Source organism: Neovison vison, chromosome 14, assembly GCF_020171115.1.
Source record: "Neovison vison isolate M4711 chromosome 14, ASM_NN_V1, whole genome shotgun sequence".
NCBI classification, from domain to species: Eukaryota; Metazoa; Chordata; class Mammalia; order Carnivora; family Mustelidae; genus Neogale; species Neogale vison.
Window position 1 is genome coordinate 30893165 of NC_058104.1, and position 60948 is coordinate 30954112.

Below are 60948 nucleotides of genomic sequence, written 5' to 3' on the forward strand. Positions count from 1 at the left end.
AGCAGAATGGTTACAGGTGATATACGGGGAAACACTTTGACTTAGATGGTTGTGAATTTCTTATCTATTCATATTAATGTGCATTAGAAAAATATATGATTAGCTCATCAAATCTGTGCTATCATAGATATTGCTTAGGATGGGAGAAAAGTTTTTGGAAGTAGTTGCTTGAAAGCAAGATGCTATGTCATTAATAGTATAATTGGAAGATCATTCATGCTATATTGTTTGCAGTATCAAAAGATTAGGAACCACCTAATGGCTCATCGGTTGACGACTGGAGGAAGAATGGGACAAGTGAACACAAATGAGGAAACTTTTTATATTCTGACGTAAAATGAGTTCTGAAGTGTATTGTTGAGTCATATAAATAATTAGAAGACCATTATGTCCTATATGCTTTATTTTTGTTTACAAAGGGATATGTGTGTACATGGGTGTGTATGTTTATGTGTATTTGTGTCTGGGTCTATTTGCTTACAGATTAGTTAATATCCTCTGGAAAGACACACAAGAAACTGATACCGGTTTAGTTTGCTCAGTCTGTTGTAATAAAATACCACAGACAGGGTGGCTTATAAGCAACAGAAATTTATTTCTCACAGTTCTGGAGGCAGGAAAGTCTCAGATCAAGGTACCAGCATGGTTATGTCCTGGTAAAGGCCCTCTTCCTGGTTCACAGGTCGAGCCTTCTCATTGTTGTCCTCACATGGTGGAAGGGGCTTGGGATGTCACTGGAGCCCTCTTTTATCAAGGCCCCAATCCCATTCATGGAGGTTCCACCCTCATGACCTCACCCCACCTTCTAACACCATCACATGAGGACTAGGATTCCAACATGTTAGGGGTGGGGGGCACAAAGATTCACACCATAGCAATGGTGGTTGTCTCTGGGAAGGGGACCTGAGTGAAAGGGGAGGATAAAAGAGGCTTTGCTATGTACCCTTTTTATAAATTTTGCATTTTGAACCATGTAAGTGTATTCAAAACGAAGTTCAGTTACTTAATATTAATGCACACAGGCCTATATATAGTGAAGATCACTGTTGCAAAATATGCAAGTCAGGTATCTGAGACCCATGTGGAGACAGTGGCAAATCACAGAAGGGCTGAGCAGGTGAGGAGAGTTTCATAATGGGTTTTATTGAGTTCATCGGTTGTGTGCAATGCTTGGCTTTATTTCTTCCCTTCCACTCCTTTTCACATCTATGTTTTCATCTTGTTTTCTTAAGAATCTTGTGCGCTGGGGCACCTCTGCAAAAGTAAGCACTATTAATCAGAATATATGTGTCTGTGACACAGACCTGAACCAACTCCATTGTGTCCACATAGTCTGAGCCCCCAGCTGCAATGACCCTGAACACTTCAGTGCCACACCTGGTCCAGCCTCTTCCTTTCTGGATGAGCCCAACCAAGTTATTTCCTTCCCATCTCTTGAGCCTCAGTTTCTTCTCTGTAGAGTTGAGATGACAATTCTCCCTCTGTCCCAGAGATATTGTGAGAAAAAAACTATGGTGACTCATGCAAAGGGTTTAGTACAGTTCAAGGAAGACATTAAGGATGTAACATACCTCAGCTCTCATGGGCTTGTGGCTTGTCAGAAAATGTCATCTGGATCAAGAAACATTCCAACACTTACCATAGATGCTGTGGGGTGTGTAAAGGAGCCTTTATCCTTGTAGATTTTAACATTCTCCTGAAAACAAAACATGAAACATGCAAAAAAAAAAAAAAAAAAGACAATGCTGTGTACCATTAGTAGAACATACAAAGTTATTTTGGGAGCTATACAGACAACGGTCAGATCACAAAATGCCTACGTTTCCCCTCTCATAACTTCTTTGGTCTTTCTAAGGTCTCAAGGAGAATGTCTCAGGTAGTGCTGATTTGCCTTGAGCACCCTTCTGACATTTGCAAATCTCCTCCCTTTATAACAAAGGGAGAATTATCCCTTTATACCTTACCTCTTTATACCTTTTCCTCTGGCATATTTATGATATTATTTATTTATGATTTTCTTATAATGGTATTAGGTAAAAGATTAAGTCAACTCTAGTGTTGGTATTACTTGGGTATAGAAAACATCATCATGAAGGTGGGATGGGGATGGCAGAAAGTAAGAGTGAGTCATGATTCCAGAGGTGCTGGGAGAATGAGATGTGGAAATTCAGAGGAGGGTTAGAGTGGCCAGAGTAGGTCAGCAAACATTTCCTGGAGGGAAATGATGAGCATGATCTGGGGGTGAAAGAAGAAGGAAAAATTCCAGGGAGGGAAGCCAGAGACATGGCATGCTCTCTCCAGACCTCCTGGGAACAGGCTTCCCACACCTGCTCCCCGTCTGGGTTCCAGTGCCCGTTCCTCATCTGTTCCTGATGTTTCTCCAGGTCTGGTCCCCTCTCTTAGGCTCTTGTATCTCTCTCTCTCTCATTGCCTTGCCTCCTTCCCTTCAGAATGCTTATCATAGTCTGTAATTATGTATTTACTTGTATCCTAATTGGATTACTGCTGGAGCCTGCTCACCAACCCCTATTACACTATAAACTTTTCTAGTGAAACTCTGCCTATTTTTATGACTGGTACATCCCTGCTGTCCACTGTGGAGTGTTTGGCACAAGGTAGGGACTCGGTCATTTATCTAATCAATCAATCCATTAATTCATTTATTAATGTTGTGTTTTCTACCAAAGGGCAAGGAAAGGAGAACTGGTCCACAGGGGTCTGAGGCTGTTGTCTAAAGCTCCCAAATGCGAGTATGAAATGTCTTTGAAGTTTTCCTTTTATCTAAAAAGTGTACAAGCAGGTGGTATTCTGTGGCATCATAGATCTGTTTGCTTTAATCTAACAGTCATGTTTTCAGTTACTCATTGATGAAATAATTTAACTTTTTCCCCCAAAACATGTTCTGGCAAATTGACTTTCCGGGAAGACACGCCCTCTTCATTCTGTGGCTTCAGCTACCCCCACTGCACTCCCTGTTTTGAGAAGCATGTCTTTGACGGCCTTTTAAATTTTTTAGCAGATTTCGTAGCTGTGATGCCAGCTTATTCAGGGACAAAGCTGACGTTGCCTCTGGAGTCTTTGGGTCTTTTCTCCCATCCCTCTTTGTTTTCCCAGTTTTACCTACACTTTTTCTTGCTCTTACCCAGTTCTTTCATCTTGTTCCTTTGATGCACAACCTGAAAAGTGTAGGCTCTTTGGCTTGAATCCTTTAGTCCAGAGGTCCTCAAACTTGAATGTACATCAGAATCACCAGGGGAAGGGGGGGGGTGCTTGTAAAAACAGATCACTCAAGTTTCTGAATCAGTCTGTCCCTGTGAGGCCTGAGAGTTTGCATTCCTAACAAGTTCCCAGGTGATGCCCATGTTGCTGGTTCAGAGAATACATCTGAGGACTGGTGTTGCCATTTGGACCCTGTTGGCTCATCCAAAGCATCTGGGGGCTTAAAAGAACCCAGATACGCAGACTTCCTCCCAGACCAACTGAATCAGAATCTCTAGAGGGGAGGCTAAGTCACTCATGTGTTTAAAGTTGCCTTGGAAATTCTAATGCCCTAAAGCCCAGAGAGGTTGTGATTTGTCCAAGGTCACATAGCACTATAAGGCAGAGGCAAGACTAGAGCCTAGAACTCCCAGCTTTTAGAATAATGTCTTCCCCGTCATGCAAATGAAATTGCTAGCCTCTTATATACATTTATTAGCACATCTAACCTTACTTTATAGATAGGGAACTGAAGCTCAGAGAGGGGAAGTCCCCTGTCTGAGTGGGTGCCAATACCATCTGCCTTCAAGTACTGCCCATTCTGAGGGGAGTATGGGAAAGGACTCAGCTTTGAAAGCAGAAAACCTAAACTTGCATTCTGGCTCCATCATTTAGTGGGACTTGGTGACCAGTGAACTTGAGTAAGTACAAACCCTTCTGTAAGCCTGAGCCCCTCATCTATAAAATGGGGCTGCTGGCATCGCACCTCACGGAAAGGAAATGTCCTGCTCCTACATGGCCCCATGTCCCTCCCTGTCACCTCACACACTGGCTTCCTTGCAGCTCCAGTGATGTGTCCTCTGATGGCCCCTCTGGGACCATTCCAGCACCTCTCTCTTCCGACCTGGAGATTCTAGAAGAAATCTCCCTCAGCCACTTTACACGTCCGAAGTTAGAAGACAGCTGTTTCAAGCTAATGAGCATGTCACCTCATTTAATCCGTACAGCTGCACTCCAGGTAGACATCCCCTACCCCATTTTCAGAATGAGACACTGATACTTGGGGGTTGTCCTCCTCGTAAGGGGCTGAACCAGGAGCAGCATCCAGGATTACCTCACTGCAGAGACCTTGCTCTGAAAGGCAAAATGACCACCGTATGCCAGGAGATCTGCTTTCAAAGTAAAAGTGAAACTCACTCCTTTGAAAAAAATGTATTCATTTTCCAAACTAAAGTAGACAGCAGGAGGCTGGCATCCCCAGCACTGTTAGTGAGCAGAACTCGCTGCCTTCTCCTCAGTGCCAGCCCTGTCCCAACCCCCAACCCCATCCTGCAGGGCCAGCTCACACCCACAGCCTCCTGGACACCAGCAGCTCCCGTCTGGCTGCTGGGGAGCTGCTGCCAGGCTTTTGGCAGCTTGGAATTTCTTGAAATCTCTTGGCTTCAGGGGACACCTGTGCGGTTCGTGCTGCCCTCCTGGAAAGCCCCCCTCTGTCAACTTCCTGCTTTGCTCTGAAATGCTTCCCTCCCCTCTCCACTCATGCACTGCCATGAGGCCAGACTCTGAGGGAAAGTGAAGATGATAGAGTGGGACTTCTCTGGTTCATCCCGGTGGGACCTCTGGCCAAATCCTGTGATCTTTAGACTAGAGAAAGGAGAAGCCCATTGTTTCACAGTGAGGATTTCTTGTTCACCTTTCCTTCTTCTTCTCTTTCTCTTTCTCCTTCTTCCTTTCTCTCCTTACTTCCCTCTCTCCTTCCTCCTTTTCTTCTCCCTGAGCTGAAATCAGTGACAAACTGTTCATCCCTGATGGATCTCCTGAAACTTGGACTCACTGGTGGAAGTCCTCCTTCTAGAACCCCCTCAGGGGATATGGGTAAATTGATCTTCATTCTCTCACAAACCCGCTCCCCACTGCCTTTCTTGCCAAAGCCTTACATCTTTATGCTGAGACAGTCCCCAAGCCTGACCCTCCTTCCACTGAGAATTTTGGAGTCAGAGAGACCTGAGTTAGTATCCCAGACTGGTCCCTGGTCTTTGGTGTGACCTTGGAAATACACTTAACCTCTCTGAGACTGTTTCTTCAACTGATGAATGGGACTAATAGGCCCACCAGAGTTGTTGAGGAGATCAAATGGGATAGTAAAGCGCCTGGCACCTAATAGGTGCTCAGAGTTCCCTTCTTATCCCCCATCAAGGCCACTCTCTGGTATTGGTTGGGGGCTCTAGGCACCTGTATCATGGCTCCAGGAGGCTCATGATCATCTCAGGAGGGATGATCCCCTGCCCTTCTCCCACACACTCCTTCACATGCTCCCCACTTCAGGGGGGAGAGAGGGGGAGGGAGATGGCAGTGACTGAGAGCTCCAACCAATGCCAGGCATCGATCTGGCTCTAGACGTTGTCATGGCAACAGCTCTTCCACTCAGGGAGAGATCAGCTCACCACCATGAGGAGACCTTCTTAGCCCCCTCCCCTTCCCAGGCCACCCCCTTGTCTCATCAGCCCCCTTCCTACCTGCCCCCAACTGTACTAGTCCCCTTTCTGTCTGCTCTGGACAGTCATCCTATGCTGCCAGCACCCCTTCCCCTTCCATCATCCTCCACCACTCTTCCTCCTTCCCTCCCCATCTCTCCTCTCCCTGCACTCTGCCCACCACCATCACCCCTGCAGGCCTTAGGGCCATCTCTTACCTGGGCACACATAGAGATGCAGGGAGTGGGAAAGGATGGACTCTCCCTCTGAGCCTGGATGCTTGAAGCAGTCTCTTCCTTCTGGCAGGCTGTTCTCCCCGACTGCTCCCCAATAGGCACTTCTCCGGGGGAGTAGGCAAGGTCACTAAACAACACTGTCTGCCCGAGAGAACCTGGAGAGAAAAAAGCTCAGGCTTACTGTCAGACCATTCTGGGTTCTAGTCCCTGCTCTGCCATTTACCAGCTTTGCAACTGGTGGGAGACTCAGTTTCCTCAGCTAGAAAAGAAAATAACAGTATGGTAACAGTAGCCACCTCGACAGGTTGTTGGGAGAATAAAATGAGATGCCAGCAGCAGCTCACATTCACTGGGCCCTGGCTATGTACCAGGCACTGTGCTAGGCACTGTATATATGTCACTCAATCCTGTGAAAGCCACATTTCCTGTCCCCACTTACAAATGAAGAGCTAAAGCTTAGATCATGTAACTCACCAAAAGTCACCAGCCTGGGTGTCCTGTGAGCAGTCTTTGGTCCCAGTGAGACTGAAACCAGGGTTCTTCGATTCAAACTCTATCCTTTCTTGCACCCAGTATTAGGAAAGTGGCAAGCGGATTGCCTTGCACACAGTAGGTGGTGGATATCTATCACATCCTACCCTGACAGTTAATTAATTAAATCATTTGTTATGTGCCTAACATGTCCGGGGTGTTAGAAGTATGATGATAAATTACACACAATCTTTGTCCTTGAAAGGCTTAAGAGGCTGTAGCAGGAGACAGTCATGCAGATACCAGCAGTTTGGAATACGGGCTAGAGCCTAGGCTCTGGAGCTACTAAGTCTGAATACAAGTATCACCTGCCAGCTAAGTGGTCTTAGGCACAGCACTTTTACCTTTCCGGATCCTTCTCTCCTCATCTATACAGTGGGGTTTTGACTGGAACCTACCTTACAGAGCTGTTGTGAAGATCAAAAAAGAAAATGTACACACTACCCAGCATAATGCCCAGGATAGATTAAATCCTCCATGAAAGGGCAAAATCAGTATTTTTATTAGCAGCTCAGTTACACTAGAACCAGGAGGGGGAAGGGTCAGCACTCTTTGGAGGAATCAGGAAAGACTACATGAAGGTGGTGAGGCTCTTGCAGAATCTCGGAGGACTGGCTCTTTGCCAGGCAGTCCAGGAGGGGCAGGTCATCTAAGGCAAAGGATTCATCTGGAGCGAAGGCGGGAGGCAGACTAGAGCGTGTGTGTGAGGAAGGATGCACAGTGTGAATAGCAACAGCAGTGTTTCCGGAGTATTTACTCTGTGCCTGGCATCACTTTAGGTCAGTGGTTCTCCCTCCAGGCTGCACATAAAACAAAAAAACACAAAACACACCTGCAGAGGTTTGTATTTGATCTGTTTAAATATGCATGCTGGGCCCTATCCCTAGAGATTCTTATTTAATTGGTCTGGGGTGACCCAGCCATCAGCTCCTTCGGTGATGCAGATATGAATCCTGGATTGCAAAGCTTTGGTCTGTGTGTTTTAGAAATATTAAATCATCTAATTTCCATAACAGCCCTATGAAGTTAGTACCAAGGCTCAGAGAGGGTAAATAACTTATTTTATGTAAAGTTGAGTTAGGGCAAATCTGACTCCAGGACCCTCTTCACCACTATGCTGTAAATGGAGAAGAGGGTGTTAAGGGGAAAATCAGAGCTGGCAAGATGGAGAGGATGGGGTGGGTGTATAATAGGTGCCATTTGGGCATCCACTCTGATTGTCAGCTTTGTGACCCCATCTCCTGTGGCACCAGGCACGGATGCTATCATCCTACAAATATCTCTAGGCTGTGCTGCTAGGGATCAGGACCTGAGTTGCCTTGTCCCTAGCCCCAGTCTTCACTGAGATGGGCACTCAAGTTTGAACGTATGTGTGAACACCACAAAGGGATCTTATGAAAATGCAGTTTCTGATTCAGTAGGTCTGGGATGCACTTCGAACAAATTCCTAGTAGCTTCCAGTAGCTACTCTGCTGTGAATAAAAAATGCAAGTATAATGTGTTTTTTCTATCTATGGGAGCCCATGTGTGCTAGAACTTGGAGCAAGTCCCTTTCTTTTTGCCCCGTGAGTGACTTCCACACCTCGGCATCCCGTAGAAGCCTCCCCATGCTTCAGAAATGACCTGCCTTATTTGTTGCTCCCCTAAGTGACACTACAGTATGGTTCTCAAACTTAAGCATGCAGTAGAATCATTTGGAAGACTGCTAGGGCTCATTCCAGAGTTTCCGAGTTAGCAGGTCTGAGCGGGGCCCGAGAATTTGGGTTTTTAACAAGTTCTCAGATGATGCTGCTGTTGCTGGTCTGGAGACCACGGTCTGAGAAGGGCTAAATCATGGCACTGTCACCAGGACAGCATTTCCTTCACCATGCCCAGTGTGGTTAGCTGCAGTGGCTTGCTTCTTCTCCCAACAAAAGGGGTAGTTGGTATGGAGTCAGGATCCCCAGCTTCAAATCCTGGGTGTACAACTAGCTCCATTAGGGACCATATCTGCTTTGGACTGAGTTGGCTGCTTATGATGAAAAACCCAAGTAACAATGACTTCTACAAAATAGGGGTTTGTTTTGGTCTCATGTGACATAAAATGCAGAGGTAGGTAATCCAGGGCTAATCTGGTAGGTCCTGGATGTCATCAATATTCCAGACTCCTAACTGCTCTATTCTCTCTAATTTGTGACATAGCCTCATGAACACAAAATATCCCCCTCGGCCCTGGCCTTAATGCTTGTGCTCCAGAAGAAGAAAGGGGGAAAAAGCCAAGGCTATGCCTAAGTAAAATTTTCTTTTAAGAAGATTCTCTGGGGGTGCCTGGGTGGCTCAGTTGGTTTAGCGACTGCCTTCAGCTCAGGTCATGATCCCTGAGTCCCTGGATCGTGTCCCACATCGGGCTCCCTGCCCGGCAGGGAGTCTGCTGCTCCCGCTGACCTCTCTCTTCTCATGCTCTCTCTCTCTCTAATAAATAAATAAGAAAAATACTTAAAAAAAAAAAAAAAAAAAAAAGAAGAAGAAGAAGATTCTCTGGAAGCCATACCTAACATTTTCCACTTACATTTCATTGGCCAGAACCCAGTCACATGACCATCCCTCCCTAAAAGGGAAACTGGGAAATAAAGTTTTGTTTTTGTCTTTTTAAAAACTATGTTAGTCATCATCACCAACAAAATCTGGGTTCTCCTCATGAAGACAAAGAAGAAAATGTCTATTGTGCAGATAACTAGCAGTCCCTAACACAGTTATCCTGAGGAAGTGATTTCCACTCTTGGGCTCCATCTCTGCAAATATAGAACAAAGTTGAACTTAATGATCAATGAGATCCAATGCATCTCCATGGTTTTCAGATTTCATGACTCTATACCAAAACTTATTAGTGGTGTTCAGGGAAAGTGAAAAAGGCCTGGGCATTACTCTCAGTAGTACTCCAGGTGTCCCCACTTTTGGAAAGTGTCAGAATCTATCTCAGCCTGTCCATCTATTCATGCAGACACCTATTACAAATATTTTTGAGTACCTGCTACCTGCTAAGTACTGAGGATACAGCTATGAATAAGACAGTTGTGCTCTTCCTGCTCTTTTTGCCCTCTTAGAGCTTACAGTCTGGCTAGAAGACAGACATTAACAAATAAGCTACAAATGTGCAGTAAAGTGCTCTAATGAAAGGGGCTTACTATATGAGTGGTCTAAGGAAGATGGGAGGACATAATTTAAATGGGGGAGGCAGAGAAAAATCTCCCTAAGACTTTATTTTCAAGCTGAGACCGGAAGGAAAAGGAGTCAGTTATGCAAAAAGACAGAGGAAGCACATTCCAGACACTGAGAACAGCAAGTTCAGACACAGGCCCTAGGGCAGGAAAGAACTGGGCTCATTCTAGGAAATGAAAGATAGCCAGGGTGTCCAAATGTCATCAGTGAGGCTGACGTGGAATGAGGGTGGAGTGGTCAGTAGATACCACCGTTGCAGCCCCACGTAGGCTCTGGGAAGGCATTTGGATTTTATTCTGAGGACAGTGGGATGTTATTGGTGTGTGTTAGGCAGAGGTGAGACAAGGCTGACAGAATCAAATCTGCATCATTACAGAACCTCTAGATGTTGTATGAATAAAGATTTAAGGGGTAGGCAGAGTGGAAGTGAAGGGCCCTTTAGAAGGCTATTGCGTCTGAATAGGAGCCGAGCAGGACTGGGATGGGGGTGGTAATTGGTAAACTCGTCTCACTGAGAGTTATCTGATATATTTACCTAGCCACCCACTAATCCATCCATGCATCAGTCCACTTACCCATCCGCCCATCCGTCCACCCATCCGTCCGCCCGTCCATCCATCCATCCATCCATGCAGTTATTCATCCATTCATCCATCCACCTGCCCACCCACCTACCCATTCAAGGAAAGTCTTGAAGTACCGGTTCCTACACTAGATGTATTGGGTGAATAAGATGGTTTATTCCCTCTAGGAGTTCAGAAGTTAGAAGGGTAGAGACACACAAACAAATCATCACAGTTCAGCACAGGCCATAATAGCAGTGAGTTCCAAGAGGTGTGGAAAGAGACTCTTACCAGTGGTGATCTGTTTGCCTAGTGCTAGTGGAAGGTGAAAAGCCACAGTGTGATTCACAACTCTGGTTGCCAAGGGTGAGGACTTTTCTGGGCTACAGTGAAATAAACACATTTGAGGGCAGTAGCAAGACAAGGGGAAGTTGACAGCCTTGGAATTTAGCTTGGGAATAGACAAAAATCCCAGGGGATACTAGGAAGTAGACACATCCAGAACAGATGGAGCTTTCCTATGAATTTATCCTGTAGGGTTTTTATGCAGGAGTTTGAGGTCTCCTTGTTGACAGCCCATTGGTGGTTTATTGGCTGGACTCCATTGGCTGCCAGTGAGAGCAGGACTGGCTATCTCTGCTTTAGGCATCACACAAACCCTTCAAACTAGGATTCTAAGGCTCTGGGAGCAGGAAAACCATGGGGTCAAAAACAGATGGGTTCAGATAGGCGGTATAGTAAAATGGTCAAGGATCCATGTTCTGTAACCCCACTGCCTGGTTTCAAATCCTTCCTCTGTTGTCTGCTAGCCATGTGATCTGGCAAGTCATTTAATGTCTGTGTGACCTAGTTTCTCATCTTATGGGAGAATGTGATCATATCTCCCTTGTGAGGGTTCAAGGACTTAATATTGCTATAGTACTTAGATCAGTCCTTACAACATGATAGACACTGTACATGTTTGTTAATAAGATCTGCCCTTAGTTCTTTTCATTCAGCTCTGTAGACAGACTTTCAGGATGAGACCATGTGCTCCCTGGTTTCCAAGAGACTGGGACCTGGGAATTGCCTCCCAGGTATAACCTTGGAATGTGCTGGTATCAGGTGTTATATTAGGACAGCTAGAAATCTGTATTTTTCTCCCATTAAACCAAAGCTCCTTGGAATGTTTGCCCTAATGACTTACTTTCTGTTCCTGGTACGTTGTCACTCATTCCTGAGACTGTACCTTTGCCTGCCCCTTGCTGTAGTAGGTAGAAAGTATACAGCCGTGGAAAAAGCTTGAGTTCAGGGGTCATACTTGTTTCGAGCTGCTCAGCTCTGTGTAGGTAATTTAACCTCTCTGAGCCCAGTTGGTTTAACTTTAAAGTGGTAAGTAGCACTGAGCTTGAGAAGTAGTTGAGGCCCAAGTTCAGTAGCTGGCACAATGGTGGAGCAGAGAAACTTGAAGGGATAGAAGCCATGAGGGTCAGAAAGGCATACAACAGTGGTTGAGTGTGAACTTTTGAGACCTCCTGTACTCAAATCTTCCAGTTTTCTCTGCTTTCAGTTATGTTCCATTTGGGTCTAGAAAACCATGTGCTCAAAGTCATAACTCCATAGGGGGGACAATGCCAGTGTGTTCTCTTTTGACCATCGGTCCCAGACCTCAGAGCATTTTATCAGACTCATCTAACAAATGAAGGGTTGTCATCCTTGATCTTGGGCCAAGCAGGTCTAGCTGGTACATTCTGCTACAAAGTCTACCCAACAAAGTGGCCTATTCTTAGAAAAGTCTGAAGTGAATTAATGCTTGTATATTGGGGTTCACATCGCTTTGTCAACTGTTTTGTTTGTTAAATACAAAGCATAGGGGCACCTGGGTGGCTTAGACCACCCAGGTTCCTTTTACCCTTAGGTAAAACATCTCCCTTTAGTTCAGGTCATGATCCCAGGTTCCTGGGATCACGCCCTGCATTGGGCTCCCTGCTTAGCAGGAAGTCTGCTTCTCTCTCTACCTCTGCCTACTGCTCTCCCTGCTTGTGTTTTCTCTGTCTCTCTGACAAATAAATAAATAAAATCTTAAAAAAAATAAATATAAGGTGTATGTTGTAGAAAGAACAACATCAGAATTTGGGGATTACTGGGAGCCGAGAAGAGGGATGATAGCCAGTTCAAGGTTTATAGTTAATAATTTTAGCCAATTTCCTTGAGGTTCCAGGCCCTAGGTAACCCTGGGTTCCAGTCCCTGCTCTATGTCTTTCTAGCTATGTGATCTTGGACACGTTTCTTGAATTTGTCTGTATTTCCCTTGTCTGTAAATGAGTTCCATTGGTAATAATAACTACCTCATAAGGTTGGGATGAGGAGCTAATTTGTTTGCCTTTGTTAGAACTCCTAGCCCAGTGCCTTGAACTTAGTAGCAACTCAATAAATGCTGTGTCCTTTCAAATGGCCACATGTACAATCTGCAGACTTATCCATTGACAGCGGCAGATGATGAACATCTTTATTTAATTAAGTCCCAGATTTTCATCCTTGCCCCAGGCACATAAACATAGCATATTATTATAACCCCTAGAAGTTTTTAAGCTTTTGCTTGGCTTGGCTTGGCTTGGCTGGGTTGGGGCTGGGGCTGGGGTTATAGAGGAGCCAATCCACCAGTGGTTATGAGAGTCTTATGCAGACAGACCTGCATGGTAAAACATATCCCAGTTCAGTTACCAGCTAAGCAGTGAGGGCAGCTGTGTTTAGACAAGTCTTAGTTCGAACATATTCCCTGCCTTCCACTGTGTTCCCTTTTCAGCTGCTCCCCACCATGGCCCGACTCTTCTTCCCAGAAATGAGTTGTATAAAATGGTCTTTGAGAGTCAGGCAAACCTGAATTTCAGTATTGTCCCTGGCACCTACTGTCACATCTTTTTGACTCTGAGATGACTTTGGTTATAAAATAGACCTTTTTTTTTTTTTTTTGTATCACCAAGAATAAAAGAAAGCTATGACATGCCATCAATTATAAAACAGGTTTCAATAAGTGTGAAAAAAAAAAGTGCTTTTTAGAGTCATTTTCCCTTTCTAAGGAATAAGTGAGGAAACTAACATTTAGTAAGCACCTACCATATGTGAGCCCCTTTAGTCATTTGTAATTTCATTTCTTCTTCATAGTGTGAAAATTAATAGGGGGAAACCTCACTAAAGTGGAGTGGGAAGCTAGAAGAGGGAGCCATACCAGTCAATGTCAGTTACACCAAGAATTATCAGTTAGACAACAACAGAACAATTCTCAGTAGGAAAGAATCATCCGTTGCAAGCCCCAGCAAGAGAAGAACTATATCTCCTGCCAGAAATGGACTGTCCCTGCAGCTCAGCCACTGAGAAACCATCATCACCTTAAATTCCTGCTTTTCTCCAAGGTATTTTCCTTGGAGAAAATAAAATAATGCTCCATAAAATAATGTTTCCTCTCCTTTGTTGGACTTACAGTTTTGCTGTAGTTTCCATGTCCAAAATTGAAATTTTCTGCTATTCTCAAGTAAGCCCATTTTTGCTGGTAAAATAACTTATTTTTAAGGTTAACAATAGGAACCCTGTGAGATGGGTATTTTCATAACCATCTCCACTGTATAGAATAAGAAATTGAGGCTCAGAAAAGTTTGGATTTTCCGAAAGGTATATAACTTATGATTGACCAAGCTTGGACTGCTCAGGTGTCTGCCTTCTCTGTGCTGCTCAGTAGTGAGTCTCTCATCACCTAGGGTAATCAAATATAGGATGGATGACCAAATATAGGGTGTTGAAGAAGAGATGACTGGCACAGCCCTCTATATACTTGTAAAGTACATGCGGGAATCCCTATTTTGCAAAGGGAGAAACGAGTTTAAGTGACTAATGCAAGTGAGTAGACCAGCTGAGACTTGAACCCAGACCTCTCAAACTCTGGAATCCTTCCTTCACTGAGTTCCTGGTCTCCTGGGAGGAGTGGAGGAGTTGAAGCAGACAATAAGTCAGTAGACAACTAAATAAGCAGAGTTATTTTAAATATATTTGTAAAGAACTTTTAAATAAAGTAGGTGATACCATAAAGAGGAAATGGGTGGGGAGAGGTCTCTATCAATGGAGTGATCCAGAAAGGACTCATAGAAGACAGGAAAGCATTGAATCCTCACACCATCTTGGCTTGAGGATTAAATCTTGTCATGCATGCAATGCACACAGCACCTAATAATTGGTAGCTATTATTAAGAAAAGTAAAATGCTCTCTTAAAGGTCATGGTGGAATCAGAGGAACAGCATGCTTTGTCCCACCTCCAAAATCTAGATCCTTTCTCTCATGGAATAGGAGGGAGGAAGATAATTTGAGGAAGTGAGGGGCTTGGCAAATAAACCTTGGCAGGCTCAAGGCTATAGCACCCGCAGACAGCTGTCTCATTCAGTGCTTGGCTACTCCCCTGCAGAGTGGAGCATGCCAAGGGGCTAAGAGTCATCTCTGGCTGCCACACTGTAGCTGGGTGACCTTGGGCAAGTCACGTCTTCTGCCCAAGCATCTGTTTGCTCATCTGTAAAATGAAGGTTTAGGTCTTCAAAATGAAGTTCCCTTCTGGCTCTTTCTAATTCTGACCAACGCCTTCTTCCTTCTGCAGACACGTTCCCACAGTGCCCTCTGTTGGTCATTTAGTAGAGAAGAAGGACGTACAATCTCAGAAAGACTGGCGCTCACTATTGGGAGCCTGGGGAAATCAGGCCTGCTAAATACTTCTCTCCTGTAAGGAATTCAGAAGCTTTGGGGGGCACATAGGGATCAACACATTAGGATAAGAGTCAAGAAGTCTGACTTCCCACAATCACAAAATTTTGGAAAGGGAAACATAAAAACTGTGTATTGCAACAGCAACATTAGCTAACATTTGTTTAGCGCTAACCATTTACCAGGCACGGGCTAGATGTTGCTTGTAAAGTGCTGAGTATAAAAGGTACAGGACCTGCTTGAAAGAAGCCAATATCTGCCTTGAGGGCCAGAGGAGGAGCGCGTGTCCTCAGCTGGGCAGAGATTATGACAGCCTGAGACTTTAAATGTGCCAAGTCCCTGAAGGAGTATTCAAAGAGGCAAAAGAAGTTGAGTCAATAGAGACTAGTTACTGGAGGCTAAAGTATCTTGGAATGTTAAAAACATGTCTGGCCGAAGTACAAGCACCTTGGAAAATTGCCTGACAGTATCTACTAAAGCTGAATACCACACTTCACCAGAAATGGGGAACTGTGCTCACTGAAAGGCAGACACAAGTAAGCAGCATGCCTCACAATAGCTGAATACTGGGAACAACCAATATGCCCATCAACAATAGAAAGGATCAATAAATTAGGTCATATTCTTTGATAGACTGATTCTAGCAGGTAGAATCATCAAACTGTAATTAAATACAGCAACATGGGTCAAGTTTACAAAGATAATATTGAACACAAGAAGTCAGGCTCGACCTATGCATCATTGGCCTCTACCTCTAAAGCTAATAATACATTATGTGTTAATTAATTGAATTAAAAAATAAAATTTTAAAAAGTCAGGCTCAAAAGATAGATACTATATGAGTCCTCTCATATAAAATTCAAAAAAAGACAAAATTACTCTGTGGTGCTAGTAGCTGGGATAATGGTTGCCTTGGGAGGGGTTGTAACTGGAGGGGCAGGAAGGGAGCTTCTTGGGGAGTGGGTACTGTTCTATTTGTAAAAGTGGGTACTGGTTGACTGTGTTCATTTCGTTAAAATCCATCAAGCTGTGTACATGGGATATGTGCATGATGTGTATATTATGCACAGTCAGATATAGCAAAAACACTCTGTGGCTGCAAAGTGACATCACCTTTTTCATCAGTCACATGACTATCACCATCAGCAGGAGCAGCTTAGCCACGAATATTTTGAGGACAATGCCCTAAGTGCTGCTTTTTCCCCTGAGAAATTGCAACCAGAGGGGAATGAACACTTGACACGGTAACCAGTTCCACTGAGTTCCCAAAGAGAAAAAAAAAAAAGACTGACTAAAGGTCTGGCACATCAGGCTCTTCAGAAAGTGCTTGAAGGAACAAGGGAGGGAGCGTTTGCTCCTCAGCCATCTCTTGAGGTTGGAGTTGCCTTCCTTCCTGGCTTTTCAGAACCAGAGAGGCTCTCTCCTGGGTTCTGAATAGTCTGAGGGTTTTAAGGCTAAGTTTATCAATGGGAATCTGCCTTGAGACAGCCCCAGGCTGGACAAAAGAGGGCCATGCTGGGGACAGAAGGTTTGACAGCCACAGCCTGTCAATGACGGAGTCATAGACCATTAAGTTAGTGGAGGGGATGTTATTATCTTAATTTACAGATGGCCTGAGGGAAATTAAGTGGCATTCTTAAACTCACACATCAGAAAGCCTGAAATATGAATGTCTTGATTCCTGGTTCAGGGCACTCTGATCACAAAGGGGGTAGGATTAGATCATCTGTAAATCTTCTCTGCGTCTCCTAGGTTCTGTGACCATTCTGAGTTCCTGTTGAGGGTGAAAGGAGCTTCAGGATGTCTCAGGAAGAGTGGCATTTTGGTTTTGTTTGTTTGTTTGTTTTTTGCGTCATTTAGCCTAGCCACAGTTATTGGCACACACATGCACACACACACATGAATCCACATGCATAGGTCTTGCTGTGATTCTGAGGTAGGTTTTTAGTTGTCATTGCAGAGCGTCACAGGTCCTGCAGGGAGGTTGTGTGGCATAGAAAAAGGAGCACATGTTTTAAATTTAAGCAAATCTGAGTTCCAATCGTGAAGTCTGTCACCTCCTCACTGTGCAACCTTGAGCAAGTTATGTAATGTTGCTTAATCACACCTTTTTCATCTATAAAATGTAAAACTGGAAGTACTGACTCCCCTATGTGCACAGAGCAAATAACAGGCACTTGCCATCTATATGATGTTGAAGAGGGGTCTTAAACCCCTTCATGCCTCAGTTTTTTCCTCTGTGAGGTGGGAACATCACTATCTCAAAGGCTTATTGTGGGGATCAAGTTAGGTAACACATGTAAAGTGTTTGGTGTACTGGCTTATACATATTAAGTGCTCACAAAGTATTATTCCATGTGCTGAGGGAGGGGATGATCCCTTCCACACGCTCCCCGGAGTCCTATTCTGGCAAACACCAAGATTCTAAAAAATGGCCAGCCTCCTCTTGGTCACATCTAGGAGTTAAGAGGGCAAATAAAGAGGGGCAACTGGGTGGCTCAGTCGGTTAAGCATCCGACTCTTGATTTTGGCTCAGGTCAGATCTCGGGGTGGTGAAATCAAGCCCCGCTTCAGATTCTCTCTCCCTCTGTCCCTCCCCTTCCCCTCTCCTTTAAAAAAAAAAAAAAGAGCAAATAAAGAGATGCGAGAAGCAGCTTAATACATTACAGTGGGAAAAACAGTAGGTGATGATGATAAGGATGGTAATGCTGCAGTTGTCATCTGTATGATGCTTCATGCATTGCAGAGTGACTTCACATCCTTTATCTCCTTTATTTCTCTAGCAACCTACTATTCCCATCATGAAATATAAGGAAGGGGAGTGTTTGCATGGGTACTTTGGGACCCAGAGCCAAAGGGTTCTGCCCTTTAAAACTGTAGCTCTATAAATAAATAAATAAATAAATACATACATACGTACATACATACATACATACAAAACTGTAGCTTTTCTCAATAAATTTGGAACGAGGCTTAGGCATTGAAATGAAATCTGTACAACCAGACCCCTTCTTTCCCCTATAAACCCAGATCACCACATAAAGTATTCTATGAAATAAAACTAATTCCTTTCTTAGACAGGGGTTCCCAGCGTCTGGTATCTGAAGATGGAATCCACAACAAATGCTTTCTATGCTTGAAAGTCCCTCTCTGTGACTTTCTAAGATTTGATTGGTGATTGACTGAAGGGGAACAGAATTTGCCACCCCAAAATATGCCTCTTTGGCATAAGGATTATTTTGAGCTAGTTACTTTTTCTGAAGTCAAAAAAAGCAGACACAGAAGCAACTCTAAAAACTGAGTAGAAGTTACCGGGTTTTTTCGGTAAGATATTAACACTTATGAGGGAAATCTCCATTTGAATGGGTGGCTCCTCTCTGTGTCAGAAAGAGGAGGATGGCGGCAAATCTCCAGCAACTCTTATCAGTCTAGAAGACAGAGTTAAATCTACATAACAACCTTACCCTTGTTTACTGCCCTTCTTGGTAACTTCCCATAACTCACTACCCACCCTTAACATATTCTTTTGTCTTTAGCTGGAGATGATATTTAAAGTGATGGTTTCTGGGCGCCTGGATGGCTCAGTCCGTAGTGTATCCACTCGTGGTTTCAGCTCAGGTCATGATCTCAGGGCCCTCCATTGGGCTCTGTCTGTGCTCAGCAGGAAATCTGTTTCTCTCTCTCTCTCCCCCTTTCTTCCTCGCCTCTTCCCCACTTATGTGCCCACTCACGTCTGCCTACTCTCTCTCTCTCTTTCAAATAAATACATTTTTTTTAAAGTGATGGTTTGAGCCATATCAAAGAATTACTCAATTTTCTTGGGTATCTCCCATGTATATAGGAAGTATACATGTTATTAAGCTTGTTTGCTTTTCTCTTCTTAATTTTTTTTAATTGAGGGGAATTGTCTTAGCCAAGAATCTAGAAGTATAGAGGAGGGTTAGGTTCCCTCCTCTGCAGCTGTGATATGCATTAAATTCAGGAGTTAGTCTTGTGAAACTGAGTAAAGGAGACCTCATTTTAAATGGAACCAAGAGACCAGAAGGGGGAGCTCTGATGCTCTACCACTGTCCTCAGTTGCAACCTTAACAGGAAGAGCTATACATCTTGCATTCCTAGAGTATAAGGAAGAGCCTATACTTACTGCTCCATCAGGAGGAGGGAAGAATGTCTCCCTGCCCAGCAAAAAGCTCAGCCAATAAGAAAAATTACCACAACTCAGCCAATAAGAAACCAACACCACCCTGAATTCTCACTTTCCTCTGATGGACTTCCTTTCAAAGCAGCCCCTCCGGGTTTCCTCCTTTTCTTATTTCCTCTCCTTTGCAGTGCCTATGGTTTGCCATCACTAGGCCATGTCCCCAGTTATAATTTCTCTGCTATTGTCAATAAGCCCATTTTGTTGGTAAATGACTAGCTGTTTTTCTTTTAAGGTTAACAGCCTCCCAAGCTCTTTACAGGTTTCGTATTGCTTTTTTGTTTTTTTTTTTTTCCCCTGCTGTTAAGTAGTGATTACTCTTGAGTTCTCTCACTTTACTCCCCACCAGTAACCACTCTGTCAGCTCCATTACAGCCCTTCTCGATGAAAAAAAAGAAAAAAAAGCACCCAAACTTTTAGTCAATACTCCCCTGAGGCCAAGGAAGATGGGAATTAAAGGGGAAAGGGAAACAGCCCTTTGTAAGATCAGCTGACAATGGAATGGGCTGAAAGTCTTGGAGAGAGCCCAGAAATCTTGTCTCAGATTCTGACTTGGTCCTTTCATCATGATTATCCAAGTGAGAAAGTCTCCTTTATTTCTGAAAGTAAGTGGTTCCCTTCTTTCCTGACAGTGTGATTATGCTGGAAATACAGGAATAAAGAAGAAAGGGCGAGGCCGTGTCTTCATTGAGTCAGCCGGTAATGTTCGAATATTGCAGAGCCCCTGTCCTCCAGGAACTAACAGTCTAGGGTGGAGGGTGGAGGGCAGATGTAAAAATAGATCATCTCAGATGCAGATAGTGCATGTGATAATAAGATTCTGTAGAGAAGGTGGTCACAAAGAGGAGTGGGATCAAATCTAGGCCAGGCAGGAGACTTAGGATAGTGTGACAGGAGAAATGACCCTAGAGCTGATTAGGGATGTCATCCCTGGGGGAAAGGGCCTTCCACACGGCAAGAATAGCACATGTGAAGGCAGAGCAGTGTGAAATAGGACCAGTCAGGGAAGTGTGGAAGTTCAGGGTGGCTGAAACATGATGTATGAAAGGGATAAGTAAGTGTAAGATCTGAAGCTGAAGAGAACAGGCTTGGCTCAGACTGTGGAGGATTTTGTCAGGCCTCTAGCTGGCCAACCTCAACGAATAAAAGGTTAAAGGCTGCTGGAGGGATATAAAGAGAGAAGTGAGGGGCACCTGGGTGGCTCAGTGGCTTAAAGCCTCTGCCTCCGGCTCAGGTCATGAGCCCAGGGTCTTGGGATCCAGCCCCACATCAGGCTCTCTGTTCGGCAGGGAGCCTGCTTCCCTTTCTCTCTCTGCCTGCCTCTCTGCCTACTTGTGACCTCTGACAAATAAAAAAAACCAAAATCTTTTTAAAAAAACTAAAGAGAGAAGTGAGCTTGCTGCAAATGCTTGCTAGTTTCTGTGTAGAGAATGGATTGGGAGGGGTGAGGCTGGAGAACACCCATCTGGGAAGCTATTATATCAGGGAAGAGAGGACATTAGTTTAGAGATGATCAGGGTATATGGGGTTGAAGAAGAGTGGATGGATTTAGTAAAGTTTTAGAAAGGAGAACGTACTGTGATGAGGAAGGAAAGCAAAGGGGTGATTTCTCACCTTTTGTAGGTGAGAAGAGTTTAGAAGAAGAAGAAAGGGTAAGGAGAGATTATGAAATGACTTAGGTGGGGTGGAACTTATCCTCTGGGGCCCCCATTCCAAATCTCCTTTAAATGACCAGCTTTCAGAGGTACTCTTTCTCCCCATCTTCTCATGCCCAGCTGGTGATAGCACATCCTGTAAGATCCTTTATAGGACTAAGAATGAACATCCCACTTCTCTTTTCTGGATCGAAGTTTCTATCTGGAAAGGGACTAAACTTCGTGGGACAGATCCTTCCCTCTTCTCCAGAGAAAGAGTGGAGTTCTCCCTTTTCCACAACTTGTAGCAATGTCTGTCTTGATCTCATACTGTTTAGCTTTGGCTGCCTAGAATTTGTATTTCTCCAGCAGACCTTAAGCTGCTGGAGAGCAGGGCTGCCCTATCCTCCTTGTGTCTTCCACCTGCTGCTTCTAAATGCTCCCCCAGAGTAGAGATGCCAGTTTCTCTGAATGTGGGTCAGGTCCTGTCTCAGTGTCTCTGTCATCCTTCTAGCCCAGAACTCTCAGACGCTGGGTCCAGAGTATGTTTTCACTGTGCTCCCTGGTTTGTACTTCTTGTCCCAGTCCCAGCTTGGCAGGACTAGGGGAAGGAGGAGAGGAAAGCTAAAGGGAAATGAGACATGGCCAGAGTCCTGGCATTGGGGAGTGGGATCCAGGTCCTGTGTCTTGTAGGTATGTATGCATATGTTTATGTATCTATGAGCATATGTACATGTGTATGTGTAGCAAAGAATGTTATTTTTTTTGTGCTAAGGTGTATGTGTCTGCATCTAAATGACCATGTATAGATTAGTGAGCATGTTAGCTTCTGTGCATCTGTGAATGTCAGTGCCTGTGTATGTGTGAGGGCCTCTGTGTTGGCAAATATGTGTATATTCACATGTGTCATTGCATATGTATATGTTCCCATGTGCCTGTATGCAAGTGGGTACATGTATGTATGGTGGTTTGTGTATGAAAATGAGTGCCTCCTGTGTGTAGGGGGCTTTGTGTATAAACAGAGGCAGAATACAGTGTCTACTAAGTGTATCCTCCAAATTCAGGCTACCAAGGCCCAAGCCCTGAATTCAGCATTTAAAAGCAATAGGTCCTTCAGTGAGTGATCGCCTTCTTTAAGCCTTAGTTGCTCATCTCTAAACTGGGACTAATAATAGTTCCTACCTTCAGTATCTAAGGGGAGAGTGGAATGTTGCACTGCCCCTAATGTGCTTAGAATAATGCCCGGTGCATAGGACAGGCTAAAAGTGTTAGCTTTACTAAGTTATGGTGATACATATGTAAGTGATTGGGCCTGAGGACCCTGGTGAGGATCTCTGCATGTGGAAATGTCCTTGGGCTCATGACATTGATGAGTGTTTATGAGTCTGAGGGGGTCAGTGGGTATGCATACTTGAGTGTGACCTGTGCATGAGTGCCTCTGTGTTTGTGTCCCACCAGATTGTGAACCTCTAAGGAGAGGGACAATGTTTCATTCATTATTGTACCTCGGCCCTTAGGTCTGGGATGTAACAATTGCTCAGCAGATTAGTGTTGCCCAAATGAATAAAGTGGATTGGACGTTCAAAGATTATTATTCATTTAGTATGTCCATCTGCAGAAAACAAAAATCTGTAACTAACTAGGTATGTTATAAATATATAGATAGATAGATGGAGAGCGCAAGGGAGATAGGTAGAGTAGGAGAGTTTGTGATGGATAGATGATATAGATGGATAGACACATACATACATAGTTAGCCAGGATTTGCTCTGGTTAAGTAGAAGCTCATATACTTTACACTGGAAGAGAGATCAGATGTGATATATCCCAAGGAGTTCCAGAACTTTGCTCTTGGTAACCCTTTGGGTTATCTTGGAGTTTCTTTGAGGGCTAGAGGATGAGGGAACCACAGATGGGAGTACTAAGCCTGTTACCTGACATCAACAAGAGTCTGTTTCCATTTAATGTCTACATATTGGGTATTCACGTAGAACTGTATTTAAAGAAAGGGTTCCACTATAAATGTTAGAGAATCTTCTAGTCTAGCCCCTTTATTCTATAGGAAGGAGAAGATGAACCTCAGAGAAAGGAAAAGGTTAGGGCCCCTGACCTGTCTTTCAGGTGCATTCCTAGTGTTCTCCTCCTTTAAAATGCAATACCTCTGAATCCGTTGACTTACTAGGAAACAAGAAGCAATTCCTCCCAAGAACTTCTTTTTTTAAAAAGTCACTATTAAGAGTACAATTTTGGGGTATCTTGCCAAGAAACACTGTCATGTGTTCGAGACCTGCCTCCTCAGGTTGGCCCTGTTGGCTGTGTTTGCATTAGGTGAGGCCACTCACCTGCCGTCAGATGTTTGGACCAAGGGAAGCACTCTGACCAAACAGGGAAATGTCATTCTTTCTTGTACAATTTAGATGGAGGATACCAAGTGTTAGTTGGTCTATATGGTCCCTGAATTAGGAAGTGAGGAGAAGCTTCAATGTCCATGTTTAATTGAGGCATGATGAATGAATAGTGAGAGTTAGTTTCAGGACGGGGGGAATAAAGAAGGCACACAAAGGTAAGCAGATGTGAAGGCTGTGTGATTTCAGGAAAACTGAGGGAAGGACAGACAAACCTTGGTTTCTGGTGGTTTTCCTCATACAGCCAGGTTGTATCTTCTGTTCTGGATTTTTTGCTCTTATATTTTGATAATTAATTCTCCTTTTGCCTGATGTAATTGGCGTGTGTTTCTGTTACTTGAAACCACACTATCTCTGAACATGAGAGCACTTTGGAAAGTCTCCTCCTGGCACATAAACAGGCTCTGCTCCGCTGTGGTCTGGTCCTGGTCTGATCATTTTTTTCCCTGAGGCCAGCTTGCAGGAGCTTTGTGTATAGTTATGGGAAGGGGAAGCATTCTCTTTTTGTGGCATCTTTGTGGAGTATTTCATGAAGACCCATCAGAGGTTTCCAGAAAGGGACTTCACTCATCCCCCAGGCACTTCTTCTATATCCCCATGGCAAGATCGACATAGCATTTTCCACTGGGACTTCTTGCTTACTTTGGAGCGCACCACTGTTCACAGCTAGAGGTATACTCTGGAGTGACAGCATCTCTGCATTCAAATCAAGCAAGTCCTCTAGCATTTGGGTCCTAGGGTAGATTTTTGCCTACTCTTAGGCACATCAAAGCATGTCTACAGTATGGAGGTAGGCAGGGGAGCAATGGGAACCAGTCTTCCCTGGGAGTAGAATCTCCAGAAGTGGACCCTTTACAACTCATTCCCATGGCCACTACTGAGACCATGTTGGAAATACATCAGAGGACACAGGTTAAAGCAAGGATCAGTCTGTTCAGTTCATCAGCAGTTAGAACAAGGTATACTTGGGAAGGAACCATGAGAGGTGTCTTTTTAACAAGCTCATCCCCTTTCTCCTGCCTCCACCCCACAGTGATACATACAGCTTCTCTACTCTGGAGTTACAGGGTAACACATGATACATTTCTGGTAAAGGCTGGGGCCACAGAAGCACAGAGCAAGTCTGGCTCCAAAATCCTGCTAATAAATGAGGAAATCAGGCCAGGCCAGGCCAACAGGGTCCCCACCATGAGAAAAAGAGGACTACAAAGGCACAGAGAGTGTTGAACAAGGGAATCTTTTCCCTTTCCCCAAACCTAGCCTGTCCCAGAGTCTAAACACCAAGACTGTCTATGTGATTTGGAGAGAGAACCAGCATAGCCGATGGGTGACTGGAAGCCATCACCAGAGGGAAGAACACGAGCTTCAAGGCTAGATGCTTCGCTGAGCTCTTAGAACAGCCCAGCCAGGAGGACAGGCAGGAGAACCATGGGCCAAGCCCCCAGGAACCCTGAAATATAAGAGAGATGTCTGTCAAGTGTTGGCCTTTGGAACTCAGCAGCCAAAGCAAGCTAGCCCCTCTGTACTTTGCCTTACTAAGTATCCTTAATATCCGTTCTAGGTTATAACCCCTGGGAAGTGGCAAAGGGGGTCATGTGGTAGAGGCAAAGCTATCTAATCATCAAACACTTTTTCATATTACTTTGGGTATATTGGAAGCCAATTTCCCCCCATCCTCCTTTGCAGGTAGGTGAGATCACATGATTGAATCTGGCCAGTGGAATGTGGGTAAAAATCATATATGCCTTTTCTAGACCTGGTCCTTAAAACCTCTTGCATAATTTTCCATACTCTGATCACCCACCATCTAGGGATCAGATGCCAAGGATCTGGCAGAGGACTTGCTGGGGACAGTAGAGTTTCCGGAGTTACCAGAAGGTAAGAGCCTGACTTCCTAATGACTGCAAAGCACAGAACTACATCCCCCAGTGATTTAGTGGGACATAAACTATTGTGTAAAGGCACAGAAAGGTGAGGATTGTCTGTCATAGCAGCTAATATTACTTATGCTGACTAATACTAAAGATAGAGAAGGACACAGACGTTAAAAAGCCTCCGAGACCTGACTTATTGGCTTAGAATCCCAGCTCTAGGGGTATATGGGTGGCTCAGTCAGTTAAGCATCTGCCTTTGTCTCAGGTCATTATCTCAGAGTCCTGGGACCAAGCTCTAGGTCAGTCTCCCTGCTCAGCAGGGAGTCTGCTTCCCTCACTTTTTGCCCCTCCCCCTCACTTGTGCACTCTCTTTTTCTCTGTCAAATGAATAAAATCTTTGAAAAAAAAAAGGCGGGGGGGAGAAGAAGAAGAATCCCAGCTCTACAACCAGTTGTGCAGGCCCAGGTAAGTTACTGAGCCTCACCATGGCTGAGTTTATCTGTATGCAAAATTGAAAAATCACAAGCAACTAATACTTCATGGGACTTTTGTAAGGCTTAAGTGAGTAAATTCATATCAAACATTTGAAACAGTTCCTGGCACATAATAAACACCATAGAAGTGTCAGTTTTGAATATTAGACTCCAAGATCTGGGAGGGTTGGGAACACATCTCCTCTGAAAATGATCATATACTCAGTGTTAATGAAGGGTATGGGTCCTGGATGATAGAGGCCTTGTACTGGGGGGCCTGGGAGAGGCATGTGCACCCCTCCCACCATACTATGAGATTATAACATTTATCTGTCCCATAAACTTCAGAGTAACTTGCTGATGTTCTAGGAGGAAGTGAAGAATATCATAATTTTCTGAAATATTAGTGTATGACAACCAGTTTGTATTTATGAAACACAGGTGGTTGTTCAGTTAATTCTAAAACCTCAGACATGTTTGTGGGAGATAGCAAACAACACCATAAGTGCCCTCTTGTGGCGTTCTTATACCTCATGAGATCGCTCCCCTTTTCTTCCAGAAAGCTCCAGAATCCACTGCCCATCCTAGAAACTCTACTGGGAAACTGGGCTGTTCCCAATACTGTGCTAAACTGAAGTACTGGGAGAAGTGTATGACATGTGATGTCTGCTCTCAAGCTCCCTTTAGTCTGAGCTCTGACTCCTGTCTCTGATGAGCACAATTTTCTGAGTGTTGTCTGAATATTAGCCCTAAGTGTGGAGGAGCCATCTTGACCTTATTTGGAAACTTTTAGGCTGTTATCTAGCTGGAGAATTAAGGATGGAAAGAACGTTTTCATGTCTGGGTTCACCAGTATAGGTCATGTGTTTGTTGGAAAGAGGGGGCAGTAAAATCTTAGTAGCATTGCTTTCCCTTTGGTCCAAAACACATTTCTTGGATTGGTCTCCCTGTTAAATTCCAGGTCACCCACCAAAACACCATTCAGATGTTGCCACCTGCTAAAATTCTTGCCTGACCTTAATAGGTACAGTTCATTACTCTTCTGTGTGCTCCTGCCACACTGTCTACTTGCTTGCGATTTGCTTCTATGACTATCTCATTTTTGCAACTCTTGTTCATTCTGCCTGTAGGGCTTGTTCCTTTATTATTTGCAAACCTGGCCCCTTTTTCTCATTGCATTCAAGTATCACCTCCTCTGAACATTTTTCTGACCATTTACCCATTCTGATAATTATTTTTCCTTCTTGCCTTATAAATAGAACCATCAAACATTGGTTCAGGACATGGCCACCCAGAATAAAGATTACATTTTCCAGCTTCCTTTGCAGCCAGGTGTAACTAAACTTAGGCCAGTGAGATAAGTGGAAGTGTAAGGTGTCAGCTTCTAGGAATGTTCCTTAACACTCTGACTTTTTCCATATTCCCTCCATTCTGCTGACTAGAGATGAAGATTGGAGCTCTGGCTTCCATCTTGGAGCAGGAGGGTGAAGAAGGTGGAGGGGAGAGCTTAAAAGAACTTGGATTCTTGATGACCTTGTGGTGCCACCCCAGGATCCCCAGATTGCTTGTCTTTGGACTTCATTTACATGTGAGTAAAATAAACTACTATCTTTTTAAAGACACTATTACCCATGCTGATAACTTTCTAACACATCACTCTCTTTTCTAAATTATCTTGTTAACTTTTAATTGACTGTTTCCCACACTGTAACATAAGCTCCATGAGGGCAGGCTTCTGGTCTGTGCTGTTTACTATTAAATCTTCAGCATCTAAACAATGCCTGGCAAACAGTGGGCACCCAATAAGTATTTATTGTTAAATGACTGGCCCCTGTGCTAGACTTTGAGCATCTCAAGAGCCACACTTGAGACTGACTGATTTCAGTGTCCACAGTCACTAGCACAGGCTAAATCAATGTGCACTGAATTGAGAAGAGGACTAAAAAGACGGCTGGGAGGGAGGGTAGTGGGATAGGCAGGAGATAAAAATGTACCTGCAGAGCTGGGGGTTCCATTCACGACGCCAAGAGATGGAGCACCTGGGGACAAGAGCAGAGGTGAAGGTTTCCTCAGTCGTGTGCCAGGGATTGGCACTGTGGCCATTGCTGCTCCAGGTCCTTCTGGACCTGGCCACCACAGCCACTGACCTGGCTGGACCTGGCCACCCTCACTGCTGAGGCATCTGTTATTTCTAAGCCCATTTCATGCATTTGAAACTTAGTTCTTCCAGCAGATTTGTGAGGAAAGTATTTGTGTCCCCATTCAACGGAGGAGAAGGCTGAGGCTCAGTTGACCAAGGAAGGCTAAGTTGACCTTGTTGTTGGCAGTAAAGCTGGAATTTAAGCCTCCATCTATCGGATTCCAAAATAAAATTTCCTAACCCTCCAACAACCCTGTGATACCACATGAAGCCTCAAGTTGAGGGCTTAGTAAAGAGGCAGGACAACTCCGGAAAGAGCCTTCTTTACAAGACAGCCTCAGTTTACTCACCTGGAGAATGGAAGTGGTAATAGTGCTTACCAACTTGGGCTGTCGTGAGCATTCCATGTGATGATGCATATAAATGTTTTGTACAGTGCCAGCCCCATGTGTTATTACTGTTACTGTCATTGCTGCTGTTACTAGCATTACTGCGTCCTAATTTCTTTAGGACAAAAAAAAGTTGCTTTCATTCTTCTGGGTTTTTTGACTCTTCCATTCTAGTGGTAATAAAAATCAGAACAGTAGTGTTCATCCATGGGCAGGATTGGTTAACGTTTGTGGGCAATTATAAAGCTTCCCCTACATCATGCCCCAGAATATTATAACTGGATATTGGAAAACATAGTCATTCACCAGAAAACAAAGTTGGGTTAGAACCCAGACTTCACCCAAAAGGGGCTGAGGTAAGGGGACCTGGCAGGAAGAAAAAGGGAAGGGGAATATGCTGTGGAATCAGTCTGAGCTGGGTTCAGTTCTAACTCCAGCTGATCGTGAGCTGAGTGACTTGGGGTGAGCCACTTAATCTCTCCAAGCTTCGGTTTCTCGCTGGCAAAATGGACTCAGTCAGGAGAATGAAGTGAGTTGATGGATTCTGAGAGCTTAGCCTCGTCTCTAGCACATAGAGGTTCACTACAAATGGCAAATGCTATTGTTATTTACCCAAAGCACCTCATGGAAAGGTAGATTCACTGGTGGGGGCTGCAGTGAGGAGGCAAAAAAGGCTCTAAGTTGTTAGGGTGGTGACCCCAGGCATCTGTGGTTAACTGTCAGCACTTGACCACCTGGCCTTCTCACCCAGAAGTGGGCCACTCACCTTTCCGAGTGATGGGTCCCAAATCTACAACCTGGGCTGGGTTGATAGCCACTACTCCACTGCGACGTTGACTTCTTGAGCAAGACTGTGGGGGATGGTGAGATCTCATTATATCAAAATTTAAAGTCATAGTTCCTATCCAGGATGTCCCTGCAGTGGGACAAGAATTTGGCCCAAGAATGGGGCCCTACCCACCCTGTACCCCTAACTCTGAGGCTGTGGTTTTCTCAACTTACTGTCAAGTAATAAGCAAACATGGATTTGACTCCTTTCTACTTATCTCATCCATTCCATCACATCTCCACTCTAATTCTAGCTGTCTAATTTGGTACTAATGACTTCACCTCTCTATTACCTTCCTGGTCTTAAAGATTAAAATGAGCGTGTCTGTAACACCCAGGTACATAGTCCACACTCAACAAACGCCAGCTTCTAGCAGGTAGTACCAAACAGGGGCTAAGAGCATGGACACTGGAGTTACCTCCCAGCTCTGATGCTTTCTAGCTGTGTTGCTTTTGGGCAACACAGTGTCCTCATCTGTACAAGTGGGTTAAATCTACTTAAACGGTTCTTATGAGAATTTAATTAAATAAGGCATATGAAAGTTTTAGTGTAATTCCTGACATGGAATAGGCACTTAAAAGTCCACTATTATGAAATCATTCAAAATATGTCTTGTGCCAAGGAAACTTAGTGGGCAGGCTTCTTTGTCTGATCTACTTCCTAGGGACACAATAATTACATACACATGGACTTTTTGGAGATTGAATGTCCATCCATTCATCCTTTCCTCTTCCCCTTCCTCCCTCTCTCCCTTTCTTCTTTCCATCCCTCTGTAATTGCAATAAATATATATGGTGAGACTACCAGGTACCAGGCCCCATGTGAAGCTCTGAATAGTTCACTCTAAAGAGATACTCACTGGCTGGCACTGTTCATTAAGGGAATCGCAGAGATGAATCTCACAATGCAGGAAGACTAGGTCATAATTTCCAGCAAACATGAACATCTGAACTGAGAACCGGCTTTCTGAAGACACCCCATTCTCCTCCACATGGATGGTGGAATCATACTGATTTGGGCAGCTGGGAAGGTGACAGGGGCAAGGGTCTACTTTCAGAACAGCTCAAGGAACCTGAGGCCCTTGGCTGTATCTTTAATCTGCATCCAGTATAAAAACATCATCACAGAGAATTTAAGAGTTCCCTGATTCCCTCCATCCTGACATAGACTTTTATTCCCCTGGGTTTCCTTCAAGGTATTTATTTTTTTTGAAACAGAGAGAGAGAGAAAGAGAAAGAGCGTGCGAGCGCTCATGAGAGGTGGGGAGGGGCAGAGGCAGAAGCAGACTCCCCACTGAACATGAATCCCGACCTGGGCCTCAATCCCAGGACCCTGAGATCATGATCTGAGCCAAAGGCAGATGCTTAACTGACTGAGCCACCTAGGCGCCCCCTCCAAGACATTTATTCATCAGCCCAGGTTTCAGTTTTGTGGGGTTTGTTCTCCGAGGTGAAATAGACTGCTTCAAATTCCACCCAGACCTACTTTCTAGCTAAATGATCATGAGCAAATGACTTAACCTGTCCGAGACTCCCTTTTCTGGTCTGTAGAGCAGACAGTAATCTGTACCTCCTGGGGTTGATGTAACCATTTAGTGACACAGTGCATGGCTAAACTCATAACTAAACTCAGTGATACTTACTAGCTAATATTGTTACCATGGTTTGAATCATGATTTATGGATATACATTTTCCCTTTGTTTTTGCCAGTTAGCAATTTCAGCTATATCTTAATAACACTTGTCATACCGTTTTCATGTTGATTTGTCGGTGTTACCATCTCTATAATAGCCCATCATTACTTAATGGATCCCTATTTTTGAACTGTGAACCTATTGCCAAGGTTATAAAGGATACTTAAGTGAAAAATAATTGGCATTTCTTTATCTTGCTGACCTATTTTGTATTAATGCTTTAGGCTAAAGTGTCAAGAGTGATACTCCTGGGTCAAAAGTATGGTCATGATATGTAATGCCAAATTATGTTCCAAAAGAAGTAAGCCAGTTTACACAACTACCAGGCAGGGCCATGGTGATTTTTCATCCCTGAAAACCTTATTCAGGCCAAAAGATAACCCAGAGTTGCCCGTTACCTGTTTCTGATGATGAAATATTTCACGGGGTCAGTCTTATCTTCAGTAGGTGTGGCATAGCAGTTCCTCAACAACAGGTTAAACCGGGAGGTGTCCCCTCTCTCCAAGATGGCACCCACATAGAGCATAGATTCAACAGCCAGGACAGCTACGGCCCCTTCGTAAGGAGATATATAGTTCTGGTCTTGAAACAGGGCCATTCTGACAGTGAACTCTCCATCCCCATCCACACTGATGTTCAGAGAACTGAGAAGAAGAAAACCGTAAGAGTGGAATTGTTAGGTTCCCACCAGTGAGAACAAAGTAAATCCAGCCCTGCACTTGTGTGAGGCTATGAAAGTGAAGGCACATCTTTGATTCCTAAAGGAATTACTCAATCACCTATTTAAATCATGCATTTAGTATCTGCTAGGCACTAAACTTGACAAGCAGACAAGTGTGTCTCTGGGATCTCCACCCATTCTCCCTGCCTCACAGATCCCCTGTATCTCCTTCCCTCAGAGAGTAACAGCAAATGCACACCTCCATCTACCCCCCATACAGTGGGATCCGCTCTGTGGGTTCACCATTTTTAGCAGCAGATCTCCTCCCTCCTCCAGGGAATCACCCAGTGAAACATTCATTTTAAAAGAGAAATGGCTTTAATTTTTATTTATTATGAAACCTGGAGCCCCAACACAATACAGTCTGAAAACCATTGAACTAGAAAATTACTAGTCCTATTCATGCTACTCTTGAGAGCCCAGGAGGCAGTGGGGGGATGGAAAGGGCACCCTGGAGTTCTGACACAGAAAATCCCCCAGCAAGTCTTACTGTCTAAATACTGAGGAATCCATTCCACAAGGCCCTGTTTGGGCACTGTGAGACAGCAGTGACCAAAACAGATGAAAACGTCTTCCAAATGAATCCCCACCCAAATTGCTACTTAGTTCTATTTCTAGTGAATTGGGAGTGCTATTTATCTAATCAAAGCTCATCCCAGCTTAAATCCCACATCTGTGAGGAGGCCTTCCTGCTCCCTCCATCCCCTCCCCACAAAGATTAGATCAGGAACCCTTGCTTCCTGATCCCACAGCACCCTGTGCTTCTCCCACATTGCATTCATCTCACTTGTAAATAGTGATGAAATAATTAGTTGCTTAATTCCTTTCTTCCTCAAGATAAATGAAACTGTGGTATGTTTTTGTTCCTTAGCATATTTAATTAACATTATTTTATGTTGCTGCATTGCTTCATAATAATAATCTTTAATACCCACAAAATACTCTATGTCTGCCTTGTGCATGCTGAACATTAATCTATGATCAAGAAATATTTGCAGAGTGAATGTTGGAAAGAGTGAGCGCTCCTGTAGGAAGTAGGCAGCAACCTGAGGACATTTTAAGCTTTGCTTGAAGTGGATGTGACCAGTGTCAGGGTTATAGATCAAAGGGCAAGAGTCAGTGCCATACCTTACAATGGGCTGCAGGGCAGTTTGGAGGCTGACTTTCATGTCCAGTGGGTAGGCACACTGGAAATTGATGTTGAGGATGGTGTCTCTGATGATGAACTCATTGGCCACAGAGAGGGTGTTTTTGTAGATGGCATGGGTTCCATTTCTCTTTGGCATAAAAACAAGACCACGTGTGTGTTTATGTGTATGCAGCTGTATCTAGAACTCAGGCCTACATGACTGTAAGGTTGATGCTCTCCATCATGCTGCCACCCTGCCTTCCAGTCACCAGGAAGAACATGGGCCTCTTCCCTTAGAGGACCCTGGAGCCTTACGGGAAGGGGACTGAGAATCCCAGATCAAAAACTAGAACAATAATTTTTGGCCTTTGGGGAGAATCAGCAACTACCATGCTTACTCCCATGTTGACCCCTCCCACATCACCCCTAATTACAATAATCATAACCACAGCTTACATTTATTGAGCTCAAGCAGCAAACCCCTTCTAAGCTCTGTGTGAACCAGCATGTGTACTTTCACACACTACATTCACTACTACTCTCACATACTGCTAGATTCTAGAGGCCCAGAGAGGCTAAGTGACTTGTCCAAGGCTTCACAGCTACTGAGATAGCTCCACAGCCCAACTCCCACCCTCTGGTAGCAGTGGTGTAAACACCATTCACCTCCAGGATGTTTCCACAGGCCCCAGCATGGGTAGGGCTGGTCACGGATATCCAGTTTCTCTCCTCTCTTTGCGTGATACTGCTGCAGTTCCGGTCTTGGAGGTAGGTGATGACATTGTCCCCAAAACCCAGGCCTCCCAGCTGACACTTGTCCAGTGACACCTTGATCTCCTCGGCCCCACAGTCTAGCTGAGGCTGCAAACTGTGGACATCTAAAAAGTTGAGAATGGGGTAGGTGGAGAGTGGACAGGGTTCTGGAAGCAGTGGGCAGAGCCCACATTCCATGCCCTTTGGAAAAGCCATCATATGTACCAGGGAGTGAGGTAAACTAGTAGGGGCCTAGGACCCAGGTGGGATTCACACCCAGATTGTATTGGGTGAGGTTGGCAAAAAAGCCCCTGGTCCAAGATTTCTAGGCATCCTGTGTGCAGGTGTGGACTTTCATGTCTTGGGGATTGGGGATCAGGGTCTCTGGGAATTGGGGTCTCTAGAGAAGCAGAACTACCCTGCATTCCAGACTGGAATCAGGGGTAGATACATACTACTCCTGATCCCTGGCTTTGTGAAGCCAGCACATCTGACCAGGTTCAGAACCATTGCATTTCTTTTTTTTTCTTTCATTCATTCATTTGTTCATTCATTCACTCATTCATTTATTCACTGATTCATTCCATTCATTCATTCAGCATTTATTCAACAAATAATACATCTTGAGCATTACTGTCTGCACTGTTCTAGGTACTGAGGATACAGTGTTTGTCAAAACTGACAGAATCCCTACACTTATTTATGGAGCTAACATTCTGATGGGGAGGTAGATAGCAAATGAAGAGAAATACCATTTTGATTGTATTTATGAATGCATTGATTCAAATACATTTACTAACCACCTTCTGTACGTGTGAGGCACATTCAACACAAAAATAAAGAAAACATGGACCCAGGCCATGAGGATTCCTTGGTCTTGTGTCAGAACCAACATGCCAACAGCTTATTAAGATACAGTATGATGAAAGTACTAACTGAAGTATGTTCTAGGTGCACAGGGAAACACAAGAAGGTATTTCTGGGTCTGTCAGTTAAGTCAGGGAAGGACTCATAGAGGGCTGGGAGTTGGTCAGGAGGAGGAGTTTTGCAGGTGCACAGGGCAAGTGAGGGCACCCCTGGCTTAGAAAACAGCAAAGGCAAAAGCGTGTGATGGAAGAGAGGCTGGTTGTTTATGGAGAAGCTAAGCACAGAGGTGCAGGAACTTAGACTGGGTAGGGGTGGAGTGTGAGAGATGGAGAAGTAAGCAAAAGCCAGGTCACAACAGGGTTGTGTCTGGAAGCAATGGGGACTTGTTGAGTAGCCACCAGTGAAGACTTGAGGCAGGCCACCCACCCACCCGGTCAGCTCGGAGGACCTGCCAAGTATACCCGTGGAGTCTTCAGGTACAGAGAAGACATCTTTGAAGTCCACCATCTGATTCGCCCAAAACCTGGAAAATAACCTGGAGCCTTTGGGGGCTTGTCCACCCAATAAGCAGAGAGCGCCTTCTTGGAGATCAGGGTTATTTCCTTCTAGTCCTGCCCCTCGTCCTCACCCTACTCCTGCTAGGCACACCCAAGCACCACCTGGTCCACACTCCAGCCCAGTCTTCCAAACATATGCTTGTTTTTGGTCCACTGTTCAGAACACTTTCTTTTCTGCAGGGACTGGGAGCATGTTCAGAGGAATGCATGTTTATGCCAAGGGCAAGAGTCAAACAAAGGCCCTCATTAGAGTCCCAGGAGGGAAAGGAATAATCTTAATGGGAAGTTCATCTAACCCCAGGGCTTAGGGCTTGTTGATGGCATCTCTACCCATAAGTCATGTGCCTCTGCTTTCTTACTTCCTGGGACAAGAACCTTATCACCTTACAAGCCTGCCCATTTGGACTGCTCGGATTTAATTTTTGCAGTTACCCTGTATTGTGGTTATTTGTACTGTAATCTTATTCCCATTTTACAGATGAAGACATTAAGGCTCAGAAAGTCTAGGTGCCTTGACCCAGGCTCCAGAGAGCTACTATGTCACAAATCCAGGACTGGCACAGGAGTCTACCCATGTCCTTCACATGTAGATCTACAGATATTTTAATGCAATTCCCACACCTGCAGAGTCCTCATCGTTAGTACCTTTGTGCCTTATGGGTCAAGCTCACCAACACCATAGCTGCTTTCTCAGGCTGTGGTCCCAAGACTGACTTGGCAATTTGTTCCATCCCAGCTCTTCCATCCTTGCAAATAGCTTTGAGAACCTTCATTCCGTGACCTCAGTTCCATCCCCACTGATTCTGGTCTACACCTTGTCCATACCCTCGGAAAAGGAAAATCCTTCCGTGCTGCCTTGTCTGCTCAGACCAGCATTGTTCTCATTGCTCAGTGCTGCCAAGCCACTCACCAGAGCTGTTGAGGTCCTGTCTGCAGTAACAGTTCCAGGTGCCGTTGAGAAAGCTGCATTCCTCCTCCGGGCGGCAGGTATCCTCACACTTGTCCTTTGCAGTGTAGGGGTCTCCAGGGTGAGGCACAGGGGAAGAGGATCAGGATGCAGAGCAAGGCAGTCTGAGGCCACCAAGGCCAACTCTGTTATTCTACCAGGGCCCAGAACTCCTGCCCGAGGGTGTGCGATACATAGTGGAAGGGTCAAGCCTCAAACTCAGATTATCTGACTCCCAGTCCAGTGAAATGAGAACCCAGAGACAGCCATCCTAATGCTTACTGCATGGCAGTAATTAGTACTTTCAACAAATTAGCTCATTCAGTTCTCATGGTAAGTTTATGAAACTGGGTAGCATAGTGGTTAGGTATATAGATCTTGGAACGAGAGTGTCAGGGTTCATATCCCACCTCCGTCATCTTCTTGCTCTATAACATTGGGACAGCTGCCTAACCTCTCTCTGCCCCAGACCTCTCATTGGTTGTAGTTATATAGTACCCATATCTCATGAGGCTGGTGAAAGCATTAAATGAGTTCATAGTCTAAAAGCACTTTGGCTTGGAGTAGGGACAGTATGCATTGGCTGTGACTTTTGCCATCATCCATTTTTCTCATATCAGAAAACTAAAGCTCAGAGAGGTAAATTAAACTGCCCAACTGGAATCTAAATCTGAATGAGCCCGAGTTCTTCATATCATGCTACACATATGGATATATGTGTGTGTATGTATGTGTATGTGTGCAAATGTATATGCATATGCATATGTATATATCAAGACAGTTTGACCTCAACTCTGAATTTCTGGTGTTACTTGAAATGTTGGAAAGCCTGGCAATTTTGGGTGATATCCCCACTGGGCAGTAACAGGCAGGGGCTGAATCCAGGCTGTTCTGCTTAGTCTCCTGATCTGCTCCACTCACTGCTGATGCCTGGGCTGGTCACCAGGTAGCCCTGCCCCACGGTCATCCCCAGCTCTCTGCCACTCACCTGTGCAGTACCTCAGATTACACATGGGGGTGCCCTGCAGCCGGTACACATGGAACTCGCCTGGGCAGGCCTTTACCTGCACCTCAGTCTTCCAGAGACAGCAGTTGCCACTCCAGTGGGCACAAGCAGTGCGGCTGACGATCCCCTCCTCGATGGTAGGGTGTGTCCCATTCAGCCACATGGGAGCGTCTGTTTGGCACCGGAGCACTGGGACACAGGCCTCTGGCAACCTCGCTCCTCCCTCTCCCACGAAGCGGTACCAGCCGTTCATGTTGTTGTCACACAGCTGACCCCGTCCTGTGTACTCTGTGCTTCGTGATGGTTCATCCAGACGGGTATAATTCTGGCAGGGGTCATAGGAACGGATGTTGGTGAAGTTTCTGTCACCTGGAAAGCAGCAGTGTGCTTGGGTTTACTACGCATCCTCAGAGCCTACAGGGTTTTAATCCTCCCCTCTCCACACATGTACACGTGGGCACACACACACACTCGTTTTGTTTTGTTTTGTTTTGTTTTGTTTTGTTTTAGAGAGGGAAAGGGCAGGCAGAGGGGGAGAGAGAGAGCCTTAAATAGGCTCCATACCCAGTGCAGAGCCCAACATGGGGCTCAATCTCACAACTTTGGGTCATGACCTGACCTGAGTGGAAATCAAGAGTTGGACACTTAAGCTACTGAGCCATCCAGACACACCCTATGCACTCTGTTTCGAATTTTGAATGTGCTTAAGGACACTAATGAGGAAATGAGGCACACAACCCATTCATTACACATTGGCCTCATCCCCTTAGGGTCAGAATAATAATGAGGACTTTGTGGGGTATTTTATAGGCATTAAGAACACCAAGGTCTCCACCCTGCACAGTTTCAAGGGGCATCCTTCACACTGAGCTTGATGCCCTCTCTTTGGCTCTACAGTTGTGCATTGTTCCCCTGTGCAACCTTATACTGTGGTCCTGTTTGACCATTGTATTATAAATGTAATACAGGCTCCCTGAAAAAACTCAAATGTCATTAAAATGAATAAAGTAGAAATGAGAGTTGTCATAAACCCATTCCATCCCTAGAAGTAACTATAAATTTGCTGTATGGTCTTCAAACTCTTTCTTTCTTTTTTTTTTTTTTTAAGATTTTATTTATTTATTTGACACAGAGAAAGAGAGAGATCACAATTAGGCAGAGAGGGAGGCAGAGAGAGAGAGGGAAGCAGGCTCCCCACTGAGCAGAGAGCCCAGATGTGAGGCTTGATCCCAGGACACTGAGATCATGACCTGAGCCAAAGGTAGAGGCTTAACCCACTGAAACACCCAGGCACCCCCTTCAGACTCTTTCTATGCATATGTTTAAAATAATAGGGATTTTTAAAAATGGCTTAATTCTGTACAACTTTTTTCCCCCCACTTACATATTTTACTTACTATATCATAGACATTTCCCCCTTACTAATAGATAATAGATTTCACATAAGATTTCTCAACCTCGGCACTACTGATGTTTGGGGCTGGGTAATTCTGTGTTATGGGGGGCTGTCCTATGCATTTCAGGATGTTTAACAGCTTTCCTGGGCCCTTCTCACTAGATTCCAGTAGTTCCTTCCTCCTAGAAGTTGTCTCCAGGCATTGCCCAAATCACCCCCAGTAGAGAACCACTGCTCTAACATTTCAAATTTTGCTCATCTCATGGGGCTTTTTAAAAGATTTATTTATTTATTTTTGAGAGAGAGGGAGTTAGTGGAGAGGAGAGGGATAGAGGGAAAGGGAGAGAATCCTAAGCAGACTCCCCACTGAGCACAGAGCCCCATGCGGGGCTCCATCCCAGCACTCTGAGATCATGACCAGAGATGAAATCAAGAGCTCGCCTCTTTATTGACTGAGCCACCCAGGAGCCCTTAATCTCATATTTTTGTTTTTGTTTTTGTTTTTGTGGCTTCTTTTAAAGATTTTATTTATTTATCTGAGTGAGAAAGAGTATGAGAGCACATGAGTTGGGCGGAGGAGCCGAGGGAGAGGGAGAAACAGACTCCCCACTGAGCCAGTAGACAGATGTGGGGCTTGATTCCAGGACCCTGAGATCATGACCTGAGCCAAAGGCGGGCACTTGACCAATTGAACTACCCAGGCATCCCCATCCCATGGTTTTTAGCAGATTAAGGAACTATAATGTGTAGCGAAGCTGAGAATTGAAGGGGGGTGGGTTGGTCAGTCTGGGTTTAAATCTAGTGCCATACCTGCTGGATTTAGGTCATCAAGGATGACCTTGACAGGTGGTTTGACTCCCCTAAGACTTGTCTGCAAAACAACACCTGCAAGTTAGTGGTTCCCAAACTCCCTCCATTCCTAAGCTTTGAGTCACAATGTTTTCCACATTTGTGTCCCCTTGTCCAGTTACCTGCTTAATATGTTTCTTTCAATGACTCTCTATAAATTTGTTTCATCTTAAGGAATAATAATCTGTGATACTGTAGGTATGCTGTACTAGTTATACATTTCTAACATACATGGAAAAGTATACCTAGTCATCAAAAAATTCTTCAAGAGTTTGCCATGCGGTACTATAGTCATCTTAGGAGGTATTCCCTGCTTTGGAGAAATAAAACCCCACAGCATTGCTTATAACAATAATAATAAATATAAAATGCCAAATGCAGCCCCTGAGGCCTAGTAGGAGTTCAGACTGGTTCTGTTCTCCAGTTCTGATTTACTGAACAGTGTCAATGCCTGAATTACAGACTAAGTACACACACATGATCACATTCTTGAAATACATGTTAGAGGGACTTTTTTGAAAAAGAGATTTTTAAGCCTTGCTTACGTATGTACTTGTTTAAAGGAAAGGAGTCACTGCACTTGCTGTTCTTGGATTATTTCCCACACGCACACTGTGTTTTCCCAAGAGCAGCCATGAACTGGTTCCCCCTTCCTCTTCCCACAGCCCCCTCCACAGGTGACACAGGCAGAAGTTTCAGCCTGGTGTTAAGCCCGAGGACCCTTGCTGCAAACATCTAAGATGCCCAGTCCACAGATCTTTGAAAGGATCACCAAGAGATCATTACCTCTGGTCCTTTCTTTTTACAGATGAGTAAAATTTCAGAGAAAGGTGAAGGTGCTTGCCAACACAAGGGCACAGAGTGACTAGGAGATTCATGTCTCCATGAATCTGGGCTCTCTGAGCACCACATATTTTGGACATGGGCAGTTACATTAACTGACTCCATGGTCCTTGCAGGGGGGGATTTTCTGTTTGACTTTGAGAGATTATGACTGTATTCTGGCTTCCCTCGTCTTGTACCCCTTGACTTCTAGCTGCTTCACTTTAGACATATCCCTGTTCCCCATACTGACCCTGAACTGCCTTCTCTGCAATCCCCCACTCCCCAGGTATTATGGGGCATCTGAGATGCCAGGTGAGCAGACACGCACCTTGCTGTTCTGTAGATGCCAGGGTCAGAAGGCAGGAGGCCAAGGCCAGCCACAAGACACAAGAGCCCACCATCTTTTCCATAAGCTGAGATGTGCAGGTCATTCAACACCGTGCAGACTCTCCATGCAGCTAGGGGAAGGGAGAGACTCAGATAGAGTCAGGGGGGTAAGAAGGGAATTCATATCAGTTCAGCACCATGACTTGTACTCAGCCCCTTGCACATGTTAGCTCATTTAAGGCTGTGAACCGCCCACCAGGAAATGTACTATTTTTGCTCCCATTTATGGATGAAGAGGGAGATGGGTCTCAGAGCATATTAATCCCAGAGATATGGACTGAGCTCCTCTTACATGTAGACACTATGCTGGAAGTTAAATAGCTTGCTTAAGGACACAGGCCCATGTTCACAGAAACAGACCCATAATTTCTTTTGTGAAGGGCTGCGTTGTTTTAAAGCAGGCATATCTTGCAGAGAGGAGGTGGGGTGATGAGGGTAAGAGGCTTGCAGAGGGGATGAAGTTGACAGCAAGAGAACCGAAGGCAAGTTTGGAGCTGGCTGGCACTGCAGGACGTCCTAGAAGGCCTTAGGTTGGTTCTTACTCAAGTAGGGGTTCAGGCTCTGAAAGACTGGATGGAGGGGAACTTACAGTGCTATGAATATCTACAGACAAAAGTAACAGCTGCTTTCTCAATGCTTTGCTCAATGGTGTGTTGGGCACTGTCCTAAGAGACTCCTGAAGTGTCCTAGATGCACACAGATTTTTTGGGAGGGTGGGACCATGTCCGTCCGTGCCCACGTTGCTTGCTGCTAGCATGGTGTCTGCCACATAAGGGGTGCTCAGTAAAGATCTGAGTGATAAATGAATAAGTAAATAGGGATGGGGAGGGCAGAAACAAAGAACTGTGAAGAGTCTGCCAGTAACATTCCCTCTTCTGGCAACTTTCCTCCAATAAGCAAATCTTTGGTGGCTTCTTAAAGTCTCCGGAAGACTCAAGTTGAATCTAGAGATCTGTTTCTAGAAAGGATATCATGAATATGTTATGAGAGAGCACCCAGGACTAGTAATTCTAAGGGATGAGATCCCAAGTGGGGGCCTATGTTCCTGGAGGAGGGATAGAGTGAGGGGACATCTTTAGACCTGGAGTCACCAGCAGGTAGCTGGAATCTTGGTTGAGCTGAACGCGCAGTGAAATCTGGAGCACTTGATCGGGCTGAAAGCTATTCTGAAAGCTTCCAGAAACAAACAACCTGCACATCCAGTGGGTCAAGGGTGGTGGGGAAGCCCCCCAAGATCAGAAGGAAGCCTGCTGGGGCTTGAAATGGTACTTACCTTGGGATAAGAACACAGAGCTGTCGTCTGGTCAGCCGTGGGAAAGCCGGCTCTGCACCACACTTTTATTGCAGTTTTCCACCCACGTGGCTCTCCACGATTGGTGCCCAGATAGGACTGGAGTTAATCTCAGGTATACATTGGTCTTGTTGGGCGTAGGTAAGATAAACAATTTACCACAGAAAATAGCGGAAGAATATTCCCCTCCATAAACCAATGAAGTTGGGACCACATTTATTACCAGAAACCAAACACTAATCAAAAGGGAGCTTAAAACCCAAAAGGAAGTGAGAGAAATTAAACAGGCACTTGTTTGCACAATAGATTTCCAATTGTACCTTGTGTTCTTAGCTAATCACCTTAGAACACTTCTGCTTCTGGATGCCACTCCACTTGGGGCTAGTTAGAGCAAGGGAATAAAGAAGGAAGTGGGGGATGGGTGTTTCCTATTTTTGGCCCATAGACTCTACCCACCTTCAGATACTCAGTGTTGTGTCTGGGAAGGGCCAGTTTCATGATGGTGAGTCATGGAATAATAGCAAAGGACAGACCAAGTAAGTGTCAGAATCACCTCTCCTCCAGCACCTCCTAATAGGTGGGCTACCCTAGAGATTGGAAGGTATGGAATGGAGATGAAGCCAGAGATCTTGGACTTGGAAGTGTCAGGCTTGGAAGTGTCAGAGACCTGGCTTCCATGGCGTGGTATTGTGGCATTAATAAGGGAGTTGAAGCTTTTGCAGAACAAGTGGTCACTGCCTGTCCTGTGTTTCTCTGAGACTCCTCAAGGAGCCAAGGCTACTGAAGACAGGGAGCACAGGGGTCATGGCATTGGTAACACCTTCCAGCAAAACCCCAACCTGAGCAAAATAAAATGCTACAAGCCACCTTCCCTACTCCTAGCACATTTGGAGAAAAAGTCCCTAAATGTGGAACTTATAACCACTGCAAATGTAGGATTCCATAATTCCTCTGGGCCCACAAAAACCATCACTTCCACCTTCCCTCCTCCAACTCTTCCATTCCAGTCTGAACCATGTGGCTTGAGCTGCCCTGCTAAGGCCCTGTCTTCAAGCATTTTTTCTGCCCCCTTGTCAGTACCTTTTTTGCTGCTTCCTCCAGACACTCTGCATCTCCCTGACTCCCCTGTGTCACTGTTTTCTTGACTTCGTTCCTCTTTCTCTGTCATTGTCCTCTTCCTTCATGTATCCTTAAGAATGCCAGTAGATCACATTTTTCTTGTCACTCCATATACTCTCACTGGACGGTGTCAAGTTATCTCCTGGTTTCTAGTACCTTTTACAGGCTAGTGAGTTTCAAATCTTTATCTCCATCCCTGACCAATCCCTTGAACATCTGATTCCATCAACCCAGCTGCCTGCCGAACCATCTCCCCTTGGGCTGAGATGCTTGAGGCACTTTCAACTCAGCAATCTCAAATCTGAAGTCATCCATTCTCCAAATCTTCCCCTTTTCACTGCATTGTCTGTCTTAATCCATGGCACTGCTATGCACCTGGTCACCCAAAATGGAAACCTACCTCCCTCCTTTCTCCCTCAGTCACATTTCCAGTAATTACCACAACTTGTCACTCAGTTTTCAAGGAGTTCTTGAATCTGTCTTTCCTTCTTTAGCCTTATTTCACCAACCCTAATTCAGGCCACTGTTATCTTAAGAGGGTGATTTTAACAGGAGCCTAGTGAGTCTCCTTGCTTTCATTCTTTGCCCCCCTTTGATTCTGTTACCTCTCCTGCAGCCAGATGCCATAGCATCACCTCTCGGCATTATCCCCCACTCCTGTCACTTCATGCTTCTTGGGATTTGACCCCTGGCCACACCCCTAACCTCACCTACAGCTTCTCCCCAACACATTCTATGTTCCATCCAATCTGTGGCTCTCTGAACTCTTCTTCACCTCCTGAGCCTTACATGTGCTATTCCCTCTGTCTAGATCATACCGTGCCTGGCCTCCTACCACATATTTAGGTCCCCCTCTCCTAGATCCACATATTCCTAGGTCCACCACCAGGAAGACTCCTGAACATCACACGCTTGCTGGTGCATCTTTTCTCTGCTCCTGTGCCTCTCTAGGTTGATTCCAGTCCCACTCAATACCTACTAATTGATCTGTCTCCCTCTGAAGGCTGTAAGATCTTTGTGGACAGGGATCCTGTCTGCACTTCTAACCAGCACCTAGTAAGTACTTGTTGAGTAAACAAATGGGGAAAAAAAATAACATGTATGCTTCAAAGCCCTTCCTGTGAATAATGCCTCAAAATTTATGGCTATCCAAGTCTTAGTGAGACCTTGCTGGGAAGACACAAAATCCTGCCTCAGGGCCTTTGCACCTGCCTGTAATGTTCTTCCTTAGATATCCCCCTGATTCATTCCCTTACTTCTCTCAGCTTCTGCTTATCAGAGAGACTTTCCCTGAGCATCCTATATAAAATAGCACCCCCAATAGCTCTATTTTCATCCTTTTTTTCCCCCAAAGTGCTTGTCTCCACCTGACATTTTACATAATTATTGTTTAAATGTATTCCCCCTTTTAAAACATGAGCTCTTTATCAGTCAGCTCTCTGTTTTGATTACTTGCTGTTTCTATGGTGCCTATAAAAGTGCCCAGCATTGAATTTATGTTTAAAATATCTATCGAGGGGCGCCTGGGTGGCTCAGTGGGTTAAAGCCTCTGCCTTTGGCTCAGGTCATGATCTCAGGGTCCTGGGATTGAGCCCCACATCGGGCTCTCTGCTTGGCAGGGAGCCTGCTTCCCCTTCTCTCTCTGCCTGCCTCTCTGCCTACTTGTGGATCTCTGTCAAATAAATAAATAAAATCTTTTTAAAAATAAATAAATAAATAAATAGAGTATCTATCGAATATTGAGCTGAATACTTAAGTGATAAAAAGAAAAAAAAACAAAGTAAAAAAAGGAAAAGGAAGGGAAAGGAAAGGAAAGGAAGGGAAAGAAAAGAAAAAAGGAAAGGAATAGAGGGACAAAGGGATTAATTCTGATCTGTTTTCTTTTCCCGATTTCTTGCATTTGGCCCCTGTTTTTATTTTTCCTCATGTTCTGTTATACCTGGATCAAAGTGAATCTGCACACAATCCAGCCAGGCTCTACTAACTATAGACAGGGCTGGGCTCAGCACTGAAGTTCTCCATAAAGTTCTTCTGTAAAGGCAGCAGGTTTAGGGATTCAGTGCATGTCTGCGTGTCTCCCTGTGAGGTCCTGTAACTTAATATACATATCCCCATAGTCCCTGTTTGCTGATACACACATGTGGTTTTCCCTGAGATCAAAAGGCTCTACTAACGCAACAGGACCTTGGTCTGTCCTGGAAAGTCACAGCCGGAGTCCTGGAAAGCAGCTGGTGTCAGGGCAGACATTTCCCATCAGCATTGGCTTCCACTGACCTTGACAAAGAAGTCCAGAGCCCTTGAAATATCTGGGTCTCCTGGGCCCAGTAGCCTCTTAGTTTTTTGTTTTTTTTTTTTTTTAAAGATTTTATTTATTTATTTGACAGAGAGAAATCACAAGTAGATGGAGAGACAGTCAGAGAGAGAGAGAGGGAAGCAGGCTCCCCGCCGAGCAGAGAGCCTGATGTGGGACTCGATCCCATGACCCTGAGATCATGACCTGAGCGAAGGCAGTGGCTTAACCCACTGAGCCACCCAGGCGCCCCGCCTCTTAGTTTTTGATTGTGCCGTCATTGACCCTCCTGAAGGCCCCTCTTATGAAGCAACCCTGCCCAATAGAGGTCGTGGGTCTGCTTTCCACTGCTACTGTTGTTGTGGCTGTGCACGCAGGCCTACATCTTCTGGATGGAGAGAGACAAGTACAATGGATGGAGGAAACCTGGGATAGGTCATACATTACCTCTAAATACTCTGAGACTTCTGAAGATAGGTCATACATTACCTCTAAATACTCTGAGACTTCTGAAGATAGGGACTGTGTCTGTCTTATTTACTCCTGTCTCCCCAGTACCTTAGGTGAGCACCTAGAGCATACTGGATGCTCACCTAAATATTTCTGCAAAGCTGAATGGACCCTGTGAAAGCATCATTTTTAATCTCTATTATAGAGCGGCAGCAGCCCCCAGTCACACTTTCCATTTCTGCCATTTCTTCCATGCCTGCCACACTTGTAATCACCATTCAAATTCTCATTTTCCTGCCAGACTGTATGCTCCAGGAAGGGAGGGATGGTGTGTGGCTCATTCCCTGCTGTATCCCCAGCAGCTAGGACAGGGCTGGCACATAGGAGGTGCTCAGCAAATATTTCTGAGTAAATGGATGCATGGAAAAATGAATGAAAGAATGGATGGACGAAGCTCAGAGACATTGTCTATTTTATCTGAGGTTGTATGCCAGAACCAGTTGAAGCCAGTCTCTCCAACCAGGGTGTGAGCACCATGAATGCAGGGATGCAGTCTGGTTTTTTTCACCACAGGGTCCTCAGCTCTCTGATTAGTTCTTACATATACACGGTGCTCAATAAATCCTTGTTGAATGAATGAATGACTTCAAAGACTGAGCTTTTAAAATTGTAATTATTTTGCCATACTCTTCAAAGAGACATGGGACCTTATGTGCGGACACATCACAAGTCCCATTTTGAGAGAAGGCAGAATTTGAAAATAGAGAATATTTTGCAACAGTGAAGATTAAAGTGGGTGGGGTGGGGGGAGAAGAGGGGCAAGGTTGACTGAAGTGTGAGCTCCCTTTTCTGTGGCTGGAGCACTAAACTGCATCATCCCCAGCCATCAGGAAATGAAGCCACAGAGCACAGGGTTTCCAGCTGCCAGTCACTGAGACATCAGGGTCAAGGTGGCCCACAGAAGCAGAGGCAGCCAGACCTTCAGGAACCCTGCAAAGAAAACAATTACAGGGCTGCTGGTAGCACTGATGTACCTTTGTACAAAACTAACATAAGATGCCACCTTTAGACTGACCAATTAGGAAAGGACACCCTCTCTGGGCTGATCAGTTAGAAAAGGCAAACTTTTCTTTATGGGCCCTGAAAACCAATTAGAAAAAGGTTCTATTTGGGGTGGTAAAAGAAAAAAAGTGCCCTCCCAAGTGAACCAGATTGAAGAAAACAGTCTTTCCTCTGACACTAGGATTGGTAGCCCCTCAAAAGGACACTCATGTGCAGTGCCCAACCTATTCAACCATCCTTGGTGACTTTGGGATAGTCACAGAGGATGAGCCTCTTAAGAACATCTTGAATCTTCAACTCCAAGCTCACTGGTGAAGGGTTGGCCTAGCTCAGGTAAAACACTAGGTTGGTGTAACGACTCCTTCAGATGTAGATGCCAGGAACCAAGAAGGGCAACACTTACATGAATTCACTTTTCATCCAGATTTTCAGACAAGTCAGTGTCTGTGAAAATCACAGGCCATAAAGTGCCAGCTCTCGCTGGCCTTTGTGGTCAGAGAGGCAGAGAAACAGAGCTTCTTGTTTGTCTAGTGTGTTCATCCCGGAACTAAGCATGGTCCTTGGCATGTAGTAGCACTCAACATCTATTTGTCACCTATTGAGTGAATCCTAAAAAAGGTGTTAGAGATGAGCCACAAAGCTTCAGGAAGTGCCCAGGGTACAGATCTAGTGTGTGCATGTCTGCGGGGTGTAAGTTTGTAGAAGCATGTGTATGTCTGCCCTTGCAAATATGCCTGCGTGCAGCTGCAGCTCTCTATGCCTCTGTGTGTGCAGATAGGAACATACGCATGTGACGTGGTGTGTGTGTGTGTGTGTGTGCGCACAGACATGTCTGCATGATGTCCATCCTGGTGTGCCTGTCTGTGCATGCCTGTCTTTGTACGCCTGTCTGTGTGCACATATGCACTACTGTGGGACAGCACAGGTGTATGTGCCTATATGTACAGCTCCAGGACCAGGCATTTCTACAGAAGCAGTCATCTCTTCAGAGCTCAGGCCAAGCAGGCCGGGCACTCCAGCACATCCTGGGCCCACATATAAAAGCCCCTGAGAAAGGTTCTAATGCAAGTCCTCCTGAAATGAGGATCTGAACTTACCCAGACTGCTAGAAGCAGCCGTTGAGGCTACTGCCTGGACATCTGTAAAGGGAAGGAAAAGGATTAGTGCAAGGAGAAAGCATGCAGATGGCAAGAGGCCTGAGAGATATCCCTTTAGTTTGCTCTCCTGTTGCAGCTAGAGTGGTCTTTCTGAATCTGGATCAGATCATGTCACTTCTCTGTCTTGGACACTTTAGGAGTTCCCCACTACTTTTAGGAGAAAGGTCCCAAACCTTAGCAACAATGATAAATTCCCACATGGTCTGGGCCCACCTGTAGCAGCTCATCCCATACCAACTTCTTTCTCTTTACAGCCTGCCTGGCCTTTTCTCAGTTCCTCTAGCAGGCTGAGTTACCCACCCCCTCACCTCTGCCACCACAGGCCCTTTGCCTATGCTGTACCCTCTGTCTCTTTCCCTGACCCCTCTTTGTTAATCCTTCCTCAGTCTGAATAACGACTGCTCCACTGGTCTATAGGCTATATGTGAACCAGGTCTGTATCTGTTTTTGCTCACCACAAGATTCCCACCCGCTAGCACAGGACCTAGTACTCAGGAGGTACAAGAGCAAATTTGTGCAATAGAATGAATGAATGACTAGGAACTGGTAAAAGGCAGGCAGCTTGTAGTCCACCTTGCCCCCACAGAATCTACTTGCTCTGGTTCTTCAGAACCCAGTAAGATCCATGGCCAGGTTCTGTCATCCCTTCTCATCTCCAGAGACTATTCCCCACCAGAAACCTGGGGGAGGGAGTGGCTCTCTTACTTTTTCGTGTGATGGGACCCAGGTTCAGGACGTGGGTTTGGTCTATGATGCCCCCACCGCGGAATCTGGTCCTGGAGCAGGTCTGCAGGAAGAGGGCAACAAAGAATCCTTTCCATGAGGGAGACTGAATGTGGTCCTACCATGTAAGGAGTGGGCGGCACTCCTTACAGGGGTCTCCCCCTGCCTCAGGCTGGGGCTTGAGGATGGTCTAGGGAGTTGTCAGGAGATCTGTATACCTGGGCTCATGCCCCACCTCTGCCATTCATTAGGTGTTTGATCTTAGGAAAGTCACTTAAGTTCTCTGAACTGCTCTCCTCATATAGAAAAGGGAGCTAATAAAATGTCTCCCTTTTAGTTACTGCCAAGAATTAGGAAGTTAACACAGATAAGGTGCACCTGGTACTGTGAACTGTCAGCTTCTATGATGAGAACACAGGCTTGCAGACAAGCCAGAGCATTTACCAGCCTGTCGCACTGTGCTGATCCCACCTGATTTCCCAACGGCTTAGGTCTCCTACCTGGCTCTGCCCACCCCATCTTACTGCACACTCTGTTCCTGGACTAAAAGAGAAACACAACAGTAATGTTTGTTTTCTTTTAGACCTTGTGGCCAAATGTCTTTGGTTATAGAAGACAGGCGAGGGGGAGATCGTGGCAGGAAGCCTTAGTGAGGAAAGGCAACTCACAGGTTTGCATTTTTCAGTAAAGGTGTCACAGAGATACACTTCACAGTGCAGGTAGACCAGGTCATAGTTCCCAGCAAAACGGAACATCTGGACAGAAAATCGGCCCTGAGGGGACTCTCCATTCTCCACCACCTGGATGCTTGAGTCCTTAGTGCGTGGACATCTGGGAGGGTTAAGTCACATAACGTGGTTAGTTAAGCAGGCACTCTGGGGCCAAACCTCCTGGATTCAAATCTCACTCCACCACCTATTAGCTATGTGTCCTTGAGCAACTTAATCTCTCTGTGCCCCACATTCCCCATCTGTACACAGGAAATACTATTTGTAACCCATATCATAAGGTAGCTGGGAAGATTAAATCAGTTAACCTTTCCAAGAGCATACTGCAGTATATGACACATTGTAGATGCTTTCTATCTATAATGCATATATATAATGCTGAAATAAAATATCATCAGCACAGGGTTGAAACTATGCTATAAAGTCAGCACCTCTGATTTCCCAAGAATTGAGATTCAGGATCATTACCTACCATTTGTTGGCTATCTCCTGTGTGCCCAGTTCTAATGATACAGTGGCACTCATAAGTCCTGAGGTGCAATGACCAAAAGGCAGAGTGTGTTTGCGTGTGTGTGTGTGTGTTTGTGTTTATGCATGCATGCCCATCTGTATAATTGCACAAGCAACACAGTTGCACCAAAACTCAAAATTGCACATGCAGAGATCATGTGTGTGCTGGGCTGGATCAGGATACAAAGGCAGGCAAACTGGGCGTTTTCTCTGCTTTTTTACATGATTTGTTCAAAATTGATTTAGGAGAGGGTCTGAATGCTCACTGCACTGAGGAAGAACTGAGAAGGGAACTCTCTGCTTTGTGCAAGCCATTCAGATCTTTTTGTGAAAATGCAGACTCCACTTGGCACAACGAAAGCCCTGAGGTTCAGGGGCCCACCCCCTAAAGGCCCCATGCACGCAACCTAAGCAGGGCATCCAAGTTTCCCCTCCTGCCCCTCGCTGTCTCCCCATTCGCCTCTTCCTTACATGTCCTGAGATGTTTGCCACCCTTCCTGGACTAGTGCTTCCCAACCCAGCTCCCACACCCAGACAAAAACACAGGCATACCCAGGACTCCTTCCTGCTTCCTTTTCAGAACTTTCCAAGTGTCCCACAACGTACATACTCAGTGTTTTTACTCAGGTTAAAAAAAAAAAAAAAGTTTACCAATCCCTGCACAGTAGATATTTATGCCCATTTCACATATGAATATTTAGAGAGATGAGATGAATTGTGTCTCCAGACTAAGAAATAGCAAATCTCCATGATGCTCTAATCTCCATCAGTGCCCCTTTCCACATTTGCTTTTTTGGTCTTACCTAGAAACCACCTTCGTATATATTTTTCTTTGTTTCCCAGCATCTGTATTATTATAATTTACTTGCTTTGTGCATTAAATATATTTACATTTTTATTGGAGAATACGTCTATTTTTTAGAAGAATCTTTAGATCCTGACCACAGATAGCAAACCAGCATCACTTGCCATAAGCACAACCTGGGTATTTATGGATAAATGCAAAGTAAAACAGTGCTGTTAAATTTTAGTTAGCTCCTGTCACAGCGGAAGGCCCTAAAGTAGACTTCTTTCTGTTGCAGAGGGGATTAGCAATAACAAATATATATGCCAAATGAGCACCCAACTGATACTTTTCCCTTGATGTAACCAGGCAGATTCTAAGAACCGAAACAGGAATAGGTCACTGCCTTTTGGGGATGCTTTTTCTGACTATGCTATTAAATAGCATATGCCCCTTCCCTTTCCCTGCTTTGGGTTTTTCCTATAGCGCCCTGACCACTGACATGCTACACATTTCATCTTGGTTAATTATTGGTCCCCCCTCTTAGAATATCAGCCGTATGAGGGCAGAGAGTTTTGTCCTTTCTATTCACTGTGCTGTCCACAGACCCAGGCACACAGGAAGCTTTCAAAAGACTTCTATTGTGATTTGAATGACAATGTGAATTACTTCCTCTCAGTGTGGTCTACGGTTCTCCAGTGCTGCTGGAGTGGAAAGTAGCACACCTGTGTCCTCCCTTTTACAACTGGTCCTAACTGTGTCTCTAGCTCAGTCCTCCCAGCCAAGTGCCAGCTTGCCCCCTACCCTGGTGGGTGCACCTTCCAGTCAGGTTTCTTAATCTTTTCTTGAGCGCTGGACACCTGTAGCCTTCTGGTGAAGCCTCTGCCTCCCTCTTCAAAAATAATGTTTTAAATTCATAAAGTAATGTACCTAAGGTTATAAAGGAAACCAGTTCAGCTGAAGCATAGTTCTCAAGATATTAGAGCATTTGATATATGCATTATATATTTACATAATCTATTCTATATAAATACATATATTTACAAAGATATATATTTGATAATACATTAAATAATTTCTAGTAGAAACTCTAATACTCTAGTAACTAAAAAGTACTGACGTGTAAATATTTTCACGTGTCCTGCTAATACTTCTATGGTTTGTTGCCTGTGTTCATAAAGGCTGGTGATGCCAAATTTCAGCTAGAGGTGAATGAATATAAAGATGTACTTTCTCCCAAATCCAAATCCAGAGGCTGCCCCCTTCTGCCCCAGAATTCCATCCATGGGCCTTACCTATCCTGGATGATGAAATATTTCAAGGGGTCCGTGGCATTGCCGCTGGGTGTGGCATAGCAGTTGGTCATCAGTAGTGCAAACCGGGACAGGTCACCCCCATCCAGCACGGTGCCCACGTAGAGAAAGGCCTCTGTGGCCAGGGTCACAGACGAGCCTTGGTAGGGCTCTGTGTAGGTGGGGCTCTGGAAGAGTGCCATCCGCACGGTGAACATGCCTGTCCCACCCACGCTGATGTTCAGAACGCTGCCAGGGGAGAGGGGCTGGTGAGAAAACCAGAGCTGAGAACAGCAACAGATGGGCCACCCTTTCTGGTCCGTGGTCCCAGGTGGTCCCTGGCAGCTCTGTGCGTGTTTATCTAGCAGAAGGACTAGAACCCACCAACCACTGCAGTGGCTGCATACTGTGATGAGCAGACATGGTGGGTCACCTCGGGATCTTGTTGAAATGCAGGTTCTGGTTTGGTAGGTTCAAGTAGAGCTCAAGATTCTGCATCTTTAACAAGCTCCCGTGTGATGCTGATGCTGCTGATCTAGAGACCACATTTTTTGTAACATGTCCACACACCACCCCCCTTGGTGGCCCTTGCCTTCAAGGAGTCCAGTAAAGAAATTCTCAAGGGAGTCACCTACATTCCTTCTTTGGTCTCAGCCTGGGACAATTAAAAGGGTTGGCTATGAGTCCTACCGCCTAGATCAGAGTTCTGGCTCCACCTATAGCAGAAGGTGGGGGTTTTGTAAATGGGTTGTTTTTAACCACATTGAAAACAGCTACACGAATGAGACTTCACAGGATGAGCCAATAAAGGACACTGTAAGACTGATTCACTAGGAAATAAGGCACATGATAAAAGCTCAGTAATACAGAAGTCCATTTTGCAGGTGAGAACTCGGTTATTGGTTTGGACTCCAATTTGGACTAGGGCAAGATTTCCAGCTCAAATCAAAAGACATCTCCATATAGGTATGTTGTTCCCTGAAGTCTCTCAGGCCTGAGACCTGGCCACATTGCTCCAGGGCATTGCTTGGCCAGATGATGCTCCACCCAAAGGCAGACAGTATGCAGCCTTCTTTCCCCAAGTCAGCCACACACTCTCATCAGTACCTAGTGCCCTTCCCTGAGTCTGGTTGGCCCAAAGAACATGAAGTCATGGATGAGTTGCATAATGAAGGTCATGGTAGAGTGAGGGCTCTAAGCATGATGGCCTGGGTTTGAATTCCAGCTCTGTCACTTATTAGACTCTTAACTTTGGACGGGTTACTCAGTCTTCTCTGAACCTCAATTTCTACATCTGTATAATGGGAGTAATAGTAATAATAGTAGTAAATACTTACACCTCTTAAGGTACTTTAAGATTTCAATGAGATGTTTCCTACAGAGCACTTAACACAATGTCTGATATATAATGAGCTCTTGATAAATGCTTGTTATAGTTACAACTTTAATTTTTCCAACATTAGCATCATTGGTCTGTGATTCTCCCTACTCAGAGATTTTCAATTTTATTTAGCAACAGGATGCTTTGATTTATTTATTTTTTTAATAAATCTCATGTGGCACCCAATATGGATAGAACTTCTTTGGTTCACCATGCAGGCAATCCCCAGACATACTTCCTTAAAGACCCTCAGACTCTAAGAGGCATAATTTATAAATCCTTCTTTAATCAAATTCCTATTTATAGAGAAGAAAGGAAACTAAGGTTCAAACATGGCATATGAATTATTTCTCATATAAATAGCAGGTCTGGACCTAGAGTCCTCCCTTCTTCCATCTGATCCAACCACTCTGGCCCTCTGATAAGCCAGAGGCCCTCATAGTTAATTCACATATGCCAAGCACTGTTGTGCTTCTAAGAAAGGCAGTACAAGTACTTTTAGGTCCATTTCACAGGTGAGAAGACTGACAGCCAGAGTGGGGCTATCAATTTCCAGAGCTGGAAAAAAATACATCTGGTTAGTATGTGACAGAGCCTGGATTTGATTCTGGGGTCCTTCCTTCCACACTGGGCTCCTCCATTGGAAATACTGCCTCCCAGCCCCCTCCCCACCACCCAGCAACTTATGGCTGGCAGTTAACAGGGAAGCTGAGGACCTAGTGGTTAAGTGTTTGTGGGGGTAGAGATGGCCAGGGGCACTGGGGACCCTCTCTGGCCATACCTGACCATTGGCTGCAGGGAGGTCTTCAAGCTGACTTTCATGTCCAGCGGGTAGGAACATGCAAAGTTGACTTTGATGTTGCGGTCACGAATGATGATGTCATCTGCCAGGTAGAGGGTGTTGCTGTATGTGGCATGGGTTTCGTTCCTCTGTGTTGAGGGGTGGGAGTGGGAGAGAAGGGCATGAGAATCTGAGTAGGACTCAAAACCAAAGCGGTTTCTCTGGCCACCTGTGTGTTGCCCTCCCAGCTGTTATAATCAAAAGTTGGGACAGCAGCCATATATGAGCTAGGCCCTGAGCTAAACATTCCTCCTGCATGACTGCATTAGCTCCTTCATGACCCTAAGAGGAGGGCAGCTATCTCCCTGCCTCATCATGAGGAGATGGGGGTTCACAGAAACAGTTACTCTTGAGTAACTTGCTCACAGTATGTGGGATCTAATAAGCCTGGGCTCTTCAAATTAGATCATGTCTTCTCTCAAACACTAAAAAGACTTAAAACCACGTCCAGACTCATTATTAATGCTGGAATTTCAGACTCTGTGCTAAGCAAATAACAATTGCTTTCTTCCTTTTTTTTTTTTTTTTTTTTTTTTGTCTTCTTTCTTTTTCTTTCTGGGGGATGAGGGAATTGGAGAAGCAGTGTTCCACTCAAACATCGAGCTCCGGGTCCCTTCTGAGGAGTTTTCTGGAGGAGAGGTCCTAGTTCTCTGAACACTAGTGATGCAGACCTTGTCTTCAAGGACCATTCAAGACAGACCTGTTTCTGAGCCCAGTGCTGAACAGTGCTGAGCCCAGTTCAGGTTTCTGAACCTGCTGGCTGAGAAGACGCACTGCCCAGTCCAGGCCCTTCTCTTCCCATCAGTAAAATGGGGAACTATCATGGATCATTCTCTTTACTGAAACTTACATTTACTAAGCACTTACACTGTGCCAATCACTGTCCTAAGCATTTCACACACCTTAACTCCTTTAATTCTCTTAACCCTGTGAAGTAAGTACTAGTATCATTATTCCATTTTATAGTTGAGGAAACTATAAACATTTTATAGCTGAGGCACAGCTGGGCTCATATGACTAGGAAATGCTAAACCTGTGGCTTGAACCAGGTAGTGCTCTAACCCTGTCCCATGTTGGCCAGGACATACCATCATCACCGTCCCACAGGGGCCATCCCTGGCTGGGGTCACCACAGATATCCAGTCCCGGTCACTCCTCTCACTGAAGCCTGAGCACTGGCTGTCACTCAGGGACATGAAAACCTGCTCAAAGCCCAGGCTCTTCAGCTGGCACTTGCTTAGGGACACCTTGATGTCATTGGCTCCACACTCCAGCCTGCGCTCCAGGAGGGAGAGATCTGAAATGGGCAGGGAAAGCAGGATTGGAAACTTGTAACCACAATTCAGGGTCCAGCACATCCCCGGGGCCCAGGCCCAGCTGGTCGGCTGGCCATCAGCTCGGGACACTCAGACTAGCCCCCGTCTCATCTTGCTGTGATCTCCTCTTTCAGAGGGACGGAGACAAAAGACTGGATTCCAAACATCACTGGATGGATCCAATTGGCCAACCATCAGCTCCATATTACCTTAAGTATGGGACTGTGTACAAAAAACAATATTCTGGTTGTTCACCTCCCAACATTAAATACACTGAGTCTCAGTAAAATTAAACAAAACAACAAACACATTAATCTCAATATCTTTCCATCCTTTTTGTATAATCCACACTAGCTACTAATGTTTTTAATGCTATACACTTGCTAATTTCCCTTTTAAAACAACAGAGTGCAGACATCAGGCTCAGTGTTTGGGGCACACAATGACATCCAGCTGGATTTTTTTTTTTAACTTTTTAAAAATTGAAGTATTACACACCTGCTGGGATTTAATAATTTTCTATCATTGTATTCATTTTTACTGTTACCTTCTATCTAAAGTGTTACTTGCCACAGACACAGCAGTGACCATAAATGTCCTGTTTATTTAAAAGAAGGATTTAACCAGTTTAAAGAAGAACAAGTTAATAATAAAAATTGCAGTCTAGGTAGTACTTGGAAAAAACAAAATTGTAAAATTAGTATTTGGATGTGACTAAAATCATGACTGAAGTTTGGGAGATACTAGTCTGCTTCAATCATTGTATGTATGGGGAAACTGAGGCTTGGAGACCCACAGAGCCCTGCTTGTCTCTGCTGGTCAGTGGAAGGCCCAGCCCTTGAAACTGCAGGCTGGTCACCAGTCCTGTGTTCTTGAGCTGTAGAAATAGGGCTTGGGCAGCCTTAGGCCAACAAGTGGCAGCCACCTGTGCTGTAGTGTGGGAGCCCCAGAAAGAAGCTGGGGGCAAGGAGGTCCCCAAAGCTCTGGGAGCTTTGGGGTCTCCTTGTTTTTTTTTTTTTTTTTAAATTTTTTTTATTTATTTGACAGAGAAAGAGCACAAGTAGGCAGAGAGGCAGGCAGAGAGAGAGGGAAGCAGGCTCCCTGCTGAGCAGAGAGCCCGATGCGGGGCTCAATCCCAGGACCCCGGGATCATGACCTGAGCTGAAGGCAGAGGATGAACCCACCAAGCCACCCAGGTGTCCCTGGGGGTCTCCTGGTTTTAACAGATATAACTGGGCCTACTTTTTACTCGGATGGGATAATATACAGCCCTGCATCATCTTCACATGTTTCCAACTCACACATAGAAATCTGTCCCTCCCTCAGTTGCTGACATTTTCAGCACGGTGGCCTCCTCCCACTGGCCTCACCTGTGATGTTGAAGTCCTGTTTGCACTGGCAGCTCCATGTGCCATCATCCGATTTGCAGTCCTCCTCTGCACTGCACTCCTCACATGTCCCCATCACGGAGCTGGGGTCTACGGGATCATAGACACAGACGGTCAACAGGGATGCTCCCTGGGTTCTTGTGATGCCCACCCAGGTCTGGAGTGTGGGGATGGGGTACCCACTCACCTGTGCAATAGGCCAGATAGCACTCGGGGGGTGCGGTCAGGTTGTAGACATAGTAGCCACCAGCACAGGCCTTCACTTGGACGGGCGTGTCCCACAGGCAGCAGTGACCACTCCAGTGTGCGCAGGCTTTGCGGTTCACTATGCCCTCGTCACTGGACGGGTGTGTGCCGTTGAGCCACATGGTTGCGGCCGTGTTGCAGTGCAGGACCGGCACGCAGGTCTCTGCCAGGCGCACACCACCCGGCCCCATGAAGCGGTACCAGCCGCTCAGGCCCAGGTCACAGGTGTAACCTGCCCCATACTCTGTGCTGCGCCAGTACTCATCTAGAACATGGTGCTCCTGGCATGGGTCCACGCACACCAGTGTGTCACCCTCGTGCACACAGTCCAGTCCCGGCCCACAGGAGCCCGGGGAGCACTCGCAGTGCTGCCCGTCCCCCAGGTAGCCTGCAGGACAGACACATGAGTAATTGCCCTTGGTATTGACGCAGGTGGCTAGGGGGTGGCAGTGGTTGAGCCCCGGCTGGGCGCACTCATCCACATCGGTGCACCCCAGCCCAGGCGTCAGACGGAAACCTGCAGTGCAGGTGCACATGTAGGAGCCCAGCGTGTTCACGCAGCTGCTGCCCTCGGAGCAGTTGTGGGCCCCAGGAATGACACATTCATCCAGGTCTGTGCACAGGAGGCCGTCGCCCGTGAAACCCGCCTGGCAGGAGCATGTTGTAACAGTCCCGTCCTCCATGCAGGTGGCATTGCTGTGACATTCAGAGCAGCTTCCTGTGGATAGAAGAGCCCAGCTTCAGAGTGGGAGCAGCGGGGCCAGTGGTCACTCACAGTCCTCCTGCATCCCTCAGGGTACCGTGTTCTTTAAGACTTGGTCCCTGGATGAGTCTCTCCAAAACAACTAAACACAAAACTCCCCCGATGATTCCACTGTGCATTCTTCTGTGTTAAGCATTGCTTCAAATTGTGTCTTCTTTCAAAATATCTACATTTCCACATTCAGAGGAATAATACAGAGTTCTTGACACTTGGTAAGATTTAGGTAACCCTGTTGCCCCTTCCCCACCTTTGAACATTAATTTCTTTTGCCCAGATCTTCTCTGCCTCCCTTCTGAAGACTTCCCCTACTTTCCCTGAAAGGGGCTGTCATACTTTGTGTGATGTTCTCCATGACAGTAAAAAACAATGAAGATAACGAGCTTTCATTTATTAAGCACTTACTATATGCTAGACATTGGGATTGTGCTTTTCACTCATTATCTCCTTGAATCCTCCCCAACGGCTCTGTAGGATTGCTTTTGTATTTACCCTAATTTTAAAGATGAGCAAACTGGAGTTTCAAGGGTTTAAGCCACTTGCTTTGCTGGTAAGGAGCAGAGCCAGGACACAAACCTAGGCAGCAGGACCACAGAATATATGCTCTTAACCTCTTAATCATGACACTGAAATGACGTTTACTGTGCCTCAAAGTACTCCAGCTCAGGGGAGAAGCCCAGCTCCTTTCTCCAGGGAGAAGCTGAAAGCTAGATGAGGATAATGCAAGACCAATGGAATGACCTCATAAGAGTGCAGGGGGATGGGGCACCTGGGTGGCTCTGTGGGTTAAGCCTCTGCCTTCAGCTCAGGTCAATATCTCAGAGTCCTGTGATCGAACCCCGCTTCAGGCTCTGTGCTCAGCGGAGAGCCTGCTTCCTCCTCTCTCTCTGCCTGCCTCTGTGCCTACTTGTGATCTCTCTCTGTCAAATAAATAAATAAAAACTTTAAAATAAAAAAAAGAATCCCGGGAAAGGTGTTTGGGAGCCACTTAGGTGTGTTCAGATCTCCAGTGGGGTTGAATATGTTCTTTCCCTTCCAGTAAAGTGCTAGGGGACCTTAGTGGTGTTCTAGACTCTTGCCTCTCAGTTTGTAATCCAAGGACCACAGCATCAGCATCACCTGAGAGCTTGTCAGAAATGCAGAATCTCAGGCCCTAGACAGGGCCTACTGAATCAGAATCTGCATTTTAGCAAAATTCCCACCTGAGTCCTATATACATTAAAGTATAAAAAATGGGTTTAGAATAAATCAAATACTAAGTAATATAGGAGAGGGAGCCGGACCTCCTCTGTGGACAGCAGCATTGTTCCCTGCACACACACATATACACACACATACACACACATACACCCCACTTACTTGCTTCCGAGGTGTCAATGAATGAAGCTATGATGACCCAAGAGGTTACCGTGACTACCGTCCACACTGAGGTCAGGGAGGAAAGTTGCCCCATTCTTTCTGCTCTTCACAGTTACTTCTGGTCTGGGGAGAACCTGCCCAAAGGCAAAGACAGGTTGACCCCTTGGGATTTCCTCCCTGTCTGTGATGCCTGGAGTCCTGTGGAACAGAGATGGATGGGATGATCTTACTTACTTCCCCACAGTGTTTTGGGAGGAGTGCTTTGGTCATGTACTGTACAACTCCTGAAGATGTCATTTATATGAACTACAGAAAGTGTACAGTGTTGGGGTCCTTGCTTTGGTGGTTTTCCCATCTGTGACCCCACCCTTACTGCCACCCACATATTAGCCTCTGCTCTCCCAGGCTCAGTGCATCTGGAAGAACAGAGTCTCACTTGGAACAGGAAGCAGCAAGGTGGAGTCGTGTGTTCCGGACTCACCATCTTATTGGAGGCAGCTTTGGGTTTTCCCAGCCCACTCCTGATCCCCTGCTGGGATACTTACAACTTGCCCAGATCCATTTATCCATTCAACAAACATTTATGGAGTAGCTACCAAGTGCCAAATGGAGCTACAGTCCAAGGAAAGCATGAATAGGACAAGCAAGATCCCCAACTTCATGCAGCCCATATATTGCAAAGTTGCTTGAGATACGACTAATTTTCACAGTGGATTTTAGTGCTTCCAGAGCAGTTGCTTATTATTTCACTCAATTGGTCAGATAATCCTAGATAGGTATTACTATTGCCTCCATTTTTACAGCAGCAAACCAGGGGAGTAGATGGTGGTTAAATGTGTGGGACCTGGAGGCTGTCACCAGCATCTAAATCCCTGTTTTACTAATCACTAACAATGTAACACTGGGCAAGGATTACAGTTTGCTAAGAATTCATTTCCTCATCTATGAAATATGGATCATTGCTTTTACAAACTGAGTGCCTAGGATGTGCCAGGCTCAGTTTGAAGTCCCTGTGTTCAAAGAACTTGTGTTCTGGAACTGTATTTTCCAAGCTTTTGTGACCACAGTCTGTTAAAAGGAAAATATCTTTTGCCATTACCTGATGTAGGTGCCTGTGTGTGTGCATGGGTACACACATGGTGTACACACTTACACAGACACACAAAATACAAGTTTTATAAAATTCTTAACTACTGTATGTATTGCTTGCTGACATAGTTGATAACATTTAATTAAAAGAAAATTTTGGATATAAACCACAAACGATTTCATGATCTACTAATGGGTCATGACCTGTAATTTGAAAACACTGAGGCAGATGATAACTGACTACATTTTATCATGGGGATTAATCAAAGCAGGGCCTGGCATATAGCAAATGCTATTATTGTTCACTACTCTATCCCCAGTGCCTAGTACCTGGTAAAGATTTTGCTGAGATTAGTTGAATGAGTGAAGAAATAAATAGTCATTGTTACTAGAAAAGCACAGCCTCAAAGAGAGGGAGATTGACCAACCGAAGACAATGAAGCCAGTAGTCAGCAGAGGAATGACCCAATCTGGGACTGACCCAGGAGTCCAGTCTCTTCATTTTACTTCCCCTCCCAAACAGAAAGGGAGTCAGCAGAGAACTAGGTGGGGAGAAGTGGCTAGGAGAAGAGAGCCGTAGATAGCCTTACCTGAAGCCAGAGAGAGAATTAGTCCATTGACGAATGTTTGCCTCCTATATATCCATCTGCCCCTGGTTGGCAGTCTCTCCTCCAATTATTCTCCGGTTCTGTTTCTTGAGATTGTTTTCTTGAGGGTGGAATGTTTTCCCCTTGGGCACAGTACTTCCCTGTCCTAGGATGTCAGATTGTTGTTCTTTTTCCTAACACCCCAAATGATTGACATTGGGGGTCAAATTTGTGCCTGCAAATATAAGGCCTCAGTTTTGTACCTTTTGGCATAAAGAGATTCCTTAGTTAGAAATTAACTGGAAAAGCAGTGCCAAGGTACTAGGCATTTTCTTGGTCATTGAGAAGGACAAGGTGGACCCAAAGAGCCAGGCAGAAGCAAGTATCCAAAGCCAGGGTGTGCTAGGGCGAAAGAGAGTTTCTATTGCCCCCATTAGGACATGCATCTGTGGTCATTTGGGGAGGGCACCCTGCTAAGGCACACTCCATCCTCATGAGCTCAGCAAGCTCTTCTATGGTCTGGACATGAGCAGGAGAGGAGGTAGATATGGCTGAAGGTCAAAGCCAGAAGATAATTCAG

The 60948-nt window shown here is 45.2% G+C and overlaps 2 protein-coding genes across 4 annotated transcripts; both read right to left on the reverse strand.

The window, feature by feature from the left end:
* Positions 1 to 24073: 24073 nt before the first annotated feature.
* On the reverse strand, positions 24074 to 43959 carry GP2 (glycoprotein 2). Of its 2 annotated transcripts, XM_044234158.1 has the most exons (11): positions 41269 to 43959; positions 39937 to 40066; positions 36521 to 36907; positions 35497 to 35607; positions 33076 to 33287; positions 32409 to 32557; positions 30958 to 31203; positions 29725 to 29887; positions 28803 to 28887; positions 27502 to 27546; positions 24074 to 24610 (listed from the first exon to the last, which is right to left on the reverse strand). In XM_044234158.1, exons 2-11 carry the CDS (start codon positions 40037 to 40039, stop codon positions 24552 to 24554), a joined length of 1560 nt encoding a protein of 519 aa, XP_044090093.1. In that variant the 5' UTR covers positions 40040 to 40066; positions 41269 to 43959; the 3' UTR covers positions 24074 to 24551. The 2 variants fall into 2 exon arrangements, with proteins under 2 accessions (XP_044090093.1, XP_044090092.1); XM_044234157.1 differs by having other exon boundaries at positions 39937 to 43959.
* A 1840-nt stretch (positions 43960 to 45799) lies between these two features.
* Positions 45800 to 60593, reverse strand: UMOD (uromodulin). 2 transcript variants are annotated; one of them, XM_044234153.1, is made up of 11 exons: positions 60372 to 60593; positions 58693 to 58826; positions 56515 to 57291; positions 56310 to 56417; positions 54712 to 54920; positions 53564 to 53712; positions 51405 to 51650; positions 48756 to 48918; positions 48070 to 48151; positions 47305 to 47346; positions 45800 to 46135 (listed from the first exon to the last, which is right to left on the reverse strand). In XM_044234153.1, the coding sequence occupies exons 2-11, from the start codon at positions 58784 to 58786 to the stop codon at positions 46074 to 46076; spliced, it is 1932 nt and encodes a 643-aa protein (XP_044090088.1). In that variant the 5' UTR covers positions 58787 to 58826; positions 60372 to 60593; the 3' UTR covers positions 45800 to 46073. The 2 variants fall into 2 exon arrangements, with proteins under 2 accessions (XP_044090088.1, XP_044090087.1); XM_044234152.1 differs by having other exon boundaries at positions 58693 to 58890.
* Between the last annotated feature and the right edge of the window lie 355 nt (positions 60594 to 60948).

What these genes read in the sequence shown, in the direction of transcription:
- GP2 (XM_044234158.1), bottom strand. Translation starts at nt 40,039, where the DNA reads ATGACCTGCACATCTCAGCTTATGGAAAAGATGGTGGGCTCTTGTGTC. An exon ending in CCTGTGGAAACATCCTGGAG is followed by an intron (nt 32,558 to 33,075) that starts GTGAATGGTGTT and finishes TTTATGCCAAAG; the next exon opens with AGAAATGGAACCCATGCCAT. An exon ending in TGGAACCCCCAGCTCTGCAG is followed by an intron (nt 24,611 to 27,501) that starts GTACATTTTTAT and finishes CTTATATTTCAG; the next exon opens with GGTTCCTGGGGGCTTGGCCC.
- UMOD (XM_044234153.1), bottom strand. Translation starts at nt 58,786, where the DNA reads ATGGGGCAACTTTCCTCCCTGACCTCAGTGTGGACGGTAGTCACGGTA. An exon ending in TATTTCATCATCCAGGATAG is followed by an intron (nt 48,919 to 51,404) that starts GTAAGGCCCATG and finishes TAACCCTCCCAG; the next exon opens with ATGTCCACGCACTAAGGACT. An exon ending in TTACTGAAAAATGCAAACCT is followed by an intron (nt 48,152 to 48,755) that starts GTGAGTTGCCTT and finishes CTCTTCCTGCAG; the next exon opens with ACCTGCTCCAGGACCAGATT.